This window comes from Haliotis cracherodii, unplaced genomic scaffold (assembly GCF_022045235.1).
Source record: "Haliotis cracherodii isolate W230 unplaced genomic scaffold, xgHalCrac1.p SCAF_2, whole genome shotgun sequence".
Lineage (NCBI taxonomy): Eukaryota > Metazoa > Mollusca > Gastropoda > Lepetellida > Haliotidae > Haliotis > Haliotis cracherodii.
In genome coordinates this window covers 66333833-66404107 of record NW_027266275.1, presented here as the reverse complement: position 1 = coordinate 66404107, position 70275 = coordinate 66333833, and the positions used below count along the sequence as shown (strand labels likewise).

At 40.3% G+C, this 70275-nt stretch overlaps 1 protein-coding gene and 1 pseudogene across 1 annotated transcript; both read left to right on the top strand.

The window, feature by feature from the left end:
* The first annotated feature begins 12983 nt into the window (after positions 1–12983).
* On the top strand, positions 12984–46798 carry LOC139468385 (uncharacterized). The gene is made up of 3 exons (XM_071250329.1): positions 12984–13581; positions 43765–43941; positions 44613–46798. Exons 1-3 carry the CDS (start codon positions 13383–13385, stop codon positions 45377–45379), a joined length of 1143 nt encoding a protein of 380 aa, XP_071106430.1. The 5' UTR covers positions 12984–13382; the 3' UTR covers positions 45380–46798.
* Positions 46799–53181: 6383 nt separating this feature from the next.
* Positions 53182–62034, top strand: LOC139467738 (piggyBac transposable element-derived protein 4-like; annotated as a pseudogene).
* The last annotated feature ends 8241 nt before the right edge of the window (positions 62035–70275 follow it).

Genomic DNA, 70275 nt, shown 5'->3' with positions numbered 1-70275 from the left:
TGTTTGCAAGTTAAGTCGAAAATTAAAATAAGCACATATTCTACGATTAAAACAGTGTTAGATGTATATATTGTTTGAAAAACAAAGTCTTCCGATACCTTTGCGGCCAGTTCAGATCGCTTTCCCAGTCAGCCACAACTATACCTGCCGTCATATAATCACTGGAATGCACGTATGGGTGGTCCCACTATACTAAGGACTCACTTTTCAACTGATAATTCACTTGACAACAACATACGATCCAGTGGCCTACTTCTGTTCGCCTATTATATAAACATTATGCTGAAGTTACATATAGTACTCAAAAGAAATTAAAGAACATCCGATTTATTCATATGACTTAAGTAAATCGTTTGTGGCCATGACAGATTAAATGAGTTTACTCATATGAAAAAGGTATCGGTTGGTCAGCTTCTAAATGTCAACGTATCCTAATTTTTAGGACTCGATTTTTAATAGATCGGCATTAAACAACAAATAAAACAAAAGCATAAATGTGTATACAATGGTAATGTCTAGAATTAAACGAAAAGCCTACGAATAAAGCAATGCCAGTTCAAAACAAGTATTACATTCACACTAAACCGTATCAGGTTTTTTTCTAAATAAGACATATATAGTATTTATGAAATAAACGACTTGTCGTTGTTTATCGTACAATAAAAAATTGCAGGGAGAAAAAAAAACATGAGGGGCCAAGACATCTTTGTATAACATCACCAACACTACCTTAGAAGATCCGGGATAGAATAGGTCTTCAGCAACCCATGTTTGCCCTGAAAGGCGACTATGCTCACTGAGGCTCACTGACTTGGTTGAGGCATGTCATCGTATCCCAATTGCGTGGATCGATGCACATGGTGCATATCACTGGATTGTCTGGTCCAGACTCGATTATTTACAGACCGCCGTCATGTAGCTGGAATATTACTGAGTACTGCGTTAAACAACAAACAAACAAACCTCCAACACATCTGCAAACAAGGCACTCCAGGATGTCAGAGTCTGCATAACACGCCCTTCCCCTCACATCCGGTTCCTTCTCTGTGCCCGGTGGCATCAAGTCATCCAGCAGCTAGTAGCATCCCCGGGAACACCCAACACATCCAAACTGCACACTCTACATCATAGAAATCCAAGTACTTACTACTGTATACCTTGGTGCACTGTTGCTGTGTCCATCACACCAAACCAGCTGTCTAGCTACTATCAATATGACACTTAATGTTACATTGTTAGATATGACTGAGACATGGTGAAAACCCCTATTGACAGCGAAGCGGCCTGAGAGAGCAGTTATCTGAGGCATTCTACTGCAATATCAAGATGCCATATGTCGGGTAGTTAAACAAAGTCTCCAAACCTAAGAGAACGAACGTTTAACATTTAAAAATTTTTTTGTGTGTTTGGAGTGGAGAGGTGGGGGGAGGAGGGGCAGGGGGGGTATTTGGGGTTACAGAGTTATGTTCCTTAGTTGTGCCAGGACCAATGATCGTGGGTTCGAATCCCGGTTCGCCTTGATTATGTTTCTAGGTTTGTCAGCACCATACCCGTGCTCATGGGTTTAAACAAATCGTTAAACGTCTCCGACCCTCTTCACTACGGACTTTCCTCCCACATCAAACCAACACAGTGTGATATTACTGAAATATTGTTCTGGCGGCGCTACGTTCACTCACACACTTAAGAAACGTAATATTTTATAGCTTTCTTTTTATTGGTCCTGGCTAGTTTCCCTTCATACAATCTATAACTCATTAACTCTATATAACGTGGAAGCGAGTGAGTATGGCTTTACGCCGCTTTTAGCAATATTCCAGTAATGTCACGGCGGGGGACACCAGATACGGGCTTCACTCATTGTACCGTTGTGGAGAATCGAGCCCTGGTTTTTGGCAAACAACCATATAACGTTGCTGACGATGTACCGTTATGGCTCCACCCGTTCTGTATCGTCATTGTAGTCTTATATCGACACCCCGCTTGTTACGAACTTCGGGTCGATGGGTGGGGGTGTTGTGTGTTTGTGTGTGAGGGGGGGTCCCCCGCCGTGATTCTGCTGGAATATCGCTAAACGCGGCGTAAACATATACACATATACTCACTCACCCGAACTCACTCGAACTTCGGATAACTCAATATCAATGATCAGTACGTCGAGTTGAGGAGGTTTCATTGTGTCTAATCCCGTATGGTGCACCCAGCATGACACAGAGCTGGCGGTGACGACCCTGCCTCTCTAGCATCTGAATGCTGAGATTTATGACCTGTCGATACTCGAGTACCTGCAAACTGATAAAGTAAACAGTCGGATGGAGAATAAATGTAATCCTTGAAGAGACAGGATATCCTAGCAACAAGTGACGGGGCTGAATGCTTCATTATGTTGTATCTTCAGTGCAAGTGGCATTTTTCCTATATTTCCGTACCAAGATACACTTTGACATTTAAGTCACAATATAGTTGTTTGGGCTTTGAGCGTTAACTTTAAACACGGTGATGTCATTTTGATTTAAACATAATTGTTTCCGCTAATTCAATTTATCAAGCCTCGGGTTGTAGTTACATTTAAAAAGCTGATTTCGTCGCCGTAAAAAACAAACTTGGGGTCATTTATTGACTTGGATAATATATACTGTAATCATACACGCCTACATACACGCCTTATAGGTGATCTAGACAATGGAGTGCAGGTGGCCCTAATGGCAAATTTCCCGGGTTCGATTCCCTACATGGACACAACGTGTGAGTCCAACTTTCGGTGTCCCTCGTCGTCATATGTGTGGAGCACTTTACATAAAGTACTTCATGGGTAGTATTGTATCATGTGTTTCAACTGCAAGATTAATGATAAATCATTCTATGAAATGACATTGTTTAACGCCGCACTCAGCAATAATCAAGCTATATGGCGTCGGTCTATAAATAATTCACGCCGTCGCCAACAACCGAGTCACAGATCCTGACCACCCGATCCACTTGTTTGTTTGTTTGTTTGTTTGTTTGTTTGATGCCGCACTCAGTAATATTTCAGCTATATGACGGTAAATAATCGGGTCTGGAGGAGACGATCTAGTGGTTGACATCATGAGCATCAATCTTCTCAATTGGGATACAATGACATGCACCATCCAAGTCATCGATCCTGACCACCCGATCCGGCGATCCACTTATCGCCTTTTAGGAACAGTAGAGGTTGGTGGAGATCTACTCTAGCCCGCGAATAGCTGCAAGGTTGCTGATGCGGCGTTCAGTAATAACTACTCACTCACACACTCCGGCATCCCCACTGGGACTGTTTGGTGTGATGTCAGCTCTTCTAAACTGACATCATGCGTATCGATCCACACAATTGGGATACTTTGACATGCATCAACCAAGTCAGCGAGTCTGATCCCGTTAGTCGCCTCTTACGACAAGCTTTAGTACACCCATTCTGACCCGGATCTTCGCGGTAGTAGTAGTAGTAGTAGTAGTAGTAGTACAAAGAGACGTAGTAGTTACAGCAGTAGTAGTCACAGTTGTCGCGTCCAACACAAAGCTCTCATATGTCACCGAGGTCGATATATTTTATTGCCGCTTCCATCGCCTACAAACTCCCCATGTGCAAGTCCATCACAGTTCGGACAGATGCTGACATACCCTCACCACAGGAGAAGTATCTCCGGTAAAACTCAAGCTGCGGTAACCGTATCACTCTACTGCTCCCTATACACGATTTACACATTGACTTATTGCTACGTCTACGTCTGTGTAGCGCCAAGGCAATATCACAATAGTTTCTGGGAGCAGCACAGAGTTGCCCTTGCCCCGACAGCCGTCATCTGTTGACCAGTCCGTATGCTTAATGCGGAATGATAGATCTGCCCTGGCAGCATTAACATACGACATGTTCAGGTGTTGAAATGTTCACGATGTATTCCAATGATTGATTTTATGAACAACGATTCACGCAGTTTTTGTTTCTTTGTTGTTTAACGCCGCACTCAGTAATATTCAAGCTGTATGACGGCGGTCTGTAAATAATCTTGTCTGGACCAGACAGTCTAGTGATTGACATCATAAGCATCGACCTACGCAATTGGGATACGATGTCTTGCATCAGCCAAATCAGCGAGCCTGACCACCCGATCCCGTTAGTCGCCGCTTACTGCAAGCATGGGTTGCTGAAGACTTGTTCTCTGTCCCAGTTTCTTCACGGGTCGCTTCATGCAGTCGGGTCACAATGACAGCTATCAACCAATTCAGCGAGTCTGACCACCCGCTGGGGACTGAACTACAGTGAACTTCTTCCCACACGAAAGCAATACCCAGCTCTGTCAGTTCGATTTGATTATAGTTAAGTTACACGTTGGTCATAGATGGATAGACAAGACCTCCTCAATGTGAGGGGTAGAATAGGTCGTCAGCAACCCATGCTTGCCGTAAAAGGCGACTAACGGGATCGAGTGATCAGACTCGCTGACTTGGTTGATGCATGTCATCGATCCCAATTGCGTGAATCGATGCTCGTCATATTAATCACTGGATTGTCTGTTACAGACTCGATTATTTACAGACCGCCTTCATATAGCTGGAATATTGCTGAGTGCGGCGTTAAACAACAAACCAATCAACCAGCCTCAATGTGAGACTTGAAACGATGCGCCTGTAAGTCAGGATATATGGCGCATCGCTAACTGGTCTAGATTGTGGTTGCGTTGTGATGGAGACAGGTGTTTATTGTTCCTTTAATCAGTTTTAACAAAAGTCAGTGTAGAGCAGTCTACAGCTTTACACATGATCGGCCTCATACTGATATTACAAGGCCATGACGTCGATAAGGAAGTAAAAGATTGTTGGAAAGCTATTGAGTAGGTAGTTTTATAACTGTTTGTAATACATTTACCGACATAGAACGAGTGGAATCGTGTACATGTATTACATCGTCGAGTTTTATATCGCGATACAAATGGGAATAATTTTGGGTTAAAACTAAAGAATTCCAGTAGAGTTGACTGTAAAGCAGGCTTTTGAAAGCAGTTATTCCTGCGATCGCTTGTTCTATAGTAGGGTTTATGAAGGATCGACTTATAACAGAAATGACAAGGGGTAACCGAATGGAATATGATCGCAGCACAAGGTTGCGTCCCCTTCCCGTGCCAAGATCGGGGTTTGACTACAGCTAGTGGGTCTCGCATGAGTGATACGAGCCGGGACATTTATTGATTTATTTATTTAAAAAAATAATATATTTTATATATATTGTTTAATATATATTAAATGTTTTATTTTTATTTATTTTTTTTCATTCATTTTTTTTAATTTTCTTCTTGTTTCTCTTTTTTTCTCTTTTTTTTAAATATATTTTATATATATATATATATATATATATATATATATATATATATATATATATATATATATATATATATTTATCTTATTTATTTATTTTATTTTATTTTTTATTTTTTTATTTATTTTTTTTTTTTATTTATTTTTTTTTTTTGGGGGGGGGGGTCCCAACAGTCTGACACGCCTTGATATGATGCTGTATTCAAAGCAGCGCCACTGCACACTTACTGTCATGCTATGGTCAACATGCCAATATATTGTGTATTTAATCTCGATGTACAACACTCATGTCAAGTCACGAACTGCGTCTTATGGTGCGAGTCACAGTCACAATAAGAAACACTTAGTTCGTGTCTGTGTATAGGTCTCCTCACTATATGGCTGCAATACTGCCGATGTGACGTTAAATATTAACTCACTCACTGTGTATAGGTTAGTGCGCCTCGAACTCAACTAACCATTTCAAAGATAGACACCGCCCCGGGCCCCGGGATCATGAAAGTGGTCTTAGCTCAAATTTTGCTAAGCACGAATTTTGTCTTAAGTTTTTAAGATTTTGCTTAGCTAAGTTTCGGTCTAAGACTGGATCTTGAAACGGTCTCAGCAAAATCTTAGCTAAGTCTAAGTCTAAGACCGTCGTCATAGGGACACGCGCACGTAATATCGCACTACTGTAATCATTGGATGCCGAGGTTATTTTTCTGACGCACATTTTCCTAAGATCGGAAAATTGAAGGTTGTGCGAGAATTGCGTTCACTCGGCACTGGATCTACCTCTGGCTATAAAATTACGCAGTGATGTAGAATATTTAATTTCCTTTCTGATGGTGTAAATTTAACTGTAAATATTAAACCGGATTGAAAAAAAGACGCTGCTAAGTTTTGTCCGAGAATTTATTCTGCGTCGAAAAACAGGAAATTTCTCCGCTTTTTAGCGTACACCAATAAAAGTACTGTGCGACAATTTTTTTTATTTAGCAGCTTTACCGAAACCGTGAGCGAACAAATTACTGCCTATTATTTGAATATAAATATATATCAAATGGAGTTATATGAGTATGTATAACGACATAAATTCAATGCAAAAAATAGCCTGCCGTAAATGACGAAAACTGATTTACCGCTATGACGTCAAAAGGCGACAGAGAGGTTACACACGTCCAAAGGAAAGGGGGCATAACTCCGCTATGCTTAGCACTAGTTTATTGTAACTCAGGTCACTTGGTGAGAATTAGCTGTGGTTAAGGGTAATGTATTTTCGTGGTGTTTTGTTCACGAGGAACCAAACTAAAACAACACAAATATCGATAAAGAAACTGTATACGTTTAGTATAAAATAAAAAAACATGAGAAAGGATGAAATCGTACTTCATAAAAAGGAGGTAATAGAGAAACGTATGGCCATATCTAACCTATAACTTAGTCCTTAGATTCCAACATTCTCCTGAATGTGTAAGTGTAATTTGACTAATGTTGCACCATTATTAATGGAGCACTAGCCTTATCATCAAATGTAATGAAATACCAAAACAATAACACCATTCTATTTGACGTCATGGCTGGTTTTATGGCTTTGATAACGTCGGAGCAAGACGACAATGGTATTTGATTAATATATTTCTCCCCTAATTTTCGTTCATGGTATGGAAAATCTCGATGTGTACAACGGGATTTGACGCTTATTCGACACAGCATGACTGCTTTCATCAAAGTAAATAATGTCTTGAATATGCTTAACACAAGACCTCGATGATGGCGTTTATAGAATAATATATTCGTATGGAAAAAATCACACCCCTCAATATACAGGGGGGTGATTTTTTTTGTATACGAGTAAACAATGATATACACGCAATCATTGAGTTCATGTGAAGCTTAACTGTAGGAACACTGTCAGAGTCGCCTCTGCGTGATGCACGTGGACTATGTTCCCCGTGCCTTTGGCACGTGCATCTCGCTCCCTGGCGACACTGTTGGCACGTGCATCTCGCTCTCTGGCGACTCTGTTGGCACGTGCATCTCGCTCTCTGGCGACTCTGTTGGCACGTGCATCTCGCTCTTTGGCGACTCTGTTATGAAATGCCGTCCCTGGGCAAATATACAATTCATACTGGACCAACTCGAGCACATTTATCAATCACATTAATATTATTTACCCATTTTTATGGGCCTATTATTAGCCCTTATAAAGAAAATAGTAAAGTCAACGAATACAACAAATCACGTGTACGTTTAATTAGACTAACATTTAGTCTATGAAATCGTATATTAAACAATACCCTTCTCGACTCTAAAAATACAAAAAATAATTTTCCCTATGTGGAATAGAGCTAGCCAGAGCGGCGTGTCAGCTTAATGTGGGAGGAAAGCCCGAAGTGATGCAGGTCTCTGATGTTTATCACTTCGATGAAACCCACGAGCACGGGTATGGTGCTGACAAAGCTTGAAACATAATCGGGGCGAACCGGGATTCGAACCCACAATCATAGGTTTTTGGCGTGCCCAAGGGACGCAACTCTGCACAGCGAATGGCGGCGCCTTAGACGACTGGGCAACCTGAAAGCTTGAAACAAATCCCGATATTTAATTAATGATAAAGGCAAATGTGAAAACATGTAATTATGACAGAAACGTATAGAAAGTAAAGATCATTTATTTTAAAAGTTCCTGTATGACGGGCACAAATTTCAGTGTGATAGAAACCAAAACTTGACGGGGTATGCATGCACCTCCAAATGAACAAATGTTGGTAGTAAAAGCTCCGCCGGAACATTTATGCGCATGGAACAGTCTCTTGTTTTCACTATGTCTCCGTGGCACAAGACTGCATTCATAAACCTGCGCTGGTTCCAATCCCGCTGGCGACCGGAAATTTTCATAAAATTATTCTATCATCAAGGTGTATTAAAGGGGCGAAAAGACGTTTCGTCATTGCAAAGTGGTGTTTAACTAACAATTCAGTCAGTTAATGCACGGACAAAGACAAGGTGAGGTGAGGTGAAATTGGGTTTAACGTCGCGTCCAAGATTATTGCACTTATATAGCGACGTGCATGCACGTGTATGTGTGTGTGTGGCTGCTTGTACTAGTCCGGACTGATGCCGATGGACAAAGACAAATGAGGATTGGTTTTACAATGAGTTAAACAATGATGAGTCTTTCATAATGATAATATTGAAAACAAACCGAGAAACTGTTAAAATATTACTACTTTCTTTTGGGTTATATTTATTCAAAAATTTATATATTTGGTTTGAGTTTTCGATTTGAAATTTTGGCATATTTCCCCGCTGCATCTTCCCGGTCCAGCCACCAGTGATTATCTACTTCCCGATCATGGGTCTCTCAAGCCGTGACGGAAAACTGAAAAGTAGAAGATACAGATATATATTAGATCTTGGTTTCAGGAGCCATGGTTTTACAATGAGTTAAACAGTGAGGACTTTCATAATAATGGTATTGATGTTGGAGATTTTACGACCGCTTCCAGTGGGCAGAATTTCGCATTGACGTTTTACGCTGTTTATGACTGTAAATGTAACAGAAAGAAAAGAACAAAATAATAAAGCTTGTGGATATTTACAGTTATTTTGAAACTAACGGTGGCTGACATGATGATGACAGGTCAAGGGTCATAATCGGAGCGATCCGGTTTATTTAGGTGTTCCTCGGTGTAGGATTTTTTGTTTGTTTGTGTTTATGTTGTTTAACAACGCACTCAGCAATTTTCCAGCTATATGACGACTGTCTGTAAATAATCGAGTCTGGACCAGACAATATACAGATTGACGTCATGAGCATCAATCCATGCAATTGGCATACAATGACATGCATCAACCAAGTCAGCGAGTCTGACCACCCGATCCCGTTAGTCGCCTCTTACGACAAGGGGCACGGGTGGCCCAGTCGTCTAAGACGCCGCGATTCGCTGTGCAGAGTTGCGTCCCTTGGGCACGCCAGAAACCTATGATTGTGGGTTCGAATCCCGGTTCGCCCCGATTATGTTTCAAGCTTTGTCAGCACCATACCCATGCTCGTGGGTTTCACCGAAGTGATAAACGTCAGAACCCTGCATCACCCTGCATCACTTCGGGCTTTCCTCCCGCATTAAGCTGACACGCCGCGATATAACTGGAATACTGTTAAAAGCGGCGTTAAACCCAACTCACTCACTCTTACGACAAGCATAGTCGCCTTTTACGGCAAGCATGGGTTGCTTCAGAACTATTCTACCCCGGATTTTCACAGGTCTATCTCAACTAAGAAATTGAGTTAAACCTCTGAGATGTCATAAGGAAGACATGAATGCATACAGTTAAACCTTTACCTGTGGGGAACAAGGAAGTGCATCGAAAGGCGACCAGGGTGTATACAGGCCATTATATATATAATTATAGTTGATAACTAACGCCACGTGAGATGATGACACACATCCGTGTGTATACTTACAAAGTGTAGCTATAAATACGGCCACTTATATATAATATAATATCTCGAACCATCAGCACATTACGCGCGTGTGTGGGTGTGCATGTAGCTATAAGTATAACGTCAAAATAACATTACAAAGGTTTAAAGTGCCATAACCTTTTTCGTTTTCATCTACATGTATATGAAACAGATTTATCAAGGTGTGATTTATAACCTATAACGAAATCTGTATCATACAATCCTCATATACACTTTACATCGTAATGTTCATAAACAACACATGATTTATTAATTAATTAACCGATTTACGAATACGGTACTTGTTTCAAGACCTATGAATTAATATTACGAATTTCTTTAGAGACATATATATCTTTAAAAAATTATATTTTTTGTTTGAGTTTTCGATTTGAAATTTTGACATATTTTCCCGGTGCATCTTCCCGGTTCAGCCACCAGTGATTATCTACTTCCCGATCACGGGTCTCGTAAGACGTCACGGAAAACTGAAAAAATAGAAGATATACATTAGATCTTGGTTACATGGTACGGTGATCAACTTCCTCGTCACATCAGTGTGATCTCTCAGCTTACTCAGGGGATGCGATGCTCTCGTACTCCGTCGCCGTATGTGCAGCATCATGTCGGGGATTAAAAACTATGTAACTAAATTCCCACATGTCACGCTTAACTAGCATATTATCTATCATTAACGCTTTCTTCGAAAAATAAAATAAATAGATCAATATAATTATATTTTCCAAGCTGTGACAAAACTAAACCTTAAGGAAAATTTTAATTTTTATACTGTTTGTTAAGATGGTGGTAACATTTTTTTGTTGTTGTCATATTCGTGTTTAAAAATCGATACGTTTACAAAATGTTACATAACATTTTTCCCATTTTATTTTCCCACGTTTATTTTCATGTATGGAAGACAATACAAGTATAACATTATACTAATGACATTTTGTTGAAAAAGCCTCTTGAAGAAATTGATCCCCTCCCGTAATTGCCAATATGATATTATGTTGGAGAATAGGTAATATAAACTGCAAGGCAATAGAAAGTATACACTTGAAAATTGGATTTGACAAACGAATACAAACGTTATCAAAACGTTCTAGACTGAAAACAGTAGCCGAAACAAACTTAAGTCCAAAACACAACACTGAAACCTGTATTAAATACATCACCATCGAATAACTATTTTTCTTGTTTGTTTCATTTTAGTCCCTATCACACATGGGTTTTACTTGCTTTTGCCAAGCTGTTTATAAGACATTTGTCTTTTCATAGAGTAGAAGAAAATTCTTTTATTTTTGGTGTCACATAATGTACATGTCACATATTTATATTTATAGTTTATTAACATATTAAAATGTACAATATCCAGCCAAAGGGCTTATGAGACAACCAGCTCAAAAATAATAATTAAAAGGTCATGCATTCGTATATCACAATCTTAAATTACATTATCACAATATTGTCAAAAGACACTACACACATACGTATATTGATATAGATGCACAAAATCAGTCACACACCAAACATATAAAATTGTACTTCTCCTCCACCCATTCACATCATGGGGGTACCTGTCATCCGTCCACTTAAAGGTGTGTGTGGGGGGGGGGGGGGGGGGATAAAAAAAATTATGTAAATAACCTTTGATCTGTGGTTGTAGATCTTCCCGAGGCAAGGGAATTAAGGCACTGTAAAAGTTCAGTTTGGACTTTCATAGTTAGTTAACTCCCTTGCCTCGGGAAGATGATGGTCGAATGAAAGAAATGGCTTCAATTATAAATGTTTTTGTAAGAATATAGTGTTAGAAGGATATGAACAAAAAAAATCTTTTTTTCATTTGGCATTTCTGTTATTTAATGTGACGGAGCTGTTATTTCGTATTTTATAAGTATATGAAATGTATAGCGTGTACATGGATGAACGCCACAGACTTAAGAGTACTCGTGATGCTTTGATTACTGAGTTATCATTTACGGATCTAAAGTTTTAAACTAATAAAACAAGTCATTAATAATAAAATGACAAGTTATGTCGGATTTTCGATTATCTAAACAGTACGTTGGGCTTGGCAGGTGCACACGCCTCCGGGAAGGGCGGCGGCGTTGTGAGATCTGGAGATCGTGAGCATCGATATAAAAGGGATTAAATTAGACATATTTATTCCTTAATGTACACTCTACCCTGACTGGGCTCTACCTGTCGCAACTGAAGAACTGTCGTGTTATGAATGAGTAACACTCAACTACGTTAGATACTACCATAGCAACCGCAATTCGCACCTAATTCTTATTCAAACTTATGTCACTTATTACACACAGTGTATATGACAATTTATTATCTCAACAAACCCAGTTACGTCTCAAATATTTGTAAATCATATATATCCTGGCTGTGGGTACTCCATATATCTCAATGAGATGTCAGGTGACTGGACCGCTGTTATGACTCATGTGTTTGACACTGATCTTAAATCATATTCAATTAACTGTTTTATATATATATATTCTCGCTTGATGTCGCCATCGCTAAATGATTGCGTCACATGGCATTTGACTCATTCGCATTCAAGCTAAACAGGCCAGCAGTGTAAATGTATGTAAACTCTAATCTTTATATCTGAACCATCCTGTTTTGTGACTGAGTATTTTCATATCTTGACCAGGTCACCCACTCACTTTCATTTCTTTCTACGTACGTTACACAACATTCACTGTGTTCCATTGTACGTGTTACCTATACAGTCTCGTTATAAGAACACATCGAGTTCTGGTTGCAAAGGTCTTGAGATAATATTGAAACTGTACCAGCGATCATCTTGAACGAAGGTTGGGTAAGTGGTCCGACAAACAACTCACACAATGGCTGATTTTATGACGCGGCTACACGCCCATGGGCAAACCCAGTGTTTCTGTTGGTGTTTGAAACAGCTTGCCCCATTGCGCCCCAGTCGAAACAAACATGTCAACAATAAACTGCCGCGCGGTTAACTCCGACTCTCCATGGTCAACAAAACAATAAACTGCACGTTTTTACATCGGTCTGTAATTAGACTGCTCTGTGTTTTTCAATTCTTGAGGCGGCGTCACACATTGCTTTCGTTGTTGCGCAACCGCTTATTGTTAATCGACATTGACACCGGCGTCCTATAGACACCGGGCCCAGTTCAGTCACTGCATTAATCAGTTGGGGTCTGATGCAAGCTAAGCTATTGTTGTAGCCGTGTAGATTAGAATAGTGCCCTAAATGTGACGAAAGATCCACGAAAACACAAGCAGTATTAGCCCCGCCCAAGGAGTGAAGCGGGTGGGACAAGCCTCACATTGCACGAGTAGCGTCGTCTGCTCGCAGATCGGGTTCTGCTTGAGTTACCACACGACCTCGCGACAAGCGCAGACGACACCAGGTAGTGGAGAAGGCAGGACCGTTTCGGAGAAGGTTACTTCGCTCGCTGTCCCTTTCTCAAGGTCCATTCTGTCACATCACAGCACATGATGAATATGTGATAGCCTTCACAACTGAAGTGGCCATTTTCGTGACGAATACTCCGTAACTGTGATACTGGGGCACGCGACAAAAGCACTACCAACAAAATGGATGTAGATTCGTGGATTACAGTGACAATTTTGGTGGATTTAATTGCCCTAGTCTTCCAAATCGGAGCATATGCCTCGCCCATGTGGGCATGGGCCAAGCAGGGCACTAGGTTCAGAGGAGTTGCTTTGTGGTACACCGTTAGCTGTGGAGAACCATGCGCCCCAATCAAGGACTCCGAGCTCAACGCGACATTAGGTAAGTCATCAACCTCTGTCACCAATGCTGCATATGTCAATTCATAAATAGCCTTTCTATATGGGTTTTGGACGTATGTGAATGTGTTTTGTATCTGAAAACTGTTTTCTTGTCGAGGAATCAACGGTCCCACACAAGTACAATCAATATTTGATATTATGTTCGGTTGTGAATCGAACAGCTTGTTTAAATGGCGTTGTACAGGAAACCGCTCAATCACTGATACTTTAGAAGGCAATATTGCTGTATATACTGACCTAGCTGATTATATCCGTGTATATTCGGACGTAATTTTCATATATTGTGCATATCGCGTTGTGAAAGGTGTATAATCATCACAGGTTATGTATGGAGTCGTGCATTGATAACCGCCCATATCTGCATCTTGACACAAACCACGCTAGCTATATCACAAACTTCTTACTAATGATTCCGGCTCTGAATACTGCAGGAATCGTGGCTTCTTCAAATATTTAGCAGCTGTTGTACATTGGCATAGCTCTAAACATATTCCATGTTTGATATTATCAAGTATATATAGATTCAGTTGTTGTACACACTTATCCAGGACAGGTTTTGTGATCCTTCCTCTAACTGCAATTTCTCACGATTTCTTTAGTCGGTTCAATTCACTCAAAAGGCTTTGATTTGGGAATCACTGGAGCGGGTAGGCCGTATGTTTAAAAAAAACACGTTTACGTGTTATGGTAAACATGTTTCAAAAGGCAACCACTGTTTGTATAGACAAACATACGAGTAATGATTGTGTTCAGAATAGTCGTGACTACCCACAAGCTGACATCATAAACATGTCAACAGTGTCTTGCATTTCCTTATTCTACATAAAGATTATGGGCCATGTTGACAGATAGATGTTGTGATGGATAATTCAGGACATATCCGGGTTTTTGTTGTTGTGTTTAACGCCGCTTTTAACAGTATTCCAGTTATATCGCAGCGTGTCAGCTTAATGTGGGAGGAAAGCCCGAAGTGATGCAGGTCTATGACGTTTACCACTTCGGCGAAACCCACGAGCACGGTGCTGACAAACCTATGATTGTGGGTTCGAATCCCGGTTCGTCCCGATTAGGACGAACCGGGATTCGAACCCACAATCATAGGTTCCTGGCGTGCTCAGGGGACGTAACTCTTCACAGCGAATTGCGGCGCCTTAGACGACTGGGCCACCCATGCCCCCAGGACATATCTGAAGTGTACTTATGTGTGAACGGTATTTGGCCATTTTGACTCTGGGTTTGTGACCATTTTGACTTTTGTTTTGGTCGTTTTTACTTTTGAGGCCGTTTTAACGACAACCCCTCACGGACTAGTGGGATTGTCCCAGTTAATATGAAAACGTCATTTGAAATTGACAATTTGTCTATTATAAGCGGACTTGACATTCGCAGACAGCACACATCTCAATAATTGGCTTCAGATAATAGGATGATGAAATATAAAAGGTGCCTAAATTGAAACAATCAAACGTGTATTGATTAAATTTTAATTACAAACACCGATGCATCTTGAAACCTAGCCCAAATAGTAACATAAGGACGCCACATAAAGCTGAAAGGGCCCGAAATTCAACAAGTTCTTGGGATATCTTTAACATTTGGCGAACCGACTTGGGCTATCTGGGAAGGGCCAATTTGCTCTCTGAAAATCACTGTCGAACATGAAACACTTTTTCCTCAATCATCTTGTCAAATTTTAAAGTCAAAATACTTGATTGAGGTTGTATGATACATCTCAAATAAATAAATCACTTGAAATCAGATTGGGGTTACCTTTTAGATTTCGAAACGATCGTTCGTTCCTATTTTGTTAGAATGACGTTGCTCCTGTTGTGAGACAAAGTTGTTTTACTGTCCAAAACACCTATATAGATTAAACGAGACATGCAGTGACACATACGTTCAAGGTGTAGATAGCCGATGAGAAGAGTGGGAAGACATACACGGAAGGATATCACAAGTTCGAAGTATTATATGGGGCGGTCAGGTAGCCCAGTGGTTAAAGCGTTCGCTCGTCACGTCGAAGACCCGGGTTCAATTCCCGGCATGGGTACAATGTATGAAGCCCATTATTTTTCTAGGTGTGTCAGCACCATACCCGTGCTCGTGACTTGCGTCATTTCGGGCTTTCCTCCCACATTAAGCTGACACGCCGTGATATTGCTGGAATATTGCTAAAAGCGGCGTAAAACCATACTCACTCACTCGAAGTATTATGTTGGACAGTTGTCGTGGACATGTTGCTGATCTAACAAATAACAGGTAGAGATCGATGGTCGACTTACAATTAATAAAAATATAGTGTGCATATTTAATTATTTATAATCCACCAAATCTCTCCACACTCTAAAGCATGTTCAAAACGCTACATTGTGCAGTGTGCGCTCGATTTGCATTCTCAGCTCCCTAGGGAGTATAGAACCCAACCTGCATGTATATAATATACTGATATGTGATCAACATTGTGAGTTACACAAATTGCATCTCCATAAAAAAGTCTCAATTCGGTTCTGTAATTGCAGAATTACTGCCATATTCATTTCAGTTATGAGCTGTGTTGTGTAGGCGGCCGTAGCAACAACGCTTCATGGCTATGGCTACCACTGAGAAGGTCTATGCATAGGTACCTAATATTCGCATACCGTTTCTTTATGCCCAGTGAATGCAGATCTGTTATAAGACTCTATATACAGAGGCGTGCCGGCTTGATGAAAGAAATGTGACCTCGTTGAAAATAAAGTTTGTCATAGGTGTATAGCTGTATATGTCAACGCCTCACTCGGCAATTTTCCAACTCTACATGACGGCGGTCTTTAAATAATCGAATCTGGACCAGACAATCCACTGATTGACATCACGGGCATCGATCCACGCAACTGGGATAAGATGACATGCATCAACCAAGTCAGTGAGCCTGACCACCCGATCCCGTTAGTCTCCTCTAACGACAAGCATAGTCGCCTTTCATGACAAGCATGCGTTGCTAAAAACCTATTCTACCCCGTATCTTTACGGGTCTGTTCATTAGGGATAGACGTTGCCGTAGTAATGGCAGGGTTAGACACGGACAAAACCTTGAACAATTTGTTTTCTACTAACTTGCATCAAACGTCAAGTTAATTAGTTCATCTAGTTCTGGTTTTGTGTGTTTTGTCGTGTTTTCTTTCCACAGTTTCAACAAAAAATTATTTGTCAGAATGAAAACAATTACATTCTGTGATTCACGATACCTATAACATGTCCGATGCACTATCTTTCTTGCGTTTCTGCTGAGGAATGCGCGTTTAACTGTTGACTAGACCTGAAGCCACTTGAAACCCACTGAAACTGGATACACGTATAGCAATTGTGGAGAAAATTTCTTCAATGACAACTTTACAGTCCACGCCTCAGTGACTACAAGATACATAACTCCTTACAACACCTATACCCGACCCCTATACCCTACGCCTATGCCCCATGCCCCATGCCTAACCCTCACTACGTGATCACACACACGCACATCCTAGACATAGTGAAACCTGACCGTTCATATTCTGAACTTTCAGCCGTGAAATCTGACGAAGCTATTGGATGAACGTTACGTCCCGTCTCAGTAATGAAGACAACTCAAGCAAATATATTACAATATTCAGTTCCTTAAAGCCATCGGATCGTATCTCCGCCGGAACATATCCCTGGTGTCAGATGAAGCAAAATGCCTTCAGCGAAGATATTCATAGGGCTGATCTCTCATTACCCTCCGATGACGTGGGTTCTCTGGTCGCCACACGGTTCAAATGTGAGCTGGACATTATCCCACCCTGAATCGTAGGGTGGTCGAGTGGTTCATGCCATTATATGTCGCGACCAGAGTTCAATTTCTAGCATAGACTAATGTTCACTTAAGATCCCGATGTTTCGCCACGTTTACAAACGATGTTTACTTTTCATTTTAGTCTTTAGTTGTGTTGCCCTAAACGGAACGTGTCGTTGGCCTTTGTGGTGAAGTATGCCCTTGTAGAGAAGTATGCCCTTGTGGAGAAGTGTGCCCTTGTGGTGAAGTGTGCCTTTGTGGTGAAGCATGCCTTTGTGGTGAAGTATGCCCTTGTAGAGAAGAATGTCCTTGTGGTGAAGTATGCCCTTATAGAGAAGAATGTCCTTGTGGTGAAGTATGCCCTTATAGAGAAGAATGTCCTTGTGGTGAAGTATGCCCTTATAGAGAAGAATGTCCTTGTGTTGAAGTATGCCCTTGTAGAGAAGAATGTCCTTGTGGTGAAGTATGCCCTTATAGAGAAGAATGTCCTTGTGGTGAAGTATGCCCTTGTAGAGAAGTATGCCCTTGTAGAGAAGTATGCCTTTGTAGAGAAGAATGTCCTTGTGGTGAAGTATGCCCTTATAGAGAAGAATTTCCTTGTGGTGAAGTATGCCCTTATAGAGAAGAATGTCCTTGTGATGAAGTATGCCCTTGTAGAGAAGAATGTCCTTGTGGTGAAGTATGCCCTTGTGGTGAAGTATGCCCTGTGGTGAAGAATGCCCTTGTAGAGAAGAAGGTCCCTGTAGAGAAGTATGCCCTTGTAGAGATCAGTCGTAACTTTATAGTTTCCTTAAGTAGACTCATCTGAAGTTGAAGAAAAGCCCAGTATTTATGTTACGGTTCTTATATTTCACGAATTGCATTATTTCATAACATTAATAAATATCCTGTGGTCTTCGTATCATTACTCGATATGCATACGTGTGTCCTTAAGCTGACATGTTCCACTTGTGGGGTCGAATCCCCAAGTCGCGCGAATTATTTCCTTGGTCTGTCCGTACTCATTTCACCAAAGAGGTTGGCGTCTATTATCTGCCACAACGTTTGGCTTTCCGTCAAGGCCAAGATAGATTGACATGCTGTAAAAACTGCGTTTAACACTATATCCCTCGCGGATTCACAACCCATAGGACTTCCACTACGGACGTGTAGATATCAAATCTGGGGGGTAGTGTCAAAATCATCTTAAATCAGATTACTATTTTGTTCAATGAGTCCCGAATCTCAACTTCACCCCCATCCCTTATTCAAACACCAAGAATTCCAGTTTCTCCCGAGAAACTTATTTAGTACTGAAACATTAGGTGGTTATGAATGTTATATTCTCCTTCCCACGGCACAGACCGACCCTGTATAGGTTATATATAGCAGTAGGTGGTTATGGGCCGGAAGAGCGAAACCTAGCCATAATCAACTCCAAAATCTCTTCGCTTTCGTGAAGTCACGCTACAGTAAACACGGGATATTGCTGTACCGGGACTCTCAAATTACAGGAAAAACACAGAAATGCGTATACCGTATTTACAGTAGTAATTTATTAGATGCTGAAGTATAGTGCATCAAATACATACTGTATGTATTCTTAAGAAACGACTCTCCTCTCCTCTCCTCTCTGTTTGAACAGCACGGGCGCTAATCTAAACTACAGTAATCCGGTGTTTTTATAGCCATTACTCATTTCTCGCTTTCGTGGGACAAATACCCCAACTTGGGTTTTCGCTTTACTGATACTAGGGAAAATTGGAATTTCGCTAACCCGGCACGACACCCAGTAGGTAACCCTACCTGGGCGGAATGTAGGCTAAGCCACTGTGGGTATGTTGGAAAGGCCTTCGGGCGTATCCTCCTTTACAAAGCGATAACGTTGCAATATACCTATTCATTTGTGTGCATAGCAAACAAATAAATCTTCATAATGGCTACTATTGTTGTTGGTTTAATGAACACCATGATATTAGGTGTCTGTAAAGATAGGTGCTCAAGTTGCAGTTTAGGGACATGTTTCTACCGACACCTCAGCAGTAAGCTTGACCTTCACGCCGGCGGATACTGTCGCCAACCGCCAGCAGGTCATGCTCACACGTGTTGCGGACACCTGGTGTCATCAATATACATTTGAATGACCCACATCGTTAAATTCATAAGTATAGGTTTGTGAAATTGTTGCTTCCATTTTGCAGTTGTTTGAATTTCGTTTCTGTTGGCACAGATGCGAATATGTTTATCAATACTGCAGTTTCTACCAGCATAATCGGTGACACTTAAGCAAGCAATCACGTGTATACCAAACGTATGAAAAAGAAGAGTAGCACACGTATTACTCAAATGTGTGTTGGTTTCTTGTTTAACGCCTCACTCACCAATATTCCAGCTATATGACGGCGGTCTGTAGATAATCGAGTCTGGCCCAGACAATCCAGTGATTGATATCATGAGCATCAATCCACGCAATTAGGATACGATGACATATATCATTCAAGTCAGCGAGCCTGACCACCCGATCCCGTGAGTCACCTCTTACGACAAGCTTAGTCGCCTTTCATGGCAAGCATGGGTTGCTGAAGACCTATTCTACCCCGGATCTTTACAGGTCTTAAATGTAAATTGTAGATTGTGTATTTGGCATCGGACACTAACATATCACGTGACATGATATAGATTATCCAGAAAACGAAGCTCTTTTTTTGTTCAGTACCGACTATCAAACAACGTATTCATTTACAGTTAGATGTGTATTTAGTCAACATGTATTGACACATGTTGTATGCCACCCGAAAACGGATATATTCACAAGTGTTGCTATGTTTTCTGAAACGGATATACTTAGCTGCATTTTACAACGGGGAGTATTGATAGCATCTATATTGTTCGAGGCCATTTGTGAAAATATTAATCTTAGAAACCTGTCGCTGTAAGTTGCTGAAAATGAAATATTCATATAAATAGTCCAGAATAAGCTTGTCTTTCTTCCCTCGTGTCCTTTGGGATACTGGCTTCATCTTACATTTATTCTCTCGGGGAAAGCTTCCCCTCGTTATGAGTGGCTATTGATTTATTCCTCGGTGTCCTAATGTCAACACACATTCGGGTTTATCGACTTGTATGGCTTTTGTTAAGATCGGTACTGGTAAATGGCTATAATCGATAACAATCCGTAATGGGTGGAAGATAGTATAAGCCTTAAGTGAAGTAGACCGGGGTGATATTGAATGTCGTGATGTCTTAATAGAAGTGGTCAGGGTAACAATACGGAAGGCACGAACTTGGTTCTGTTTTTAGGGTAAATGAAGTACGACTACCCTTAAAGGAGCAGTTTACTCGGCAGAAATGACAGCCCACCAAGTCATTTAAAGACAATATCTCACGCATGATCCTTATGGAGTGAGTGAGTATGGTTTTACGCCGCTTTTAGCAATATTCCAGCAATATCACGGCGGGGGACACCAGAAATGGGCTTCACACATTGTACCCATGTCGGGAATCGAACCCGGGTCTTCGGCGTGACGAGCGAACGCGTTAACCACCCGGCTACCCGACCGCCCCTGATCCTTATGGAGACCGTTTCATGACTTACAATTTTCTCATAACTATATATATTACAGTCCGTAAATACAAATTACCATCACAGACAGCTGTTATTTATTGAGCAATAATAACTGACGCAACCAGTCATACTGGGATATGTAACTACACATGAATGGCAGCCATATATCGAAGCCTATAACTCCCAGGTAATGAGGTTGATACGGCCGCTATTGTATGTGACGAGAATAAGCTGACAGTGTTATTGCTGCTGGATAACATAGGACGGTATGAAGGTGAATAGTTGCATAATACCGAATTGTTTTTATTGGCTTTTATAAGTTGGAAAAACATGAATACATGACACTACAGTGTGTGTCCGTGCGTGCGTTTGTGTATGTAGGTGAGTGTGTGTGTTAGTGTGTGTCCGTGCGTGCGTGTGTATGTATGTGAGTGAGTGTGTTAGTGTGTGAGAGAGAGGGAGAGAAAACTCTGCACTTACTCATCATTCACCTGATGAAGAAGCAAGAAGTAGCTTTGAAACGTTGTGACAAAGAATAAAAGCAGTTGCTATCTAGAAAAAGTGTCTTGTATTCATGGATAAAACCAGTATGGTTAACGGTAGACCGTTGTGGTGAGTGTGGCGCTTGACGAACTACCTATGACTCAAACTCACGCAAACACACTTGATACTGGTAGTAATACCTAAGACTGTCAGTCTCTGAAACTATCTTCATAGAAACAAGTAACTACATTTAAACTGAAAAAGAGCCATAGTGAGATTGACGATTTTGAGCCTGTGGAAAATCTAGACTTGCTTCATTTAGCGCCATATAAATGCAGTAATGGAAAATATTATGATTTAGAGACTCTGAGACAGACTAGTAAAATCAGAATATCAATATGACTGTATAATTTAATTTTAATGTAATTGTGTAATAAATACTAGTATTGATTATTCTGTTATGAATCACGTCTCTGTCAGTGGCAATATATCCTAGTCCTGGTTGCGCTCGGTCCCAAATCTCTTTGAAATGTTCAAGTTACTGCTTATGATGTGATATACAGACACTTGATATCAACATTAAAAGGCAAAAGGTAATGTTTTCTACAAATTACGAGTATAGCCAAACCCGCCTCTATGAAATAGTTTATATAAGTATCCGATTCAACTGGATGTAAAGTAATCAAACTTGTTTATAGAAATATAGAAATACCATTGTCAGTGGCTGTGCTTCCAACACTCTGAGTTTAAACCATTTACATAAAAAACCTCGCCCAGGTATTATTTTGCATTTTATATAAAGCAATAGTACATTTTGTCAGAAGTTTAAGCACGCATTCCCTTTCATTACATTCGTGTTACTACTGTATGGTACTAATTACCCGTGTATTGGATTGTATTGGAACGCCGCACTCAGCAATATTCCAGCTATATGACGGCGGTCTGTAAATAATCGAGGCTGGACCAGACAATGCAGTGATTAATATCATGAACCTCAATCCACGCAATTGGGATCGATGACATGCATCAACCAGGTCAGCAAGCCTGACCACCCGATCCAGTTAGTCGCCTCTTACGACAAGCATCGTTGCCTTTTACTGCAAGCATGGGTTGCTGAAGACCTATTCTACCCCGGATCTTCACGGGTTACCCGTGTATACATGCCCATTATCACCGCCAGGCTGTTTCAATTAATCCAGAAGCTTATGATCAAACATTTTCCCAAGGATTAAGAACATTCCGTTTATGAACTAGTGGATTAAGACATGTCCAACCAGTTTCATTTTCACTCCACCTGACGTGTGAATTACACGCAGGGAAACTACAATGGACTCCAAGTCAACTAGGTATGTGGGCTAACTGGTGTTTACACAATAGTCTACAGGTTACAGCCACGCCCTAGCTGGGGCCACGACGTGGAGCTATTGTGTCGGACCCAGAGGCGATCTTTGACTCACTCCATTCGCTATTCACACCTGCTGGACAAATTAGGTCTATTGGGAATGACGGCTTTAAATGGTCATTGTTATCTGTATAAACATTTTGGCACAGAAGCAATATCCCCGGATTATCCTAGGTAATTTCTGGGTTTAAAGTCACACAAAACAGAATGACATCACCCCCGTGACAAATCGGCCTGTAACGTTAAACCAACACATACGGCTAACAAGCGTATTGTGAGGTGACACAAGAACAATGTTTTGACTGGATGAAGGAATGTCAGTATTGTTATACTACCCATGATAAGGTTCAACGGGAGTCTGTTTAGGACGGGTTTTTTGTGTGTGTTGGTTTTTTTGAGAATCAAATATGTTATCTTCAGCAGACGTTTTTTTATGTTGGCAACAAATTAATGACGATATTATTGACTTTTTGGAACTCGTTTTATTAACGAAGTGATAATGATAATGTCCGACACCTTCTTTGGATTTCCGACTGCCTCCGTGGTCTAGTGGTAGAGCGTCCGCCCGGAGAGCGGAAGGTCCGGGGTTCGATCCCCGGCCGCGTCACACCAATAGACGTTAAAAGATGGTACTTGTTGTTAACCTGTCTGGCGGTCGGCATTAAGGGGCTGAACAAGGACAGGTCGGCTCGGAGTGAGTATACTGTGTCTGAGTGGGGTATTCATGTTAAACTGTGGCATGATATCTCAGTTTGCTGGCACTATAAAATCGGCATTTATCCGGACAAGTACAATCGCGCGCGCGCGCACGCACATACATATACACGTTGCTACATAAGTACAAAGATCTTGGACGCGACTTAATTTCCATTTCTAATGGCGGGCACTGGGGGTCTAAGTATGATAGTGGGTTCGAATCCCGGTTCACCCTGATTGTTTCCAGGTTTGTCAGCACCACACCCGTGCCCGTGTGTTTCACGATAGTGGTAAACATCTGAGACCGACCTAACTTCAGGATTAAAAGCGGCGTTAAACCCAACTCGCTCACAATGCTCCAGTTTCTAACCTTGCACCCCCTGCACCTTAATGGACCGAACCTCACGAGCACGGTCATGTTACAGATGCCATAGCCAATTTCTGATAGCTGCAAAAAAAGCCTGAATGCATTGGTATCACGCTTACCTAGCGGTAATGTAATTACTTTCTACTACCTCGTAATTGTCAAAACATTGCCACAGTGCTGCCTTTGTACCAGCCCATGCAGGGTGAATATTGATTTCTTATTAATCTATTTGACAGAGCGAGATCGACAACGGTTATATTAAACTATCATGGTTAACACTTAGGTCATCAATATTAACAAATTGAGTATCATCGATTAACACTATGGTTAGTTTCGTTCTAACATGTAATTATATTAAAGTTGTATATACATAACCGTTGATGGTATTTCTCCACATTTAATCTTTTGCCTCATTCTAAAACTTCCTCTAGGGAAGTGTTTTATTAAAGAGAGTAAATGATATTCCAACCAAACTGCGACACCATTGATATTGCTTTTCAGCCCCAACTTACATTATGCAGATCTCCCATGGAGACACAACAGTCAGTTTCAGTTTAACATTCCGACACGTTCCGGAAGCATTCGTGACTCCGCAAGCAGTTCACGCATATTTTTACGGGAGCTAATCTCACTCTAGGTATGGACGAATATCTAGAGTGAAGTATCTTTGTTGTTTTTGTTTGTTTGTTTGTTTGTTTGTTGTTTAATGCCGCACTCCACAATATTCCAGCTGTATGAAGGCGGTCTGTAAATAATAGTCTGGACCAGACAATCCAGTGATTGACACCATGAGCACTAATCCATACAATTGGGATACGATGACATGCATCGACCAAGTCAGCGAGCCTGAAGTTGTAAACGTCTAAGATGTCTAAGATGCATTATGTCGGGCATTCCTCCAACATTAAACTGACAGACTGATACTTAAGTACTGTTCAAGGTGAAATCCAACTCACTCACTCCTAGACACCCGGGGGCGGTCGGGTAGCCTAGTGGTTAAAGCGTTCGCTCGTCACTACGTAGCCCGGGTTTGATTTCCGACATGGGTACAATGTGTGAAGCCCATTTCTGGTGTCCCCCGCCGTGATACTGCTGGAATATTGCTAAAGAGGCGTAAAACCATACATACTTACTCACTCACTCACTCTAAGACACCCGCTGCTCGTAACTGTCGATAAAAACACTTGTTTATACGGTCGGTCAAAATCTGTGTTTATCAAGTCAGCAGAAACAATATTGAACTAAGTCTGTTCACCAATATACTTGTATTAATGTTGCACACCTTGACTGTTTTATTTCATAATTCATATGTTTTATCATTTGACTTATAAACAACCAAACCTACTGTTTAACCAGAAAGGTCATCACATTTGAATGTTAGATTTTGGGAAGATCGCTTGTAGAGATATCTATTCCATTTTGACTCAAGACAACGATCGACTTATGTAATCCTTCAGATGCAATGTCATCGCTTCTACACCGATAATACCATCTGACTTGCCATCGCACGAGAATAATATTGACTTGTCAGAGTCTTAACGCTGACGGAACGTGACCTGTTTTTGGTATATGTTACCACTTGCGTTCTGCGGTACTGTGCACATAAAGTAGAACAGTAGGTCCCCAGCAACCAATGCTTGTCATTATGGATCAGGTGGTCAGGCTAGCTGCTGTCGCCTAACACCGACGGCGTGGATCGTTGTCAATATCAATCATTGGATTGTCTGGTCCAGACTCAGTTGTTTACAACTTGACGTCATTGAGCCCTAATATTGATGTGTGCAGCTTTTAAACATCAAAGAAACTTAGAGTCTTTGATATGTGTGAATTAAAGTCGACAGAGTTACCTAACTTTGTTTGTTTGTTGTTTAACGCCACACTCAACAATGGTCCAGCTATATGACGGCGGTCTGTAAATAATCGAGTCTGGATCTGACAATCCAGTGATTTGCATTATGAGCATCAATCCACGCAATTGGGATACGATGACATGCATCAACCAAGTCAGCTAGTCTGACCACCCGACTCCCAACTGGCGATAAATCAGGAACACTACGCCATATATTATTACCATTGAAGTCAATACGGAAATACAAGTCAGCGAGCCTGACCACCCGATACCGTTAGTCGCCTTACGGCAAGCACGGGCTGCTGAAGACCTATTCTCTACACGGATCAGCACTGAGTCCAGATAACAAGCGTTTGAAATACTGTTTTATCTCTTGCATTTTTTTAACAGCTGAAGAGTGTTGTATGTGGCACGCATGTAGGGGTCGAAGTGCTAACGTTGCTTTGATAACCCTGACGTCTCAACTTTCTTATCAGCACAGAGACGACCTTTCCCTCATACTCCCAACTGGCAATAAATCAGGAACACTACGCCATATATTATTACCATTGAAGTCAATACGGAAATACAATAACAACACAAATACAATCGGTTTCAATGCGTAATTTTGATTTTATTCTTTGATTTTCTATGCCAATGTACATGCATGTACGGTTCATTATTGTAGCAAACTAAACATGTCTACATCTGGAAGTTTTATATGTGATCGTGTATACTAAGTGCAAACGAAGAACAGTGTCACATTCTCACGTCGTGATATGTGCTCAACAACAGAAACACTACAAACGCACTTGTATAACCTGCGATCACAGACTGCATCTACCTTTCCAAAAAATGCATCTAATGATGGGACTGATCTCTGGCTAAAATCCCAGTCTGTTATTTAACACGAGTGTGTTTAGTGCAGGTGACAGGATCACGGCAGTGGCTCTTGGGACAATGACACGTGACTCGAAATTTACGTTACATTATGAATACCTCCTATAAAAAACCGTTCGTCATTATTTACAGAATTATGACTCTTGCTTTTCAAAATGTGTATATATGGGTCCCATATATAATACTTGAGATTATTTAGACTTCCCCCACGCCCTGTGAGCATTTAGCGACTAGTCTTGACACAATACACTTATTTATTGGCATGGAACGCGGAAGACGCGATGTATGTTATCACGACTGCGGTGCAGTTTCACTTGGTTCGCATGTTTATCTTGCACAGCACAACATTATATCTTGTGCTTGAGGTCAGAGGTCAAGGAGATTCTCTTATGTACGCCATAATGGTTATATCGTCGCGTGATGCCAAACCGGATTTCGGAGTGACACAAAGAGCAAACGACTGGCGGTGATATATTATGTCGTAATTGTACTGTCATTAATGAAATATATCCATTAAAAACTATGCACATGTATGCCATTGTCGGGTAACCGCGTGACGATATATAAGATGCGAATTGCATTCCATTTGTTAAAGAAAGGTGAATAAAATATGTTTACATCAAAGTCAGTGAAACGTGCGCTCTGATGGATTATACTACACCCTAGGGAAATGAGGCTTGCTCATAAACTGATACATGTCGGGGGAGCCGGGCGGCTACCGTAGAATGTGTGGCTGTGGGACGGGCACCTGCCTGCTGCGTATAGAGAGAGGTGCTACTACCGACCGAGTCGTGTTTTGATTGCAGCAACAATGGTTATGTCGTCGCCCACTGCGCTTGACATGACTATTATTATTTACTTTAACAAGGAGCACATTTGGAACCTGTTTGTTAAACTGAAATGTCAACTTGCCACTATATTGTGTGTAACAATGGGTATTTTTTCATGTTCATAATTGTTGTACAGGATCAGCGGAGAATGTTATTTTAGGTAGTTTTGTGAGACTATCACGTGACGAGTTCGTATAGAGATTGCGTAGATGTGTTTGGGTGGGTGTTTAGGGATAGTGGTCGAAGGTGATACGAGATACTTGACTAAAGGGGTAATTTGAATACATGTACAGTTCGTTCAGTACGTTTTGAATGAATAGTTAAAAACCTTTCCTACCCTCTCATGCAAGTTGTACGTTTTATGTCACTGTAAGGGTTCGCTGCGAGGCACACACCCCTCCATTGACAACCCAATCTAAAAGCTTAGTACGTTCGCCGTACACACCCTCTATAGGCAATTGATGACGGCATAACTTGCTTGTTGAATGGGCAAATATGAACGATATTTCAATACCAGCTCAAGTGTTGGCCATCGATGGCACTTGAACTGCAAGGCGATAGTTCTCAAATGAGATCAGTTTAGTCCACCTATTCACCAAGAAATAATTTCATTGGCTTTCGTGTTAGCAAAGGAAAGCAGGGTGGCCCAGTCGTCTAGGTCCCCGCAACTGGCCGTGTTGAAGCAGGATCGTGGGTTCCTTTCAAGATCCGACTTGTTTGTATCTTGGTTTGCAGGAACCGTTCCCGTGTTCGTAGATTACTGACGTAAACGCCTGAGACCTGCATCACTTTAGTCTTTTTCCGTTATCAAGCTGACACATCGTGATACAACTGGAATTCTGTTCTAAGATGTGTTAAGCTGTGATTCTAACGCCTACACAGCTTAGAATCCCCCCCCCCCCACGGGGTATGGCTAATATTGACCATCTCGCACACGTACTGACGGCCTTCCAGCAGTGCTGACAATTGAAGCATAGAAGTAAAATAACTTAGTTTCATTTTGATTGAAGTCCAGGTTTCTGTCTCTGCTAATACAATAACCATTGTAACTACAAATGAAAGTATTTGAAGCATAATTAACTCTGGTGGGAGTCCTGTTTACATTAGTGTTTCTTAAAGACGCAGTGAGGTGTAAGTATTAACCTACATTGACGTCAACAATGAGCAATGGCACCTGTGTTAATGTTGACATGATGGAGGCCGGAGTCACGCTCGTAACTACACGGTCAGGTGGGTCAGTATAGGAACCTCGTTTCATCACCTACATTTCTTTGACAGATGCTACTTTTATCTTGGGAGGTAAAAGTTCAAGCAAATCCTACGTTTTCTAATTTATGCCGGCTTAACGCTTTGTGATATCAACCTGTCGGGCTGGTTTGACTTGCCGGGACAAACATCAGGGATGTTTAATCTTGCCGGACTCGGTGACCAAGGGTCAGATGACGAGATCCAGCGGACACACGGGAACGGCCACAAGCAGGGCTCGTTATCTATCGTGGTTTGGGTTTCATTTAGTAGACACCCACTTACGTTCAAATTTCGAAACTGTGAAACTGTTTAAGGTACCCTAAGGTTATACTGAGACGATTTCCCTCGAGTTTCTTTGCATGCGATACAAGTTGATGCGATTCTAGTATCGTGTCGTTAATCATTGCAAAACTATATTTAACTTGATTAACGACGCATTATATAATAAACTTGAATTGTAAAATGCCATCCCGCTAGTGTTTCCCGGAGTCATTAAAGTTAACAAAATATGTTTTCAATCTCATCAAAATAGTATTGAGTGTCGAGTAGTTGTGTATTGTCGTGACATTTGGTGAAGACACGTGATATGTAGTCCCAAGCATGACTATACTCCCCCCCCCCCCCTCCCCCGCACACACACACGCACAAAAACAAACAATTTTTAAATAAACGACAAAATAACCCAAACATAACGCTGTGATTGGAATAAATCTCAATACTGCGTGAAACCTTACTCACTCCACCCCCCACCATTGTGTAGCTAGGAATTACTAGTCTGAGATCGCACATTGATGTTACAGTCACTGATCCAGGCTGGGTTGCCGAAAGTTGTTCGCGGTGTCAAACTCAACACCAAGAAACGATAACAATAGACGTTGGGCGTTAGCTGTCGGAGTCAGAGATAGCGTTAGGGCGGGTACCCATCGTCGAGCTACCCTTGTTGACGTCGGGTGTGACATAGAGGGGTCACGGACGGGGTGATACTGTGGGCGTTGTATTGAATGTTGACTAGTACGTGTGGGGGTCATGGGAGGGGTGATTGCTCTTTCGAGGCGCGGGGGTCACTCCGATCGTGATAACACGAGTGAACGCAACCCTTTTATGGAAGTTAAAAGATGGGAGAACGGAATCACATGGCTTTTTATGATGTTTGTATCGTTTCAGAGCAACTTCTTGCTCATTCATCAAGTTGACATTGATGGGAAAGATGATTGAGTTTGATCCTTCTCTGTTATTAGAAATATGCTTAAGCTATCCCAGCGGGGTCACCAAAAAGTGTTGACATTGTCACACTTGAGTACACATTAAAAACTAGTACCTACTTTTTTTTATAAAGCCTATATCAAGCTGGCACGCCGTGATATAACTGGAATATTGTTCAAAGTGAGGTTAAACCTAGCCCACTCACTCTTAACCCACGTGTCTGGGAGGATGAGCAAACGCTTAACACACGAGCGCCCGTCGGGTAGATACTGAACATGAAGCTGCCATTACCGAAGTGTCATGCTTTCCACTTCATCTGTATACAGACGTGGCTATCATCACGACAGGTCCAAAATTACTTTTATCAGTGGGTCCCGTGAAGATCCGGGTACAGAATAGGTCTCTAGCAACCAATACTTGCTGTAAAAGGCGACTATGCTCGTCGTAAGACTGACAGTATCGGCTCGCTGACTTGGTTGATGCATGTCATCGTACCCCAGTTGCGTAGATCGATGCCCATGATGTCAATCACTGGATTGTCTGTCCAGACTCGATTATTTAAAGACCGCCGTCATTTAGCTGGAATATTGATTCATTTAGCTGAGTGCGGCGTTGAACAACCAACAAACAAACACATATATCAATGGAGAAAATGGAGACAATGGCTTACAGTCATGGTGCCCTGAGGCCTGGTCAGTTAACCTGGGGTCAGGCCGCGGACAGGTTACTTGCAGATCAGGTCTTCGCGAAAGAGTGTCTGGTAGCTTCACATCACGAATGACACAAGTTTACGAATGTCTTCATTCCATCTGCCTTTGCCAGAGTGGTTAGCCTTTGGTGTTAAGTAACGTGTGTAATCCTAGGATCTGGTTCGCTTTAGTTGGTTAGAAGTTGGTTAGACCTTATGTCGGGATAGTCTTCACTGCCTGATACACCAAGGCGTATTTATTAGTGAACTAGTACCACGGACTTAGGTAATCAAGTCCGATTTATCGCATACTAATTGTTATTTGTGAGTCATACCGATGATTGGATAAGTGATTTTGTTGGTTGGTTGGTTGTTTAACTCAGCAATATTCCAGCCATATGACGGCGGTCTGTAAAATAATCGAGTCTGGACCAGACAATCAAGTGATTGACACCATGAGCATCGATCAATGCAATTGGGATCGATGACATGTATCAACCAAGTCAGCATAGTCGCTTTTTAGGGCAAGTATGGGTTGCTGAAGACCTGTTCTACCCCGGAATCTTCACGGGTCACTGAATAAGGGAAGTGGTGAGACCTCATTAAATAAGTATATGTTTGTTCTTCGGAATCATCTTAGGTTTGTCTCCTAACAAATATATACTCATTGGTCATTTACCAGCTTGATGAAACCCGGATGTCCCAACTCAATGAACATTTGTCGAAGAAAAAAAACAAGTTATAAATCGTCCTCTGTCTCACAATTTAAACCATAATTTCACAGTCGAGGACTACAGTTTTAATTTATGATTTCGACAAGTGAATACATTACAACTGTGAGTAGTGAAGACGACTGCGACGTATTGCTTTCTGTGCAGGAATTTGTTAACATTTGCATTTATTACACATTGATAAATCATAAGAATAAAAATTGTAAGGTTTTGTTTCACAGGACGGCTGAATGTGGCCAGGTAGATAGGTGGCCTAGTGGTATAAGACCGTTCAGGAGAGTTGCAGAGTTGTGCCCCTTGGTGTCAGGATTCACTGGTTGTGTTTCGAATCTCCCAACGCTCCTTAGTTGTGGATTTGTCAAAGAGGTAAACGCCTAAGCTTTGTGTCTCTTGACTTGCCTCCCACAAACGAAAGCTACAACCATGGCTGAACTATATATTTGTTTAAAGTAGCGCTAAACCCCAATTGACTCATTGATTCTCATTGTAAACAGAACTGTCATACACGCGAGCGTTGACTTCATGATGTATGTACTGTTACCTCCAGTCCTCACATACCATAGATAATGCATCAACGCGCTATATACAGGTAAAGCCACACCTGTGGCAATGCTGAATGACATTTTGAGGTCGGAGACACGTGGCAGATACCTACCACATGGTAGCTTACAGTTACAACCAAGGGCCGACCCAACATTCTTAAATGGGAGGGGTCAAACATATCAAAAACCCCTCTGAAATAATTTTACTGCCTACAACAAACTACATTTGGTTTTCAAAAGGGTGGAAGGAGGTCCGGACCCCCTGGACCCGTCGGACCCCACTTCTGGATCCGCCAATGATAGCGCCGCTCTGGCCATCAAACGATGGATGTCCCTTTTCCAACACGGATGACCGATTTTTTTTACCACATTGAACGATAAGTTTTAATGATGAAAATGTAAATGACTTTCTGTGAGGTACACACCACTTTCGAGGAAGTTTAGAGGCAAAACTGATATATGTTGTTTATTAGTTCAAAATCAACAGGTTAAGTTTTACTAAACAAATTATTAGGATCACACCTGGCTGAAGGTGACTATTTTTATCCTAGCTAAAGTTGAGAAGTACATGTTTCAAACACAGGTGTGGCTATGATGTCATTTTCCCACGTGAATGAATATGATCTGGGAGCGTTTGTAGCCTTAAACATTTACGTAAAACACTTGAATGACATGTGAATTAAAGATGTGAACATGGTGTGTTAAACATTCTATAAATCGTTGAAAAGTTCATCATACCTGTATAAATCTAATAATCTAACTGTAAACATCACCTAGTGACATACCCTAAACTCATCGGACAAAACAACGCCCTGCATTAGTACACGTCACCGGGACCGCCTCCGGAGAGCGGAAGGTCCTGGGTTCGATCCCCGGCCGCGTCATACCAAAAGACGGTAAAAGATGGTACTTGTTGTTACCCTGTCTGGCGCTCGGCATTAAGGGGCTTAAACAAGGACTGGTCGGCTCGGAGTCAGTATACTGTGTCTGAGTGGGGTATTCATGTTCAACTGCGGCATGGTATCTCAGTGAGCTAGCACAATAAATCGGCATCAGTCCGGACTAGTACAAGCAGCCACACAAACACACACACGTACATGCACGTCGCTATATTAGTGCAATAATCTTGGACGCGACGTTAAACCCCAATTTCACCTCACCTCACACGTCACCGCCATCGGAGAGGCTGTTCTATACTGAAAAGAATCAACTGAGCATCACAGCTTTAGCCGGTAAAGGAATGGTTTATTTGCAACCTACGGGAAGAAAAACGGTAAAATCGGCATTATGTCCTTGTTTAGAGGTCGGTAAAGGCGGGGGTATTACTCGCATGGCCAGCCACATGTGACTCCCATCACCGGCCCCAAGAGGTAATGGATGAATGTATGTCATGGTCGCTCAGGCGAGAGTAACAACTACATTCCTAGATTGTTCAGATAACAGATTTTTATACGAAAATGAACGTGGGTTATTTTGCTTCTGGGAAATTATGTATTCAATTTGGAAAGTCATTGTGGCGAGATGGTATCATTGAAGCAAGTGACTGTCTCCGATGCTTCAAGCTGTCATGATTGTGTTGGTACGATCACTCGAGATCGAGTGGAGATATATTCTAATACTGCAATACAAGGGCGCCTGTCAAGGGTGGAACATTCATTCAGCCCATACTCCCACTGACAAGCTCACAGTTAAGTGAATACATGTATAAACAGGACAATAAAAGAGAGAAACTACCAACATCTGACTTGTAAAATCTGTTTTTGAAAAAAAACCATACCTTAACGCAACAGTGAATATGCTATTAAAGGGGCACTGATCTAACGCAATTCCCCGGGACTGGTTGTTGCCTTTGTTATTGTTTTTTCACAGTGAGTACCCGGATGTATAGCAGAAATCTAGACTAGTTCGCGACCTCTGCTGCGCCTTTCGTAAGCGCATTAGTCACGTTTATGGATATCGGTAGTAATAAGGGCGTATGGTCACATTGATCAACAAAATGAAATACAGTTTTCGAGATAATAAGGAAATGTAGGTATCTTTGGGGGTAGCATCGGTAATGGTGACGAAGTTTTGATAAGTCACTTGCTTGGTAATTTTGCGATTTTCGTTTACACTATTTTTACTTGCAACACGAAGTAAATATTTCACCCAAGCATTGCTTTTTTATAGTGTGTATATTTTTTTACTGTCAAAATGTGTAACATATTTATTAAACGTCTAAATATTTTACAAAGTGACTGAAAAACATTTCGTTGAAAAGTACATGTCTATGTTGTTTGGCTTCTAATCCTACATAATAATCTGTTGTGATTTTTGTAGGCCCTTTTGTTCGTCTTAATCAATCTGGACAGATTTCTTAGTCAAAATGGCTGAATTTGTTACACATTTTATAAATTGCCTGAGAGAATCAAATTTTACAAATTGACGGTAATATATACACGCTTACAAAGGAAAAGACCGGAGAAAACAACGTCTATCGCGCATTGAAGAATTTCCCAACCAAGACATAGAGAAACAAGAACGAATCGGTTCAAATGAAGGAAAACAAAATGCAAATACCATAATTACAACCCACCAAATTTATGTGTATAAATTTTAGGCAGCTTCCTTGTTCGAGGAATGTATCCGTGAATATCCACACAAAGGAACAATATCCCACTCGTCTGCAGCTGTACAAAGAAACTTATTCGATGTCACGTGTCTCTGTAACAATCAACTATTTTAAAAAATATATATCGTTTCGGGATATTATAACCCGTGTTCGTTTCTCAACTGATCACTTGGATTGTTTCAGGTGTTTCACATAGGTGTCAAGTCTTCAATGGTCGGCTGAGAAAGCCCACGTGACAACTATTTTCATGACGTCCACGGTTCCATTGAGTGACAGATAACAATGATCAATCAATCAACGTATTATCAGTTATCCCTTTGAACAAAGTATGTTGTTTTAACATCGGCACTTCACGCCATGATATGAGTGTATTCCCTTTGTTTTAGTAAACCTAGACATGTAAACACTCACTTTTGACATATCCACTGTGCAAGATAACAGTGATTAATCAATCAACGTATTTTCTGTTAATCCTTTGATGGCCAGGAACGATCCGCTGATATACAAAAAAAGTAAATGAACTGATCATTCATCTCTTGCTTGGCTGCCACGTGCATATGACATAACACACATTTCACCTCACTTCCAACCTTGATTTAGATTGAATAATTACCCCAGACACAATAAATGCCAAATGGGAACCTTTGTCAGGTAATCTAAGTGGTGCTACCACTAATTGTACCTGTAATAAATTCATTAACTGAGCATCAAGGGAATGACGACAAATACACAAGTGTAGGGTTAGACGAGAAAACGTGGATGACAAGGGAGTAGTAATCGTATTATCGACGCAATCCAAAACCCGAAAATTCTTTCACTGCATGGATACTTTTTTTAGTATTAAACTAAATGCGTAAAACAAATATTGCCTCCAGCCTTCAAGTTCATTTAGCTGTCCTTGCAGACGGTAGCCCAGTCTCTGGTCACGCTCAGTTGCGTTGCGTATCATCCGGGTACTCACGGGGAAAAAAACAATAACAAAGGCAGCAACCAGTCCGGGGAATTGCGTTAGATCAGTGCCCCTTTAAAGAACGTTACCCGGCGTCACACGTCTAGCATGCAAAACGTACGCACGGAACTGAAAAGCAGCCTACCACGTGAAACCCCGTGGGTCATACTTCCAGCACCTTATTCTTGTAGTTGACCGATGAGGTTCGGGTGGGAAAAGACTTGCACACGTCTCTAAGGAAATGATTATTAGTTAACATCATAATTCCTAGATTATCATTTATGTAATTAATAAGAACAAGTTGTCTCTATATACGACTGGCATTCTCCCGATTATAAGGATAGATTAACTCTACATCCATGGGCTTATCATCCAGTATGGCCTTGGAGTTAAGCTAGGGTGGGTGAAACGTGTGACTTGGCTGATTTTGTGTCTTCGCACGCCGACGGTATGGCTCGTTGCTCATGCTATTACCCACTACCTGGCGCAACCCATGCTTGCCGTAAGAAGCGCCTGTGCTTGTCGTAAGGGTGGCCAGACTCGTTGAGTTGGTTGATGCATGTCACCATATCCCAATTGCGTCGATCGATGCTCATGATATCAATCACTGGATTGTCTGGTCCAGACTCGATTATTTCCAGCCCGCCGTCATATGTTGGAATATTTCTGAGTTCGGCGTTGAACAACAAAAACTCACTAAAATATGGAAATGGTGTTTACTAAGTAATAAAATGGTAAGAATAAAACCAGTCCGCGACCGAGGATGGAGTGAGTATGATGTGCGCGCTACCACCTCCCATCCACAATGAGGTAATAGGTTTCAGGAAACTGACAGAACATTCACAAAGTAGAGGAGTACAAAGTTAAATCTAGCGTGCTTGTTACTGAGCCGCACCCCTTCCGAACATCATCGTTCACGGGTTAAGCAACCCATATTAATAATGTTTGCATTATTGAGGTATTTCGGTAGGGTGTTAGTGTTGGACTTTCCATTCAGATTACGCAGCGTTATTTGACGGCGCCAGGCGCCGAATCAGTTGTCCTCATTACGTGGATTGCATAGTTTTGTGGCTTTGCGTGTCAACTGCATTCAAATTATTTAACACACCCTTGCCTAAACGACTGAGATCAGACACGTTTCGTAAATAATGGCAACAATGATGGACGTGTGTGCTGACGGTATTCGACATAATGCTTAAGTTGTTCAGTGCTACTACCAACACCATCAGTTGGTGGTACGATCGAGGGGGAAAATAGGTATATTTATGGTTTTGAATTACATTTAGAAATAATACACACAATTAAGAGAATTTATGGATGTCAACTTCTTTATTATGAGGAACACAACGTTTCGGAGTATATGCTTACTCCTTCATCAAGTGAATGATGAAGGAGTAAGTATATACTCATTGATTCACATTGTAAACAACAATGTTATGCACACGAACCTGGGTTCGAATCCCTGTTCGCCCCGATTATGTTTCTAGGTTTGTCAGCACCATACCCGTGCTCGTGGGTTTCACCGAAGTGGTAAATGTTTGAGACCTGCAACACTTCGGGCTTTTATAACTGGAATAATGTTAAAAGCGGCGTTAAACCCAACTCACTCGAGTGTTGACGTCATTATGTATTTACTGTTACCTCCAGTCCCAACTTACTGTGCATAGATAGGGGCACGTGTGGTCCAGTTCGCTGTGCAGAGTTGCGTCCCATGGGCACGCCAGAAACCTATGATTGTGGGTTCGAATCCCGGTTCGCCCCGATTATGTGCTGTTTGGCAGCACCATACCCGTGCTCGTGAGTTTCATCGAAGTGGTAAACGTCTGAGACCTGCATCACTTGGGGCTTTCCTCCCATATGAAGCTGACACGCCGCGATATAACTGAAATACTGTTAAAAGCGGCGTTAAACCAAACTAAAGCACTCACTAATGTGCATAGATAATGATAATGCACCAACGCGCTATAAACAGTGAAAGCTACACCTGTGGTATGAGAACTGAGACATGTGGCAGATACGTACCACTTGGTAGGTTAGTTACAGCGTCGCTCTGGTCGTCAACCGACGGGTGTCCCTTTTCCAATTCGCATGACCTATATTTCTTCCACATGGAACGTTAAGATTTAATGATGGAATTGTAAATGACTTTCTGTGAGGTCCATACCACCAACGAGGACGTTTTGATGAAAAATATATGTCTTTTGTTGGTTCAAAATCAACAGATTCATTTATATACATCTCAACATTCGCTAAGGACCACACCTCACTAGGATGGCTACCTTGGTCTTAGCAAATGTTGGGTAGTGCATGTTTCAAACACAGAGGTGACTAGGATGATGCTTTCTCACCTGAATGATGAAGGAGAAAATATATACTCCGGAACGCTGTTCCTCATAATGAAGAAGTTAACATCCATACATTCTCTATCTTATATTTGTGTGGCAAAAATTTATGAACCATTTTATACACCTAACAAATATCAATGTACTATATCTTACAGAGTTAAATAGAGAACTGGACAAAAGGCGCATGTGAACCTTTTGACGGAGACGTGGCCCGAGCGCTACAGTCTGTTGTCTTCAAAGCCATGTACTGGATTTGTTATGATGGATGAGTGTCTTGCTGTCCCCGACCCCATTAAAGGTGAAATACACACCTTTTTTCCAACTGTGATGGTTCAGACGTCACCGACACCCTAGCTGTCTTTGCTCATGCAACGAAATAAATCACATGGTTCAAGTGTTAAGTGCACCTGTCACAAAAGTCCCTTTCTTTACATATTCCTTTAAACCATGTTAGTGTGTATTTTTTTTAATGTGTTTTTTTTCAAGTTTTTTCTTCCCAATTAGCACCAAAAGTAGAATCATTTGAATCATTTATACGTTTGTTTGTTTGTTGTTTAACGACGCTCTCATCAATATTCCAGCCTTATGACGGCGGTCTGTTAATAATCTAGTCTGGACCAGAAAATCCAGTGATTGACATCCTGAACATCAATCCACGCAGTTGGGATACGATGACATGCATCAACATGCCTTACCACCCAATTCCGTTACGACAAGCATAGTCGCCTCTTACGGCAAGCATGGGTTGCTGAAGACCTATTCTACCCCGGATCTTCACGGGTCTGGGGGGAATAGTATGCGGTGTTGGAGGAGTTGTGGTAGGGGTTTTGGAGGAATTGTGTGCAGCTTTGGAGGCAAGCGTGTGTTGCTGAAGCCCTATTCTACCCCGGATCTTCACGGGTCTGGGGGAATTGTGTGCAGTGTTGGGGGAATAGTGTGCGGTGTTGGAGGAATTGTGGTAGGGGATTTGGAGGAATCGTGTGCAGCGTTGGGAGGCAAGCGTGGGTTGCTTAAGACCTATTCTACCATCTATATGTAGTTCTGATACGCTTTCAAATCCAGCTTTGTGTATGGTATTGGCCCTTGCATATATACGCCTGTGTGTAATGTATGTTCATATGCGTGCCATTCGAGGACCGTCTCTATAGTTTCCACATTCACGGCATACACACGAACCCCATACAGCTATACACAAATCACGGTATGTACACTGACGCTGCATAATGAACACGCCATGTTATGCTTACACACACACGCTTCTGTATTGGCCTGTACCACTTATGAATGTCTCGGTCAATTCAATCCGTTTTCTTTTAGGCCTATATAGCCCCAGGTACACTGACCCACATTAGAGCTCTCGCATCAATGGTGTCGTCCCAGTTTTACTGATATATTTGTCGGCGACCCATGTTGGAGCTCCCGCATCAGTGCTGCAGTCCTAGTTGTTCTGATTTACTGGTATATCAAGGTTGTCGTAATTATGGTATATGTACAGGGGATGTAATCATGATTGAACTGCTGATGTAATATACATTGTAATTGGCACTGACTTGGTTCATGCATGTCATCGTATCCGAATTGTGTAGATTGATGCTTTTGATGTCAATCACTGGATTATCTGGGCCACACTCGATTATTTATAGACCACCGTCCTACAGCTGGAATATTGCTTAAAGATCAAACAAGCAGGCAAGCAAGATAGCATTGACCAATCGATGACAAGTACATCGATACTGCCATACGCCATCATTTAATAGTAGACATAACGAAGAAAATACGGACAACCATTAACTTTACTACTTGTCCTTTTCCAAAATACACCTTGTTTGATGTGTATGTGAGTGTCCATTCAGATCGCGTATTATTGGAAACGGGCAGAGCTACTATCGTTAACTCACGCGTGCAGATGCGGGTTAGAATAGGTCTTTAGCAACCCATGTTTGCTGTAATTTCAAGGCGACTTTGCTTGTCGTAAGAGGCGACTAACGGGATCGGGTGGTAAGGCTCGCTGACTGCATGTCATTGATCTCAATTGCGTGGATCGATGATCATGATGTCCATCACTGGATTGTCTGGTCCAGATCGCCGTGATATAGATGGAATATTGCTGAGTGCGGCGTAAAATAACAAACAAACAAACTACCCTTAACTCCCTAACAACCCGAACAACCAACCAAGAACAGGTCGGGCGTGTTAGGACATGTTGCATAATGCAAGGAACTCCACGTTGTATTGTGAGGTAACGGTTTCAATAATAATCCTGTATCATTGCTTTAGTGGTACAAATATTGCAATAATATCATCATTGTTTTTTTTATTCGTTAATTTATTGATCATATTGGTACAGATTAGGATCCTTCTGGTTTTTCATTTTTTTGTTGTGAATAGCGTATCGACATATCGGTATTTCGTATACTTAAAGAATTATTCAAAGCAGGAAGTGTTTTGCCGACCTAAATCTGTCAGACGTTAGAGTGGCTGTTTCAACACCTCATTGTTGACAGAGATCGTTATAAAGGACCCCAGCCCTTAATCAACTCTGTCCGAATCACTAGATTCTCATTTCCTGGCAAACACTTGATTTTATAAGAAATAAGAAAATATTCAAATGTTGTCAAATCCCAAATAAACTAAGAATATGAAGACGTGTCGCCACTAAAATAAGGTTGACTCGAAGCGACACATGTCAACAAATACGCTCAACTACAATTAACAATTGTGCTATTGGTGGCTCCCTTTGTTGACAAGATGGCTTCGTCATTGATTACATTGTGTCCGTCTGTTTGTCTATCTGTTTGACCGTTTGTGTTGCACACCTGTCTTGCGTTCTTTAAATCATTCCCACTTCTTGTCGTCCAGCCTTCAGGTGTTGCCACACATACTTGCCGTGTCTGATCGCTGCCACTTCCGGTCAAACATGGCGGCCATCCTGTCACATGTTCTGTTATGGCGGTGTTGACGTAAGACGAAACGCCATTACGATATAATTGTTGATGGTTTGAACTTTGTAAACAGTGTGCTATAAATATGTTGTAAATACGAGCTTATGGAGTGAGTTGGTTTACCAATGGCTATATGTGTGTGAAAATCCTCCCAAATCGATGCTGTTCAGTTTAGGACACGCTGTGTTGAAACAAGGGTTATTCATTGCACACACAGTATGCCTTGAATTGTCACATCTCTGATGTAGGTAAATATTGAATCAGTTTATCTTCATCACTGGTTAAGTGGTTAGCTCGTCACGCCTAAGACTATAAATTCAAGACCTACATTACATTTATTTTGTCCCCCACCGTGATTAGGCTGAAATAATAGTGTTACTAAAAACGGCGAAAATACAACTCTGTCAGTACAGTGATCGAAAGAGGCGAATAACGGGATCGGGAGGTCAGGCTCGCTGACTTGGCAGACACATGTCATCGTATCTCATTGCGTGGATCGATGCTCATGATAAATCACTGGATAGTGTGGTCCAGACTCGATTATTTACAGACCGCCGTGATACAGCTGGAATATTGCTGAGTGCGGCGTAAAACAACAAACAGTACAGTTGAAAAATCTCGGGAAAGGGCGAATTCTTCATAAAACATGTTATTCATTATTCCGTGGAGTGATGATAAATTATTCATCGGTTTCCGATATGATCTGTGAAGGTGAAAAGTGCAGGATGACAGACTGAACATAACTCACGGCCGTGTTAACTGTTCTTATTAGTAATTGAAGACCACAACTCTACACCATCTGCTGGCAATAACCTGCCTTTGTGCCTGACAGTATGGGATCGGTACTTCACACAGGTTATGGCAATATGATTAAATACAAAATATGAAATTAAGGGTCCTTGTCAAAGCCCATATCATGGCATATGTTAAAAATGTAACTTTTGATGAGGCCTGAAAGGGTCGACCATTTGATATTGAGGGGGAAAATAATTGACCAATGTTCATTGAAATAGGTCTCGTGTTACATGGACGTGTCCAAGGGACTCAACACTGCACACTCGAATGGATGTGCCTCAGAAGACTGGTCCTTACTATTGAATGCATGGCTCCTTTAGTTTTTAATATGATTTTCCTATTACAGTCTGTGTTGTGGGTAAGCGCGTACGGTGTAGATAAGCATGTACCATGTATTTGATAAGGTAATCGGATCGTTACACATTAAAAACATAGTTGTCATGTCCTATCTGACAAATGACATAATGTCTAAGCCTCTGCTTGCTCCACAGAACCGCAAAATAAGCTATGTGCGAGTTAGCCATCTCCGCAGCTTGACTGGCCGCACAGTATTAGCTTCGTCATCGGAATGTTGCCGGATTAAAACCAAGGAGAGATTATATCTGTTTGCTATAATAAAGTCGCTATAACAATGATTTGGATGTTTATGTGGAATGTTGTAACTTAAATCCCTTGTATACATATTAGTTAACAAAGGAGAGTCTGAAATAATATGGTAACGGTGAAAGGGGGTAATGTCTCTTTCTCAGTGCTGATCTGCGCGATTGCTCCAGCCGTCACGTTGCGGGGCACCATCCCGTGCCACGGGGTACTTGGCTCATTAGCCCCCGGTGTGCGGTGAGCAGTGATTCCAAAAATTCAATATAATTAAGCAACCCCTAAAAGCCCCCTCTTGGGTTGCACACACCACTTTCACCCTTTTCGGAATACACTAAATGGTCTGGCCAGGCCCGTGTGCGAAATACGCTAGAGTCGGAAAGCGCACGTTAAATCTTCTATATCAGTCAGTCAGTGAGCTGCAACATAGCCTGTGCTCCAGGGCTCAGTCAGATATTAAAATGTAGATGTACATGACTCACCTATAACGTCAATAAATGAAAAAGTGACATTGGCCGTTATATGCCGTTTCAGACTTCAAATTTCATTTCACGTTTACGTTATTGAGCGAGTGAGTGAGTAAATGAATAAGTTTTTAGCAATTCCAGTAATATATCCGGAACCTTCGATTTGGAGAGCGAACGCCTTTACAACTAATTACCCCACCGCTCGTTTCACCGATTTAGACTATGCGGACAGAGACTGAGTAATGATAATGACTATTTACTCTCTCATACGGAAAACGGTAGTAGTAAGCTGAATATCTGAACGACATGCTCTTCCAGGTTTTAAAATCTTGAGAAAAATAATAATCTTTGTGTAGTTCCGGTGAACTTGGTGTCCAACATTTAGGGGAATATTTGGACTATAATATATTTATGGGTAAATTCCTAAGCGAGATTCTACTCATTTGAAAAAAAACCATGCTAAAAGCAAAGTTATTCATCACTATGACACTCTTGGCGTTCCAGACATATCAGTTAAATAATACACAAGGGTGACCTTTTTAAAGTTGTATACGTGACGGTCGTTCTATCTCCGTCGCATCAAACCGGTAACCAGAGCCATCCGTAGTTAACGGACCCGGACACCAGAGCCCATATGGATGGTGACACAGGTATTGCTGGAGGTTTGGTTGCATTATCGTGATACATACATATTTGATACTCAAGACAGGATATATCTCCAGGAAAGAACGGTAGAATATACTTGTATCATTCGGAGAATCGGTCATAAGCTTCCTAGGTGTGAAACTATCAGTATTCAAGCAGTAGCATGTTTTGTTGTTTGTTTGTTGTTTAACGACGCGCTCAACAATATTCCAGCTGTAAATAATCGAGTTTGGACCAGACAATCCAGTGATTAATATTATGAGCATCGATCCACGCAATTGGGATCGATGACATGTATCAACCAAGTCAACGAGCCTGACCATCCGATCCCGTAAGTCGCCTTTTACGACAAGCATAGTCGCGTTTTACGGCAAGCATTGGCTGCTGAAGACCTATTCTACTCACGTGCCTCGTACGTGCGGAGTTAAGCTGAAAATAACAGACAAATGCATTCTGTATATAGTGGAGTAAATGGCATGTTCCGAACTAACGTTGAGTAGTATATTTTAGATGATACAGTTCGACATATATAACATGTGTTGTTGTTGTTGTTGCAGACGGAATCCAGGACAGTCACGTGGAGTTCCTGGTGCTGCGGGTGCTGCAGTCGGTCGGCCTGGCCGGCATCCTGGCCCTTACCGTCTTCCTCATCGTCTACAAGATCGGCTACAGCGGCAGGTGGGGCAGCATGAAGACCGCCAACCTCGCCTCCTTCGTCCTGTGCATCTTTACAAGTGAGTACGCGTTCACCGTTTGTACAAGTATGTTGGCCCCCGTGAAAATCCGGGTTAGAATTGGTCTTCAGCAACCAATGCTTGGTGTAAAAGGCGTAAGAGTGAGTGAGTGAGTAAGTATGGTTTTACGCCGCTTTTAGCAATATTCCAGCAAAATAACAGCGGGGGACACCAGAAATGGGCTTCACACATTGTACCCATGTCGGGAATTGAACCCGGGTCTTCGGCGTGACGAGCGAACGCTCTAACAACTAGGCTACCCGACCGCCCCTGCCTGTCGTAAGAGGCGACTAACGGGATCGGGTGGTCAGGCTCGCTGACATGGTTCATGCATGTCTTCGTGTCACAATTGCGTGGATGGACGTTCATGATGTCAGTCACTGGATTGTCTGATCCAGACTCGATTATTTACAGACCGCCGTTATATAACTGGAATATTGCTGAATGCGGCGTTAAACAACAAACAAATAGTGCTATGCCACACGATGCTGAGCGGGAAACATTGCTATTTTGTCCTATGTAAACTGAGCGCTGATTGGTACAAGTTGGTTTCCCTCTTGCTGGAACCAGGCCATCGCCATTCGTTGGTTAAAGATGGCGACAAGAATGTTGTTGCGTTTAGAATGTATGATGTCCAACTATCACTTTAACGTATATTCTTTCTGTTACAGTTCTGGATCTCTTAGCCAGCGCAATACTGTTTGGCGTCAAATACTACAATTTCTTCCTGTTCGTTGAATCTTTCGACTCTAGTAGTATTCCTTGGTCGGCGTTGATGAGTTTCCTAGCCTGCCTCATTCTCATCATAGTCTGCCTCTTCATCAAACTAAAGTGTAAACCGGAACACGTAGACGGGGCGTCTCTTCCCGTATCACGTGATGTATCTAAGATGAACCTTCACCCCCACGTGCAGAATGGCACCGGTGGCCACCGCTACTACAACCAGACGCCGTATATGGACGACAGGTCGAGATACAACGAAGACAACCGACCCATACACAATGGGGGTATGATCAGAGGCTATGAGGATTTCGATGACCGGAGAAACAATAGCCAATATTACTCTGATGCACGGAACCCCTACGAAACCAGGCACAACGGTCATTACGAGAACAGAGGGTACCAACCAGAGCCCGAACCAGCTGTCGTCCTCTACAAGCCTGCGTCTAGTCAATTCAAGGACAACCGAGACAGGGAACTGGGACACACGATTTACACCGGAACTGGATTTTCGTACTTGAAAGGGGAGGTAAACAGGGGTGATCGTGATGATTCCCGATACGGCCGCCCGATGGCGCTAGCTGACTACAGCCATTCCACAAACCGCGGTCACGACGACTACTACGAGTCTTCAAGAATTGGCCGGCCACCGATTGGAGGAAGCCGAGTCCTGCCGTCCAATTCCAATGCATACGTATACAGACCGCACCAGTACTGACGACCTCAAACATCCGGGTAGCACTGAACGGATGGCACGGTGGCATGTCTCCTGGACATATCATTCAAAATATCCATTTTCGTGCGATAAAATCACAGACACAAGAACATAACTGAGAGAGATTTTAAGTTACATTATGGGATGGAGAACGTTGATGTTGACAGAACCTCAGCTAAAGCACTATTGCGGGTAGGAAATACACCATTTACAGTAAGACCCCGTTAATCCGGATCCGGTACGATTCCGGACCCCGTTTTCGGACCAATATTATTTGTAAGGTATATAAATGTTTGTAATGAAAGGGACGTTACCACGTTTTCGTCATTGCTTTAATGCGGGTTTTTGGACCAATTTTTGTAAGGTTTATATATGTTTGTAATGTCAGCTTCAGCGTCCCCGTACTCGCTGGCCCTCCTCTAAGACACCAACAGACGGAGACTCTAGAGGAAGCGGATCGAGCTGTAGTCAAAGGGTGGACAGGGAACTGAAAGAAGATTCTAAAATGTTGTTGCTGAATGTAATGGCGCTTCCATGCTGAAATCCTGTATGGCACCTTTTCATGTTTGTTTTTTCTATTGTAGATCCATGCTAGTTATTGATAATGTGTAGCCCAGTTTTCATGGTGAATTAATCGTTAATTTGCACACTGGTTTACAGTACAATGGACCTCGTCGTGTTTCCTTGTGTCGACCCCTATATCAGCCTCTGTAGTCAATCATCTTAGTGTATGAGGAATATAACCAAGACGCCAGTAAACCAAACCATACTCGACATTCACAGAATATTTAAATGTAACTTTAGCAAATTGTTTTCAGTTGTCATTAATTATGTTTTCGAAACGAGTATGTGTAATCATCACGGCGATGACCATGTGTAGCAGCATGCTTCAACTCTCGTTTGTTCCGTGTATTATATATTCTTGACAAATCGAACGAGAGAGGCACGATAAAGTCGAGGAAGTTCTATGATTTGGATTTGATCAATGTTGCTATGTCATATTTTCCGATACGTTTGCGTCTCCCCATTCAGTGTTTCATATATACTGAACAACAATAAAGGGATTTTTTTCTATGAAATTGTCTGCTCAGTCTGTGCTACAGATAATATCCCAGAAAATATTCATGATCCCCAACTTTTTAGTTCACTGTAGATATAGGCGTCATAGTCTTTGGATCACAAACAGATTCCAAGCTATGTTCACACTGTTGTTCAGCTAGATTGGTGGCGCGTGTACCCAGTGAATTCCCTGCAGCCCGAGATGTTCCATCTAAAACATACACGAACTCTCATGGACAAGGGATGTCACAATACACAAATCACCATACATGCAAAGTGAACACTACAATATATTCACATTCTATTCACTTCCAGTATTTATCGTATGAGGTGTACATTATATTGTGGTATATATACTATATACTATATACTATACGAGGCCTAGACTGAAACCAAATATGTCCTATGTATATATGTCGTAGAGATCAGAGTGTCCATGTTGTAGAATATGTTCTTGTTGTTTGTACTTTTGTCAGATAAATATAATAAAACGATATTGTCTTTTATATATATACTTAAATATTGAATATACCTTTCATCTTTTTTTAATAAAGTCATATTTTATATAGATGTGTGTGTGTTGTTGTAGTTTACGACTAAGGAAGGTTGGTGGAGTAGCAGAGTGGTTTTAGTGGTGTAGTACCCGGAAGAATAGATCCCCAGTATGCCTTACTTGGCGCAAGGGCTTTTACAAAAGAGAATCGGGCCAGGCTCGGTGCCCTGGATCTACATATCATATTCTGTTAATGTTTGTTGGTTTGTTTACCGCCGCACTCAGCAATATGACGGCGGTCTGTACATAATCGAGTCTGAACAGACAATCCAGTGATTGACATCATGAACATCGATCCACGCAGTTGGGATACGATGACATGCTTCAACCAAGTTAGCGAGCATGTGGTCAACAACCACAGTCGCCTTTTACGCCATGCATGGGTTGCTGAAGACCTATTCTTCCCTAGATCTTCACGGTTCGCCTCCGTGGTCAGGTGGATAGAGCATCTGCCCTGAGAGCGGAAACGCCTTGATTTAACATGAACACCACATTCCGACACAGTATATTGACTCAAAGACGATGAATCCTTGTTTAATTCTCTTGATTTCGAACGTCAGTCAGGGTAACAACAAATACCATGTTTTAACGTATTTTCGTATGACGTAGGCGGGGAATCGAACCACCTACCTTCCGCTCTCCGGGCAGACGCTCCGTCCAATAGGCCATATAGGCGATCTTTCACGTGACGCATGGCAAAGAAAGGAAGAGATTTCAAAACTCAATAAAACGTCTAGTATACAAAAGCAACGGAGATTGCAGTGGGGTGTTTGCAGTTCCGTCATACTGCAATAAGTCCTTACATTTTGTGTAGAACCTAAAGTAGGCCGGAAGAAAAATTGTCAGGAGTTTGCAGGCCACATATCAACATAATAATTCCATAAGGTACTCTCCGCAAGCTGCGTTTTTGGCGCCAAGTCAACTCCTGTGATCTTTCTATTTTATTTGCCATTTCTTGTTGTGCCTCGCCGTGCCGGAGTATTGGTAATAGTCACGAAACATCCTTTCACTAGTCTTCAGTGTGTCGACGGTATATTTTGAAAACTTAAAGGGTTCAGAAAGCTCGTCTATACAGTCAAATACACCATTTATTCAAGGGGAACGAGATGTGGCCGGCCCCATGTAGATTAACCCCATATGTACACAGACACCCGCCCCGTTGTTTGTGTTCCGCTAAGTAAGTTATTAGACAAACATAAACTCGTTGAAATGAAAATATTTAAGATTTCTTTCATCAAACAGTTTTAAAATACATAGTAGAAAGGAGTAGAGGCTTTTCAGGCATCCTGATACTGAAGACATCTAGACATGCCCAAGTAATTTAGAAATGGGCCTTGCGACTAGCCCAGATTTGACCTGCGATCAGAGATAACAAAAACCCAGCTATAGTGAGAAAGAAACGAACATACAGCAAATATATTTACCGAGCGGAAACACGTCTAGAGCTACCGGCAACTCAAGGGGTTAATCCAACATTTGTTTATTATTTGAAATGTTTTGTCAGCCATGCAATCTTTTAATATTTGTTGAGTTGGGTTCAGTGGGTACCTGTGTGACACGTTGTCTGGTATATAATGAATATGTGATGTCTATATACAAATGCACGTGATGTGAATAGATGGTCTATCCGCGCGTATGTATCCATGACAGCCGTGTGACTGCGAATGAATCAACCTAACGCGAATCACTGCAGTCGTACATGTTTCTATTATAGCATTTTTGAGACGCTTCATTCACTATTAATGCAGGACGTGAGAAACATGCTGTTGACTTTCCTAGTTTCTGCCAGAGTGAATGGTAGTTGAAGTCAGTGTAACAAATACCATGATAACAATTGATCCAAACCTATTTGATTGATAATCGAGAGGATTGGGAAAAAGAGCTCTAGGGGCTTAATAGATCCTTTCCTTTTAAAAAGTACAGGATGATTTGTGTATCAGTCATCTTCCCGAGGCAAGGGAGTTAACTCACTATAAAAGTGGAAACTGGACTTTTGAAAGTCGGTCAGCCTCGGGAAGATGTAGAGCAGTACAAGCAATGAACATTTTACAACAACTATAAATAAATCAGTTAAATATCTTAGTTGACAAAATATAATCATGTACAACCAGACCAAATTTTATGCCAAATTTGGAAAGTTCATCTAATATTAGCTATAGTAAGGTGAGGTGAGGTGAAATGGAGTTTAACTTCGCGTCCAATATTATTGCACTCATATAGAGACGTTCATGTCCGTGTGTGTGAGTGGCTGCTTGTACTAGTCCGGGTTGATGCTGATCCCGGTTCGCCCCTGTTATATTTCTAGGTTGTCAGTGCCATACCTGTGCTCGTGGGTTTCACCAAAGTGGCAAACATCTAAGATCTGCATCACTTTTGGCTTTCCTCCCACATTTTACTGACACGCCGTGATATAAGTGGAATACTGTTAAAAGCGGCGTTAAACCTTACTTCCTCACTTTAATCTAAAACCGTTAAACTTTTCGAAACTTATGTATAACCATTATGACCATTAGATTACGTGTTTCAATGTGAATTGTACACATCATAAATTATTTCCTCCAGATATGTGTTCCATATTTCATCGAAAGTGATGGGTGGAGTTAAACAAACACACATAAAATATATATGTTTACATCACTGAGTCAGTGAGTGAATGTTGTTTTTGTCACAGACAGGAACTTTCCGTGTTGTGGTCGGCATCTTCATAAGATACACGCAATGCAAATTAAGACAGCACAAGTTATGTCCCCTTACTTGCATGAACGCCAGATAACTTTCCGTATCATTTGTCAGATTATAATAGTTCTAATCTTAGGGTGGCTGAGAAACGACTTTAATATATTAATTGATTTGCTGAATTCGGCCAAGTATGACATTTAGGCCATCCGTATTTTTCTTAAATGTGTTTCTCATTTCTGTGTACTTACTGTGAGAATAAACCGGAGAATAGAAAGCACCTCTTTTTTTCCTGTGTGCATGTCAAGAAGTTTATATATATATATATATACAGTATCAAAAACAATAAACTGACCTTGGGTGTATTTTTAAGGATTTAAGACATCGTTCCAGTGAACTTCATTGCTGAATGTACCCGTGAAGATCCGGGGTAGAATAGGTCTTCAGCAACCCATGCTTGCCGTAAAAGGTGACTATACTTGTAAGAGGCGACTAAAGGGATCGGGTGGTCAGGCTTGCTGACTTGGTTCATGCATGTCATCGATCCCAATTGCGTGGATCGATGCTCATGATGTCAATCAATGGATTGTCTGGTCCAGACTCGATTCTTAACAGACTGCCGTGATATAGCTGGAATGTTGCTGAATGAGGCGTTAAACAACAAACAAACAAACAAAACAAAACATTGCTAGAATGAACATCTGTATTGCAAAGTTTGAGGGAAAATCATGGCCAAAACAGTTATTGAAATACTTTCATAAGAAATATTTGCCAGTTATGTATATATATGCATATATATTTATGCTCTGACTAATATAACACCTTCTCCAAAGCATAAAATAGTATCCATTTTGTTAAAGTAATATATTCAGTTTTAGTTATAAAATAAAATGAAACGGCTATTGATGGTGAGTGAGTGAGTGAGTGAGTTTGGTTTAACGCCGCTTTTAACAGTATTCCAGTTATATCACGGCGTGTCAGCTTAATGTGGGAGGAAAGCCCGAAGTGATGCAGGTCTCAGACGTTTACCACTTCGGTGAAACCCACGAGCACGGGTATGGTGCTGACAAACCTAGAAACATAATCGGGGCGAACCGGGATTCGAACCCACAATCATAGGTTTCTGGCGTGCCCAAGGGACGCAACTCTGCACAGCGAATCGCGGCGCCTTAGACGACTGGGCCACCCGTGCCCCCGGCTATTGATGGACATATTATATCAACTTATAATATTGACTATTACACATCCCAAGAAATACATGTACATGCTGCAGTTACATTTACACTTCATCTTGTAACACTTGTCCAAGGGAAAGAAATATCGTATTTGACACTACAAACCTATCAATTGGTATGTCAACCATGTTCAAACAAACAGGAGATGATCAAAGGTTAGTTCATACATGTTGTGGCCTATATTTATGTAGGATATCATTTTGAATATTGACAAATATCCAAAGTTAAATTAATTGTGTGACAAAATGTATAAAGTAAATGCAAAATCTACATCATAACTGAAACTTTAAACAGCATGATACAATATTATCGTGTGCACTCTCATTCAAGGACCTTCACCTCAAAGAAATTACCAAATATGTACAACAATGTTGACGTATGACATCACTATTGGTGACCGACTTTTACAAAATGGCGTGTTCACTGTCAACAGTATGCGGGATTTTACGAGGGGACTTTTGTTGATTCAGGGATCGTATTCAGTAATAAGAAGCATTCTGACAATCTATGTATTGTTATTTGTTGTTAGATGTTTCATTGAAACCAACGGAAATTGTCAGAAATTCTGATAAATACAGTTGTCGTTGTGCGTGATTTTGCGTCAGTCATGGCGTCACACAGGACGGTAGTTTTGACAATTTCTGTTGAGAATATCAAATCATTGCAATGTATCTATTTTAAAATCCCTAATTCTTCCTGAGATTCTCTTCCCATGCATATTCTGAAAATGTTGAGCCAATATTTTGAGCGAATAGACGAATGGATTGCTCAAAATAGGAGAAAATGCTACACTGTATAAAATCTGAATTTTGCTTTGTTTATCACTTCAAACAAGAGCAGTTTTTCGAGCACAGCGTTCATTTTCAAACCTAACCTGCATGATTTCATATAGCCACTTTGTCTTGGTGACAAAGACCATTGGTCATTTGATTCTATAATGTATGAGGAATTCAAGGATGTATTGCAGCTAAGTTTGAAATATACGTGACGTTACAGGCGTCTCATAACCGGTATACCCGAAACGTGATTTTGTAAACACTATTCAATATGACGGAAAGTTCACATCGGCGTTCGAGTTTGCGTATCGGCGTTAACCCCCTGGATGCCATTTGGACATATATGTCCCTACACAAAACGCAGTTGCTGTGCCAGAGGGACATATATGTCCTTCTGAAACATCATGTTAAAAGAATCGAAATAAAATATTTTTGGATTACCCCATGCCCATAGCAATTGCAACATCGCAAAAAGCAGTAAATTTCCAACACATCTGTGTCATTTTCACAACTCTACTGTCAATAAATAACTCATATGGAGTTAGTCAAATTCCCCTTGTTTACACTTTCGTTCAAATGTGCCGCCATTGAAATATTTTTTGTTTCATTTCGAACAAATTGCACCGACTGATTGAAAATCCACATGCGAAGGAATGTTTGAAACCTTCATAAATATTTTGGTTAAAAGATTGAAAATGGTCAAATATCTATGCATCTATGTATTAATTAGCTAATGAAACCAACTAAATGCCCAGTTTATCGATGGTGAATGGAGTGTATATTATTTTTTTTACAGTACATGTATTTGTTGAAGGCCTCGTTCATCACATTCATATCAAAGCGTATTCAAAAACATTCATACAGTTATACATACCTACTGACATATGTTAAAAACAGTCTGTGTGAAAATGTGCCACTTCTCATATCCATACGTATACTTAGAAATTCCATTCATGCTTCCTAAACCTCAAATTCTGCAAAAACACAGAAAAGGTACCGCAACTTTTTAGCCGAAACTTAAAACAAAATGACGACCGAAGTTGAAGGTCGCTTAGCGGTACTTTTCATGAGAGAAAAAAGTCGAAAGCATGTCTCCCAGAAGAAACGAAAACGCACATGGTAAACTTCGACACACCCTCTTGGGTCTGTGTTGTTCATGTTTTGTGACTGATTATAAGTAAGTCACGTTTTCGTATGTTTAATGAGGCGACCCAATTTATTACAAGACGTTGAAAAGTAGGTTGGTAGCAACGGCATATAGGATCTTATGCAGTGTCGAATATATTTATAATTTATTGGTTATATAAATATATAAACAAGAACTATATGATGTTGAATTATGAACGTGTAAATGTTTAAATTACTTGAATACCGGTCCCCGATGAATTTATATATTTATTATTAGTTCGTATGTCTTAATATAAATAGCTAGCTCTTTCACAGTAGAATTCATTACTAAATTATTGATAATCTTTCGTTTAATTTCAGTATGTAAATTTTGTATTCATGCGGTTTGTTATTGTTAAATACCTTATTATTATTGCAAGACTAAGTTTTTTTTATTTCACGAATACAAATGAAGCTGTTACGGTTATCGACAGTTGGTTTCAATCATCCACCATAACGGGGTTGGCAAGAGCGGCAAATTTCCGAGTGTTCGTCTGGAACGAAATACCGTGACCCGCGACCTTTGACATGCCACGTCACAGAGGTTACAGGTGCCCGAGTAAAACAAAACAAAGTTCGATGTTGAAATCACCAACAGTGTTAAATATGACATCCAATGTAAATATTTATCTTTATCTTCGTGCTTTGTTTATCGAATCAGCGCGATGAACACAAATCAAATATAAAAAAACGTTCGCCTCCCGCCGAGATCATGAATATTCATAGGGATAAAAATAGCCCCATGTGACAGACGACAACATTGCGATCGAAGCTGTCCACCAAAGAAGAATCATGTCAGCGGAGGAGTTGGCGACGACGATGATTTGGTGGAGTCGGACTTCGAGTCGGACATATCCGTAGATTCTCTCGATACCGACTCCCAGGAAGAGATAAGCGGTAAGTAACATTAATTCATTTTCAGTAAATTGAGTAGGTGTACTGTCAGTGTCAAAGCAATGGCGGGAATAAGAATTTGTTATGTTTTTGCAATTTTCGAAATTGTAGGCTAGATCTAGATCTACTCGTGATAGTTGTGATGTTTCAAATGTTAAAAATATCTACCATACCATGATAGTCATAGTAGAAACAGCAAACTACCTTGTTAAGTATTTCATGAAATATAAAACTTAAAATTTATTTGAAAGAAAGGCTCTCATGGTAGTGAAGTTTTAACATGTTTACATGTGGCCTACACATGCTTTTGGTAAAGCTCAGTAATATTAATGGAAAATATCTTTGTTAAAAATTAAAATTATCTTGAAGGACACACTAGTTCACACTTTGGACATGAAGCCATATTTTTAAATGAGTATAATGAGTCATTCATAAAAAATCTAAAATGTCAAACTTATTTTGAAATTTTAAAAATAAATGAATATGTTTCATAATTCTAAATGTTAAATGTTATAAATATATCTAAATGATGTAGATTAACATTTACTATAACTTACTAAGGGGAAAGGGGAGTGGCATTGCACCAAGTGACTGCTGTCCTTGCGCCAATGGGTTGGGGGGTCAGCGCACTTAACAAATGTTCCCTCACCGGGCAGGTAGCCCGGAGACGCAGAAGCTATGGCCAATTTTTTTTTGAAAATTTAGCATCATTGTAAAGCTTTTGATTTTAGTTCTCACCCTGGAAATGTTTGCATCATGATTACACAATTGTTTCCCTTTGACTACTCAAGGAAGCCCTTCAGTTTTCATTTATACATTCATGTGGAGCACATATATCCTTATCTTATCTTTATATAGTAGTAATGAAGAATAAGTCTTTCAACATGTTTAATCTGTACCCAACTAAAGAGGTCACAGGTTATACATATTAATTACAAGCAAAATATTAGTCTTGACGAAAATAAAGTTGCCACATGAATATTGATACTGTGTTGTAAAATATTCACTGGATCTAAAAGGGTCTGAAACAGTTGCTTCAATAAACTAAATATATGTCTATAGGTCTATATGTATATATATCATATATGATATATTTATATCTTTATTTAAATTTAAGATTGATAACAAACATAAAATACATTGGAGAAATGACAAACTTCCATGAAGCAATTTGCAAAAAGTATGTATCCAAGGGAGATATTATAGGACATAAGCAAATCACATTATCTCCCCTTGATCACTAATAAAACATCAGCAGTTGCTTAGTTCCAATTATGATAAGAAACATCTATGAAAATTTCCAAATTCAGCGATAGAAACTAACATTTTAGTCCACTAGTCTATATATCATAATGATGAGTATAACAAAACCCTATAAAATTGGCAAATGTCTACTAGTCCTTATGATACCTTAACTATTAGACTGTTTTGCAATTATATAATCAGGACAATGACATGGAAATTAATACCAGCTCACTTATCCGTAGACAAATTTCCAAATCTTCCCATTGTTTTAACAGTACAATGGAATTTTACCCTGTCTTGTAAAGTATTTTAGTTCCAACCCTTCATTTGGATTTCGGTGTTAAGCATCACATAAAAAAAATACTAAAGAGGCGAACAAATAAAAAAAGCTAACCATGTCCTCACAATTGTGATTGCATTAATTTATCTGCAATCTCTGAATTCTTTTGTTTTAATTTTCAACCATGTCATAATTCAAAATTATTTTAAAAGCTTTTAAATTTCTGGATATTTGAATTTTGATAATACAGTTATACTCTGTCTAGGATATGGTCTCTGAAGTGGAATGATTCATACATGCTTTTTCCATGCTCCTATGTTATTTGAATGCATGGACACACTACACATATCTATCTTTTAACAAGGAATCCTTTCCCTTAGCACTTTTATATGTGATTGAAAGGACATTATTAATAAGAAGCATTATTTCCAATTTCAGATCACGAGGAAAATAACACGGGAGAGAGGGAAGAAGAGGCAGGGGCCAAACCAATGGTCCGTGGCCCCTGGCTGCCCGTGCTGGACATGGACAGCTTTGACCTCGGCAACAGCATTTTCTTTGCTGAGGAGTGCGGCCCTGTCAACCCTCCAGGTAACAAGAATTGATAAATACAAATAGCATTAAGTGCATGAATTCATAATCAACATAGACAATGCCTGTCATCCAAAACTAAGTAAGGAATTGTTTCATAATTGGTGTCTTGAACAAGGTTAATTATATGTTTAGGTACAAATGTGGATATAAGTTGTATGATATTAAGATTATAATTACATGTACATGTATCAAATACAGTGATATATGTCAGCGTGATTTATAATAATTCATGTGGTCATAAATTATGATATATGTTTCAGATTACCATGCCCCTCCTATATGCTATTTCGATCAGCAACTCAGAAAAGGGGATGGAGGTGTTGATTTGATCCACCTGCTGGTCAGGGAGACAAACAGGTATGCTGAGTAGTACCTGCAGGGCTGCACTCTATCACCACAGAGCAGGGCTCGGGCATGGAGACCCGTAGACCGGGAAGAAATGCGGGCATTTCTTGGACTCTTGTTGGCCATGGGTGTCATCAAGAAGCCAACCATCGCTTCCTACTGAAATGAGGGGAACAAGAACTGGCTGGCGTCAACACCTTCCTTCGGGGGGGGGGGGGGGGGGGAGATCATGCCGAGGAATCGCTTCCAAGTCATCATGCGGCTCCTCCACTGCAACGATCTGTTGCAGTGCCCCGAGGGCAGCCAGATCACGACCCCCTCCACAAGATCAGGCCGGTTCTTGATCTTGTGAATGGGTCATTTGCAAACTCTTATGGGTATGTTACCTTTTTACTTTCGCCATTCTGATATATCATATGAAAAGTATTTGAACACTATTCATTATGGCACTTATTTCATGTTGCACTGATGTGAATGTCCTATTGAATTAAACATGGGAAATGACAATATGAAGATTACATATACAAAAAAGTACAGATTTGTTACATGTACATTTGTAAAACGATTTTTTATTTAAAACTTCTTAAGTAAAAAATAAGCTATAAGGATCTATACCAAAACGTCGCATATCCAATACGTTTGCCGAGCTATTAACTACTGGTAAGTATTTGAACACTATTCATTATGGCACTTATTTCATGTTGCACTGATGTGAAAGTCCTATTGAATTAAACATGGGAAATGACAATATGAAGATTACATATACAAAAAAGTACAGATTTGTTACATGTACATTTGTAAAACGATTTTTTATTTAAAACTTCTTAAGTAAAAAATAAACTATAAGGATCTATACCAAAACGTCGCATATCCAATACGTTTGCCGAGCTATAAACTACTGGTAATCACGTTAATGCTTTATAATATTTACATAGACAGTTAGGGACAGGGTTGTACTGTTATAGTGTGAAATTTGACAATTGTGGGTTTTACACTGTCATTTTTAGACGAAGGTGTACCAGAAAACATACATATTAATTCCAATTGTTGCCACCGCTTTATCCTTTGATATAAATATAATATTCCTTGTCATTGAGCCTACAACGTTACTTTAAAAATACCATTTGTCCAAATGTAGTATATCCTCAAGTCAAATTCATAATTCAGCTATTTTACGCTCCACATATCTAAATCAATACATCGATCTCAGAATTCATCAACGTGTCTGACATCCACTGAAGGCGTGGAGTATTGTGGTTCTCTTTATGTTATCATTATTTCTCAAGATATTTTGGAATATACTACTCCAAAGAAGTTAAAGAACACCCGACATATTCGATATCACTACAGTTAATCTGTCACGACCATGACAAACTGGGGAGTTCTTTAACGTCTTCTGCATGACTACAATACATCAGTAGGATTTGGATTATTCTAAGGCCACATTTCGGATAAAGAATGTATTACTCATTGTGGATTGTGAGTAACTGTCGCCCTTGTCGTGTCACTGTCTCAAACATAACTTCAGACCAGGTGCCTAATGTGAACAGCCTGAGTTAAATAAAAAAAATATGTATTTAATCATGTTTATCAAATACGCTGTTTATCTTATCTTTTGGCCTTGTAACACAATTGATATTTTTAGTTGTGGAAATTCTAAGCACACCACTCGAGGAGATAAACAGCTTATTGATAGCCATCACCAAATATCCTCCTCCATGTAATGTCCAAACACATAAAGTTGCTTTCCGTCGGTGTCCCAGATGATCTTTCTTTTTCACAAATTATTTGGTTTTGTTTGCTGTGACATCAGAGCAACCCCTATCTTCTTTAATACAATATAAATTTTAAACACTACATCTAATATATTTTAAAGATGCCTCTGTTAAAAATTACGTTTACTCATCTGTAACATGTTTTTGCTTTAATTATAAAATAGTTCCAAGTTAATCCATTTAAAGATGCTATGTTCATTTTTCTCATACGGTTTGCTGTAATTATTTAGCGTCAGCAACATGATAACTTTTTTGCGGAGACATCCACCTCACGAGTCAGTGACGTCGAGACAATTGAAGGGGGGATAACTCCATCTGGTATCAAGGCCAAATTTTTTGTAATTTGAGCAGAATTGCGCATTCGTGTTACATTCGATCACAAGAAAGAAAGATGGTTTACATAGGCAGTGATTCAGATACATGTCACCGTTTATCAACACATTCGCAATATCGTTCGAATATCTCCGTGGATAAAGTTATATTGTTATTATTTTTTGTAAATTGATATAGTTGGTGATGCTATGGGTGTGTGCAGTGGGTGAGTCTAGGCTGTCAGAGTAAAAATTCACGGAAATAACCGAGAGGGTTGAACATTTTGACATGAGACAATGTACCTAGCGATAATTTCAAGGTGTCTCCCCGAACGTCCGCACCGCTTGCATAAAGGCAGCTGCAGTCAGGTGTAAAGTCATTGTGATTGTCATCTGATCGATTACGTCACGTCACATAATTGTCAAAGAAAGAAGTCATGCTCACAGCAGAGTCGTCAGACTGGGACGATCTAATTGATTTATGGGAACATGTCCTCAACAGTGACCTTGACCCGGAAATTGCATTAAAACATACAAGGTATATACTAGTTACTTCTTGATAAGAAATAAACAATGAAAGTCAACTATTTTAAAGCATAGATATTTGTGTTTAGCAAACCCTCTAATAATGTTATAGTGAATGGAAACGTGTATTTCCTTTTAGCTGTACTGTTTGATAATAGTTATTGTAAGAGTCCAGTAAATAGAATGTTTTCATTTCTCCTTCAGGATTGTTACATTGTTAATGTGTAACTTTAACTATGAAATTTAAAATTACATACTTTTAGAAAGAAGAGAACGAAACCGTATTTCATAATAAAAGTTATAAGCCCTGCTTAATTAAAATCATCTCAGGTAATCTGCAAAGAAAATGCCCCCGTCAGTGTGCATAACATATTTTTACGTCTCTGGCACCAAAAGGCATTCCTCACGGCTCGTGTAAACAATTCACTCCTACCGGGCGATGGCGGACATGTCCAAATTTGCATACAGACGAATGAATGACATATACCCCGTTCACATGCACCTCTATACGTGTGTGTGTATATATGTACGTGTGTTAATATACATATGTATGTATACTTGTCATGTGAATGCGTTTACTCACATATGTATATTAGCACCAAGTGCAAATGTAAATGTAAATTTGCACTGTATGTATATGTTGTAATGTGAATGTTTATGTCAGCGTCAGATGATGATCTAATTACTATATATCTGTTGTTTTGCCAACAAACAAATTGTGAACAGTTCTCTATTCTGAAAATGACCTTATTCAGACTGAGTGGACAGTGTTTTCTTTGGGTCGCAAGGAGTCATAAATTGGTGTACAAACATATGTTGCTTCATGCGAAGATTTCTGTAAGGTAACTCTCTTCTCATGATTTGAAAACAACCTTTCATGTTGAAAGTCGTGAGTGAGTGAGTCGGGTTTAACGCCGCTTTTAACAGTATTCCAGTTGTATCACGGCGTGTCAGCTTAATGTGCAGCGTTAGAAATTGGCACTAGTCCTGTAAGCCTCACTAAACTGACCAATAGTAAAGGTATCCTAAGGACTAGTAGAAATTGGCCCATTTTAAGGGTTTTGCTTTATGTTATCATTATAAGGACAAGTGGACTAAAGTGCTACTTTCTAACCCTGATGTGGGAGGAAAGCCCAAAGTGATGCAGGTCTCAGACGTTTACCACTTCGGTGAAACCCACGAGCACGGGTATGGTGCTGACAAACCTAGAAACATTTTCGGGGCGAGCCGGGATTCGAACCCACAATCATAGTACAAGTCGTGAACAGACTTATGAATATGTGTGCCTTACACCATTTACATACATTATTTACACACTTGAGTTGATTTTCATGTGAACGCATAGTAAATTTACATAAACACATGTGTGTATAATTACACTTGCGCAAAATTACTTAGGAGTAAATGTGGTGCATGTGAACGGGGTATTAGTCTCGTATCTTTATGAATCCTTATCAACGTTGTTTTATTTTCATTTATTACTAATAACGATTATACAAACACAGAACAATAAAAAATGCACGTGAAGCAGAAATAATACGAAAATGCCTTTTATGTAGTCGACAGCTTTAATTTTGAATATTTCAAAATGTCGTCGATCGTGTTCAGCGGTTTGTTGGATTTTGGATTTACTATATCTTTGACAGTAAACGAGAAAGTAAGTACATTTGAACATCATTCTGTAAATGTTCAAGTGATGATGTGTAATCTGTCGTCTTGTGCATTGATTTCAAAGATTCTGACGTTGCGACCTGGTCATTTTTTCCTGATTTCCATCCCTGTTTACATCATCAGCCATTGCGGGTCACACAGTATTCAAGACAGGAAACCACCGAACACAAACCCAAAGGAACTGTATTAGCTAACATTTTTAACAGTCAGGTGAATTTATATGTGATTTTTGTCATGAAATGTTCAAAGTATAATCGAAATTGAACTCTATAATCCTTCTGTCGGGAACATTTTGACGATTGATTTCCATGGCGATGTGGTAGCCTGTTATGTATACCATTATCCTAAGTAACACGTTAACAACATTTCAAAAGACGTTATTAATACAAATCAAACTATGTATCATGATGTATAATTGGTAAATTTGGACAAATGTGAAAAATGGAAGGCACAGGTTAACCGGTCATTTCAGATTACCGTAAAGGTGCGTTTTGCAGTGATAACTTGTAGCATACGATTTGTAGCATACGATTTGTATTGACAACTGAAGATCGTAACAACTTTGTTTTTTTGTGTTGATTTTTGAGTCGCATACAACTTTTATCTCACGAGATTCTCATGCATGTCTCGGCAACATGGATTCCTCAAGTGATGAAGAGACGCTAGCGTTAATAACAGTCTATCTAACACAGTCACTCAAAAAGAAGAAAAGAAAGCCTAAATCAGTGTGGGTTCGCAAGTGGATTCTCAGGCAAAACACGGCTGGTGGGTACACTGCTTCGAGAGCTTGAACACGAAGATCCCAATCCCATTGAAATCAGATCTTAGTTCTCGCTCCCGCTGAACAAAGATCTGAAGACATCTTATTATGGGTCACGGGTCACGTCAGACCAACCTTGCGCGAACGTTGACCGATTAATGGAATGACCAATCAAAAGGCAGCTTTCTCACTAATGGCACAAATGTCAAATTGGCGACTACACTTCGAAACATATTTTGACAATTTCTCGATTACACATTTGAAACCTGAACAAAAGAACATTCTCGAATGCCTAATAGATGGTCTGGATGGTATGGATTCAGTCGTTAAACCCATAACTATTGTTCTGAATGCCTCGTGTAAAAGTTTTCGAGGTTGCATGATTAGAAATCACATTCCGACTGTCACTAATCTGGTAAGCGACGCTCGGATTGGTCGGACGAAAGGTCGTTCTGACCCCTAATGGGATGTCTTCAGATCTTCGTTTAGCGGTAGCGAGAACTAAGGTCTGATTTTAATGAGATTGACAAAGATCACAGATCACTAAAGAATTTCCTTCGTATGGACAAGACAAACTTTGACGCTCCAGCCACCTATGAACTTTTCTTGAATAATGAATGGAAACATGCATATTTCCTTTTAGTTTTACTTTTTGCTAATAGTTATTGTAAGAGTCGAGTAAATGCAATGTTTTCATTTCACCTTCAGGACTCAATGCTCCAGGATGGAAGCATTGCTACAGTGACATATGGTGATGATGATGACCCTGGACCCATAGCAGCTGCAGCGTGATTTCAATCCCCTCCTCCACATCTTTATCAAGTGACATTGTTTTTGATATTCACTGGGTGAAAAGAAGTCGCAAATCGAAAAAGGTCTCACTGATCAGCCAAATCATAAGAGGTGTGCGGAACTTCTTCCGACGCTCAAGCCGCCCATGAACTTTTCTTTATATTTTAATCAAGGATTCTTTCGCCGCCCATGAGCTTTCAGGATGAAAAAATGGACAGACTTTTCTTGAAACTAAATAATCATGGACACATCAAATTATTTGTTTATTTTATTTGTTATTATTTTATAACCTTGATGGTGGTTTACAGTTGTTATATTTTTTGAAGTGTTTTAAGTGTTTTGTTGTCATTTTATTTACATAAAGTCTTAGTCAGTATTGACTCAGTAAAACGGACGGGAAATTGTAGACTGCTGTAGCCTATTTTTGAAAATATCATAGCCCAAAGTCATCGTAAGAATGTTGTTAATCTAAGATAGCTCGGAGGTTGATTTTGTCATCTTCCAAGAGGACTGCATTTTCAAACAAATAATTATTTTCATTTAGTTAATTGTGCGATTGACCCTTTGAAAACAAGAACAGACCAAAGATTTTACATCAGAAATGTTATCACTCGCGATAGCGATCCATGTAACTAGTGAACCAAATATTATCAGCGTTAGAAATTGGCACTAGTCTTGTAGTCCTTACCAAGAACTAGTGGACAAAAACTGTTAGTTTCTAACGCTGCTAATGATCAGTGTCAACTCTGGAATAAGTGTGAAACCACATACCTATGTAAGTCCTTTTAGATAATTTGGGAATGATGAAAACAGAAGGTGTCGGCAGGTTAAAGGAATGACCGTGACCTTGTTGATACCTCAAGGGCATCTTATCTTAGCTCATACTCTAGTTGGGAGTGGCTTCCCTTTGTATATATGCCGTCGCCCGACGAGTACGTTGCTCAATGTAACGGATATCATAAAGCCCAAAGATCTGCTGTTATATCTTCTGGATCACACTCTGTACAAAATGTGTATAGATCCAAAGCACAAACACACTCCTTGTCCCATAATTTTGATGCGTTTAGGGTCAATACATGTTTAGGAGTGTGTTTAACAGCTGAAAGTATTTAGGTTTTAAATGTGGGAAAGACACGTATCCATATTTGCTTTACTGCGCAATATGAGCTGTGTATTTAAACATGTTGATATTTTTAACCTGTTGAGATTATTAGGATAATACACAATGCTTTGCATTTGTTGTAAATATGTTTAACCTCAAATGAGAATGTTGTGTTTTGGTGATGTGAGATGATAGCTCACTTCATGGGTTTAGACCTTAATGTTTTCAGATAAAACATTCCTAATGCGTATTCCGTTTAGGATTTGAACACATTGCGAAACATGTTTAAGGGAACCATAAATCCAATCATTAAACTATATTATCCATTATTTACAGAACAAGAATAGTATCAATACAACAAGCAGCATGTACTTGGAAATGAGTTTAAATTCTACTTGAAATATAAAGTGTTTTCCATGGAAATATACTGCAGAATAATACTCGATATGTACTATGATCAATTATGGATATCAAGAAATTGCAGTACAATTGAAGTGCCCTGCAAATCACTATTTAAACACGACAATCAGAGTTGTCTCCCATACCCCATACAATGACTGTGACAAGTTAATTGATATACCTAATGATATTGAGGGGATAACTAACAATGTGTACAACTACCAGAGAAGTAGTTTATATTTTGATTCAACAAGCTTCAATACCTACTAGATCTAGTAATACACCCAAAGTGTGTACGTGAAATGGTGGAAGGTCACATGACCTCAGTCACCCACGAACGGTGTTTGAACAAAATACTGTTAGCATACTGCACTGACTTAGGATATATTGCCTAGCAGAAAGTAAATACGGGCTAGGCAACGAATATCCTAATATATGCATATGTGGAGCCCAAAACTAGTGTATTTATCATGAACAACCTTCTCTACCATGTGTGCGGGTGGCACGAACATGAAATAAGCAAAATACTCAATCTTATTATTTACCAGCGTTTACAAATATAGTATTTTCAAATGTAGGTTACCTTATGTATATTATTACTTATACAGCGGCCTTATTTTGACCATAAATTGGGTCAGTATCTTTGTATTTGTAAGAACATGGCTGACAAAGCTGCATCAGCCAATGAGGTAAACACATTTGGTCATGATACATGCTTAAAGAATTACTCTCGGCAAGATTTCCAGCAATGAGACACCAGTATTAGTTTGAATGTGGGGTAGGGCATTGAGCAAATACATTTCCAACAGGGCAAAAGTACTTTTTACAACTCTCTCCCCCCATATAAAAACTGACCTCAAATTCCTATTCTACCATTGATGTTCATACATGAAATTCAACATGCTACACTATTATATTTACATTTGGAGTAGGAATGAATTCATTAGCTCTCAACATGTGTATGGAAAAAACACCTATTTTAAGTTCTACAGTAGTACTAGTAACGTCATAAGAGACTCAATCTGATAGATACACTGACATTGCAACATGGCCAATAGGCAATAAAAGATATCCTCAGTATATAGTTTATAACTATTATAGAGGTAAATGTCTTAACACATACATACAAATGTTCATTAGATTATTAGGATTACACACATTTCTACTAGATATTAACACCATCTAATGCACCACAAATCCTATATACTCAATTTTACCTGCAAGTATTGGAAACAGTAAGTAATTGATAATAAGAGAGCTCTGTCCCTACAAAATTTAGATCACACTTTGTGCTACTGTTTTGTACCACACAGGGTAAATCACTGGTCTGTGAAAAGTCTGTACAGCATTAAAAGTCTGATGTGGATAGTACCACACCAAGATAGTACCACATTGGTGTTGCTGTTCAGGGTGTAAGAGCCTGTACAAGCTGTAGTTTGCCACTGCTTTGTAAATATATGTAGGTCGATCTAATGGGTCATAAGTCAGTATCTTCGGTGCTCTTCTCACACTGTTATGACTTGTAAGTTCTGTAACTTCTTCATCATCTGCCAACTCAGAGTCACTTACTGTTTCACTTTGTACTTGTCTATTCACTTCAGATGTATTCACATCTTGTCTGGTTTCAGAGCCAAGTTCTGAATTTGATGAGTCTTCTGAGATCTTTTCTTTTCCAGTCCCACTTGCAGATGTAACTGTCTGGTTGGCATGTACCCCCTTCCGTCCATCTGTCTCACTGACAACATGTGATGACTTATCATCATTATCAGACACAACGGGTGTGCCACAAGCTATCTGGAACTGTCACTCTTACATGTGGACTGGTCATGATTTGACCTGGTTTTCTGATACAGTCTTCCCTATAGGTTTAGCTTTTGGTGGTGCAACAGGCTGTTTGACAGGCAAACTATTACATGGCAATAGCAAATTTCTATGCAACAGTCTCTTTCGACCGGTTCCATCTTCAGTTTTCACTTCATAAACTGGGCTATCCTCTGATATCCTCATGAGTACAATGTGAATCTTAGATTTCCAGTATCAGCGTTAGAAATTGGCACTAGTCCTGTAGTCCTTACCAAACTGCCCAATAGTAAAGGTATCCTAAGGACTAGTAGAAATTGGCCCATTTTAAGGGGTTTGCTATATGTTATCATTATAAGGACTAGTGGACAAAAACTGTTAGTTTCTAACCCTGCAGTATGCTCTTAACTTTCCTGGGCCTCTCCGCTCAGCTGGATTTCTGACGAGTACACGGTCACCTGGTATTAGTACAGAACTTCTTACTTTCCCATCATAGTGATACTTTCCTTTGACAGCTGACTTCTCTGCATTCTTGTTTGCTATCTCATAAGCCTCCTGCATACATGATTTTCACATACTTTCTTGGATCACTCTTTCTTTCCCTTCTATCCAGACCAAACATAAGGTCTACTAGCAATCTAGGGGATCTGCCAAATAGGAGATAGAATCTTGAGTAGCCAGTGGAATGGTGGCGGGTGCAGTTGTTAGAATGTACGACTTTATTCATTCCAAACAATGTTCTGTTCAGTCTCTCAACTTGACCCTTTCCCTGAGGATGATATGGAGAGGAGTGTGACCAGGCCATTCTACAGTATTTCTGAAGATGATGAAACGGTTATTTTCAAATTCTTTGCCTTGGTCATGGTGCCGTTTCTCTTAAAAGCCAAAACGTAGTACAAAGTCATTGAATATTTTCTCAGCTGCAATTTTCCAAGATATATTCCGTGTAGGGTAAGCTTGAACAAATCTTGTAAAATGGTCAGATATTTCCAATATGTATTCAAATCCACCAGAACTTGTCAAGATGTACAAAATTAATGGATACCATTTCAAATGGAGATATAGTCTTGATTGGTACCAGTGGGGCTCTTTGCATGTTAGCCGCTGGTTTGTCCTTTAAGCAACTGCACTCCTTAGTCACATGTTTCCATAACACGCTGCATGAATAGGCAAGAAAAGATCTCTCTGTGTCACTCTTTCTGCCCCTAGATGACCCATGTCACTGTGGAGTTCTTTCAACACCACTGATCTGTACACTTTTGGCAACACTATCTGAATTCTTTCTTGTAGACCAAAGATGAAATGTTTGCTTCACAGTATACCTTCCCTGATAAAGAACAATTTGCTGAATTCTCTGAATAAACAGTTGAGCTCAGGTTTCTTTTTGACAAGTACCAAATCATGCAACTTTCTCTTACTCTCTTTCCGTCAAAGTAGTTGTAGGATCGGGTAGATAGCTTAATCGTTTTTCTGAGCTTGTTGAATGTCTCTTGGAGTGAAACGCTGTTAAGATCTAGACTTGTCAGAACATGGCTGTGATAGGTTCTTTGAGGTTTGACTTGACCTTGCATTTCACACGCATACACTGTCCAGCTTTAACTGCGGTACCCTGCTTAGCACTGACCACTTCAAACAAAATATCAGATTTCTCCTCTTGCAAGAGATTTACAACAGCATTAAGTTTAGATTTGACTACAGAAGGAAGACCACAACTGGATTACATGAGCACAATCTGTGTCACTGCAACTATCATTAAGGTATTGTTCTATCACATTGGAACCTTTACTTGGACAATCAAAATCTGGCAGATATGTAACTAAAATGGCACATTTAAACAATTGTTAGAGTCACCCCTTAACAACTGACATTGCACTTTTGTCCATCAAAGGAAAGGCATCTTTCACCATAGGCAGCCTTTATGGTGAGGCCTTCATCTAGGAGTTCAAGAATGTCCTTGATTTCTGTCTGGAATGCTGGATCTGAGCCACTTCTCTGAAACTGTTGACACTTGTGCACCTGTGTCCCATAAAACCTGTTTTGTTACCATTTAATGAACAAAGCACTGCACACTGCTTCCTAACTAGACATACTAGTTCTTGTTTCTGATTAGGAGTTAGTGAAGCTGTACACAATGTATTACCAAGGTCTATCTTATTTACTCTACCTTCAAGTTCACTGATGACACAACACATTTTCCTATGTTTGTCCCAATGAACAACTGTAAGTACAATAGGGAGCAGAATGGCACTCAGAACATTTCTGATGACTAGGTCCTTCAAGTTACTTCCTGCACTGAACACAATGCACAATTGGGGATTTTTTGGGCCCCGTTTATCACTGACTCGCCTCCGTTTCATGAAGACAGATACTTTGTTTGTATATAGTAGGTGGGGGATTAACAGTAGAGTATTAACAGTAACAACAATAGTATACATGAGTCAGATAACATAGGTAGGTGTGACAACAAAGGGATGGTGCTGTCACAACACAATGGACAGAAAACACATAGCTGGAAGCCAATAGGGTCATGAAGCCAATAAACAGGATGAGTGATTATTGTTTGATAAGTTCATAGTAGGCGGGGTGGGATGAAATAGCCTTGATCTCTGTAGATTGATGGCTTGTGGCGGCAAATGTGGACTGCTTCTGGACAGATACTGTCTATGTTTCATGCAACTAAACTGGAAATGTTCACTTGAACCACAAGTGAAACAATGATCACAATAGTTTCTACTCTTACTAGTACAACTGTCACACATCCTCCTGAGTCTTCTCTGTGCCATTCTTGAATGAGCAATATTGTTCATCTTAAGTGCTGCAACTTTGGCTTGTAATTCATAAATCTTCTGATCCTGGCACGCTTTACAAATGTTACCAAGCTCACAATCACCCAGATTGACTGCAAACAATGAAGGAATTTGGGTCAGTATCTTTGTATTCATAAGAACATGGCTGACAAAACTTGTATTGTCATCAAGTTTACAACACGGCATGGCGCTCATTGACTATTGTAGGCTGCCATAGTTACAATAAAGTATCTATGTACCTACTTAGTTTATGTCAACACTAGTCTTGATGACATGAATCTCATTTACAATAAATATTGATCAACAGAATGGTTAACAGGATCAATATTAACTTTCAATAAACATGAGAACCATACATCCTATCATTAAAATATATTATTCATTATTTACAGTACAAGAATAGCAACTATACTTCAAGCAGCATATACTTAGAAACAGAAACTCTACTTGAAATACCAAATGTTTTACATGGAAATTTACTACAGAATAATACTCTACCAAAATGTACTATGATCAATTATGGATAGCAAGAAATTACAGAACACTGAAGCGCCCTGCAAATCACTATTTAAACAAGACAATCAGAGTTGTCTCCCATACCCCTTGGACAGATTCCATTACAATGACTGTGACTAGTTAAATTGATATACCTAATGATATTGAGGTGATAATTAAAAACATGTATGCAACAACCAGGGAAGTAGTTTATATTTTGATTCTACAACCTTCAATGTCTACTAGATCTAGTACTACGCCCAAAGCGTGTACGTGAAATGGTGGAAAGTCACGTGTTCTCAGTACCCCACTAACAGCGGTGTTTGGATAAAATACTGTCTATCTCCTACACTAACTTAGAATACATTGCCTAACAGAAAGTATATACAGGTTAGGCAACGAATATCATCATATATGCATATATGGACCCCTAAAACTCGTGTATTTACCATGAACGATCTTCTCTACCATGTCGTCTGCCAACACCGACATACCCTGCTGGTAGCGCGAACATGAAATATGCAAATTACTCAATCTAACCATTTACCAGTGTTTACAAATATAGTATTTTCAAATCTAGGTTACCTTGTGTACATTATTACTTACATTGCGTCCATATTTCGACCATAAATTGTAATACAAACCTGAAAACAACGAAGGCATTTAGGTCAGCATCTTCATATTCGTAAGAACATGGCTGACAAAGCTGCATCAGCCAATGAGGTAAACGCATTTGGTCATGAGGTGACGCTAAGTTACGCGAACCTGGAAGAATGACAGAGTTGTTCCCCTTAGCCCATTGCCAGCAATGAGACGCCAGTATTAGTTTGAATGTGGGGTGGGGCCTTGAGCAAATACATTTCCAACAGAGCAAAAGTACTATATATATACAACATAAGCAGCCACGCCGTCGGGGTACGATGACGCACAATGAACCTGTTCACCGAACGTGACCACCCCACCAATAACGACACACAAAGGCAACCTGGGAATGCCCACAGGGTTTGAATATTAAAATGGTCTTACTATGTTGTTTGTATGTAATTCAGTAATGGCAGGTAAGAATGACCGAGTGTTATTGATTGCCGAGTATATTTTTTTCCCAAATGATATAATTAATCTACATTTATATCACAGATTTTCAGTACTTTGACAACAGGAATAAGCGAACGCTGCTGAAACGCCAACATTTTACTAAAAGACGCGGGAAGAATAAGAGATATAATGTTTGTTTGAAGTTGTTGTTGTTGTTGCTGTTGTTTGATGATTCTTTTCTCTTTTTTTGTATAACGCCGCACTAAGCAATATTTCAGCTACACGGCGGCGGTCTGTAAATAATCGAGTCTGGACCAGACAATCCAAAAATTCACAACATGAGCATCGATCAACGCAATTGGGATACGATGACATGCATCAACAAAGTCAGCGAGCCTGACCACCCGACACCGTTAGTCGCCTCTGACGACAAGCACAGTCGCTTTTTTACGGCAAGTTGCTGAAAACCTATTCTACCCCGGAATCTTCACGGGTCTTTTGAAGTAGTTCTCGTGTTCGAATGTTAATGTGGAAACCTTCGAGAGGGGCACGTCTTGACCCGGAATGACACGAGTTTGTCACGAATAAGTCAAGAATGCCGTG

Excerpts from the sequence above, each read along its gene's own strand:
- LOC139468385 (XM_071250329.1), top strand. The coding sequence starts at position 13,383 with ATGGATGTAGATTCGTGGATTACAGTGACAATTTTGGTGGATTTAATT. Across the intron at positions 13,582-43,764 it reads CGAGCTCAACGCGACATTAG|ACGGAATCCAGGACAGTCAC; the intron begins GTAAGTCATCAA and ends TTGTTGTTGCAG. Across the intron at positions 43,942-44,612 it reads CGTCCTGTGCATCTTTACAA|TTCTGGATCTCTTAGCCAGC; the intron begins GTGAGTACGCGT and ends TTTCTGTTACAG.